Genomic DNA, 72089 nt, shown 5'->3' with positions numbered 1-72089 from the left:
GGTGTTAGGAATTTTATAATTCCTAATTAATTAATATGGGCTACATATTATATTATAACATTTATATTAGTTATTTACATTTAAATGGGTTCAATATAAAATGATCTATTTAAGTGAGCCCATTAGACTGCCAGAAAATTGATATGAGCTTAATGAGCGGAAACCAATTTGACCCATTAAGAGATAATGAAAATCCTAATAGGTTTAAAACCTAAGTCATGGTTATGGTCTCCAATACATCAAATCAATAAACAGTTTCTCTTCTTCCCATTTGAAGAGAAAACGAAGGTCTCATAAGGAAGAAGGTGATTTGGTTGAGAAAGGTCATTAAACCAATTGTTCGTGACCGCTGTCAGATTCCGTTGCGTGTTGATCAAGCTCTCTATGGATCCAGGTATTCCTTAAAACCTCTTAATAATCTGACGTAATGTGTTTTGATGCTCATTTGATATTTTATAAGGTTTATTAAAAATTCCAACAAGTGGTATCAGAGCCACCATTACTGTTAGATTATTGAGATTTAAAGTTGTTGTTTGATATGTATTATATCTGGATCTTTTTTGGTTATATGAATCCTAATTTTATTTTGGGAAGAAACTATTTTGATCAATAAAATTGTAAAACCCCTAAATTTATGTGTTATGGCCATAAAGTTTTTCTCTTGTTAAGAATTAATAAAAGGCCTATGCATTTGATTTACGGGGTTGTACATTTTTTTTGTTTGTATTGCGTTTGTTGGCATCTTATTCTATTTGGGATAAAGGTTTTACGTATCCAGCATTGGCATTTAATACATGACACAATTTCATAAATATATATTTTTTGTTTATATGAATCAGTAATAAGACAATGGTCTTTTGTCTTATATGAATGAATTTTTTTTAGCCAACTATTTTTTTTTTAAAACGGTGACAAGCTGATAATTTATGTTATTCATGTGGTTAGTATAAATTTGTGATAGTACCGTGATATGTTTGTTTCGGGTGCGTAATTAGTTTACCATGATGTAGTTTTTCAAACATTTACTGCTATCACAATTGGATGCAAATTTAACCATTACGGATCCTTTCCATTTATTTGTGTGTCCTGTAATTTTAATTAAATTGATTGAACCATTATGTTTCCAAAGTAACCTCTATTGCGTAAATTAATTTAATTAAATTGCATGGATGTTAGTATGAAATTATTTATGCGAATTGTGATCAACCCAAAGGAAGACACAATTTGGCTAAATAATAACATGCATGCGATGATAAATATGTGACAATTATAAAGTTTTTTTTGTGTGAATAATAGTCGGTACCAAGAAAGGCTATTATTTGACAGAACTAATTGTCAATATTTGATCATTGCGTTGAGAGTACCAATTACAAATTAATTTCTCTATCCAAAGACTAGAATTAATGTTGTGCTGGGTATCTTGTGATGGATCTGTTATGGGAAATATTTGCATGTCTTGTTATATATATACTTTATATGACTTGCTTGATTATCTATGAACATGTTATTATTTTTGTTCTCTCTTTAGTGAATATTACCAGTGCTGCAAATGTTACTGCCTAAGTGAATTCTATCCCAATGCTGAATGAGACAAATTTTAAGGTCTCGAAGGAAGCCGTAGAAATTATTCTTGGCTGTATGGATTTGGACTTGGCATTGAGGACGGAACGACCCATTTCCACTCTGGAAACCTCTAATGAGGTAAAAATTGAGAAGTGGGATCGGTCTAACCAAATGTGCCTTATGATCATGAAGCACTCTATTCTAGAGGCGTTTCGGGGCTCTATTTCTGAGGGTCAAAGTGCAAAGAAATTCCTTGAGGATATTGAGCAATAATTTGCCAAAAATGAAAAGGTGGAGACAAGTAACCTTTTGGCTAAACTCATCTCCATGAAGTATAAAGGCAAAGGGAACATAAGGGAGTACATTATGGAGATGTCCAATCTCGCATCAAAACTCAAGTCACTTAAGTTAGAGCTTGGTGAAGACCTGCTCGTGCACTTAGTTTTGATCTCGCTTCCTGCACACTTTTGGCAATTCAAAGTGAGCTATAACACTCAAAATGACAAATGGTCCCTCAATGAGCTTATATCTCACTGTGTGCAAGAGGAGGAGAGGCTGCAAAGAGATAGGACTGAAAGAGCTCACTTGACTTCGACCTCTCAGAATAAGAAAAGGAAGAAGACTGAGGGTGCTGCGGAAGGGATTCTCAGCAAAAGAAGCAAAATAAGGATGAGGAATTTACCTGTTACTTTTGCAAGAAGTTGGGACACATGAAGAAAGAGTGTTCCAAGTATGCTGCATGGCGCGTGAAGAAAGGGTTGCCTGTGGAGTCGACTGCCAAGTGATGATTAAAGATTCATCTTTGTGGGTGATGGCAAAAAGGTTGCAGTGGAAGCTATTAGAACTTTTAGATTACAGTTAAAAACTTGATTTTATTTGGATTTATTTGAGACTTTTGTTGTACCGTCTTTTAGATGGAATTTTATTTCTATTTCTAGTTTGGACAAATTTGAATTTTCTTGTTCATTTGGAAATAATAAAGTTAGTCTCTACCAAAATTCAAATATGGTTGGTTATGGTTCTTTAATTGATAATCTTTACATGCTTGATGTTATTAGTTCCTATAATGAAATACTGTAAATAAGTTCACATGGTACAAAACGAAAATTGAATGAGAATTCAGCCACCTTATGGCATAAGCGTTTGGGCCATATCTCTAAACAAAGAATTCAGAGACTTGTGTTGGATGAAATTCTTGACCCTTTGGATTTATCAGACTTTGAGGTTTGTATTGAATGCATAAAGGGAAAACGAACAAACATAAGGAAATTAGGTGCCGAAAGAGTTAAAAACGTCTTGGAACTAGTGCATACAGACATTTGTGGTCCTTTTTCCTACAACTTCTTGGAATGGACAACAATATTTCATTACGTTCATAGATGACTACTCTAGATACAGTTACCTATATTTGATAGAAATCCCAATCCCTAGACGTTTTTAAGACTTTCAAGGCTGAGGTTGAACTTCAACTTGGAAAGAAGATTAAGGCTATCAAATTTGACTGTGGTGGTGAGTACCATGGCAAATATGATGGATCAGGAGAACAACGTTCAAGACCTTTTGCGCTTTTCCTCAAAGAGTGTGGAATTGTTCCGCAATACACTATGTCGGGCAAACCCAACATGAATGGTGTAGCAGAACGAAGAAACTGAACTCTTAAGGATATGGTGAGAAGTATGATTAGTCATTCCTCTTTGCTAGAGTCACTTTGGGGAAAAGCCTTAAAGACCGCAGTTTACATCCTTAATAGGATGCCAAGTAAAGCAGTTAATAAAACCCCTTATGAACTTTGGACTGATAAAAGGCCAAGCATTAAACATTTGCACATTTGGGGTTGTCCAGTTGAGGCACGGCCTTAAAGGCCATATGAAAGAAAGCTGGACTCAAGAACAATTAGCTGCTATTTTGTTGGCTATGTTGAACGCTCTCGGGGCTATAAATTTTACAATCCCACCTTAAGATCCTTTTTCGAGACGGGAAATGCGAGATTTCTTGAGGAAGTTGAGTTTAGGAAGGAAGAGAACATAAAGAATGTTGTCTTTGAGGAAGAACCTGTTATTTACAGTGATCAAGTCCTCGTACCTATTACTATTCAAGACACAACTCCAGTAATAGAAGATAATGCTCAAACTATTGATATTGTTCCAAAACAAGACAACAATGAGGTTCTCCCTTAAATACCTTTAGAGCAACCTCAACAACCTCAAGAAATGCCATTAAGGAGGTCCATTAGAGAGAGGAGAAGTACAATCTCAAATGATTATATTATATTTCTCCAAGAACATGAAGATGGTGTTGGTTTAACAGAGGATGATCCAATCAACTTTTGTCAAGCTATGCACAGTTCTAACTCTCAAAATTGGATTGACACCATGAAGAATAAGGTGAAGTCTATGAATGACAATGAAGTTTGGGATCTAGTCGAGTTGCCTGAAGGTGTGAAACCTATTGGTTGTAAATGAATATTTAAAACCAAGAAGGATTCAAAGGGTAATATCGAGAGATATAAGGCTCGTCTTGTTGCTAAAGACTTTACTCAAAAGGAAGGCATTGACTATAAAGAAACCTTTTCTCCAGTATCTTCAAAGGATTCTTTTAGTTAAATTTGTGTAATTTTAAGACCTCCCATTTGTTATATTAATTTGTCTTGTATTTTTTTGGTTAAATTGATTGAAACAACATGTTGCCAAAGTAACCTCTGTTGCACAAGTTAATTTGATTGAATTTACATGGATGTTGCATAGAATTATTCATGTGAAGTGTGTTCGGCCTAAAGGAAGACACAATTTGACAAAATAATTACATGCTTGCAATGGTAAACATGTGGTGATTATAAATAGTGTGATTTTCCATGTGAATAATGAAATGTTCAAAGACAATCATTATTTAACCGGAATAATCATCATATAAGATTTCCATGTGAGCAATGGAGTGTCCAAAGACAACTTTTGTTTGACGGGACTTATCACCAATGTTTGATCAATGCGTTGAGAGTATCACTTGCAGTTAGTCTTTTTCAATCCAAGATTGAGGATTAATGGTGCGCTAGGTATCTTGTTTGGGTCTTGAAATTTACTGTAATTATTTGTGCATTAGATATTTATTGTTCTCTTCTTTAATTGTTGTTGTTGTTACTACTATGGTTTAAATTACTCATAAGTGAATCCCAAATCTGCATGTATAAAATTTAGAGTTTGAAATTATTTTTGTGGGAGTCCTAAGGTGATATATGAGTAACCTTGGTATGCAACACTAGAAAGTAGTAAAATACATTATGCATTAATTGAAGAGAACAAGGAACTACATGTTTTCATATTGAAAGTCTAGAAGTTTAGAGATTATTGGATATTATGATTTCGATTATTTCAGAATATCTTAATAGCAATCACTTCACATAAGGATTCACATTTGACCATGTTGGTGGAGTTATTATTTTGCTATGAGACATTATATTAGAAATTATGATTGCTAAATTATTGTAACTGGCTTGCTTGTTATCGCCAACATTAAGTAGCCATCAGGTGTTTATTGAGACAATATCTTAGCAGTCTTGTTAAGGATTCAACTAAGTAAAAATATTTTATTTCTTGGTTAACATAAAGTATTTGGTTATTGAATAAAGAATTTAGAAAATACATATTTGTATAGAACATATAGGAACTCATTCCATGCTAGCTGATCCACTTACTAAAGGTATGACACTAAAGTTTTTTTCACAAGCACACTCCTCATATGGGTATAATTTCTAATAGTACCTTAGTTTAGTGGGAGTCTTACTCATGTTCTATATCTTACGGTTTACAAATATTTTGTTATTTGGATTTTCTGTAGAAATAAAGTTAATGTTTATCATTTTATTTTGAGTTTGTTTTGTGTGCAATGTTTGTATTGCATTTTGGATTGATCTCTATAAAGAATAAAGTTTGGACTAGTAGGAAATAAACATGATTAAGATCACATTGTATGTAATTTCCATGCCGCTTATCCATATTTGATCTATGTCATTGAGTATGAGTAACAATGGTGATCATTGTGGCTTAGTCAAGATAAATTGTGATGAAAACTACAGTGGTTTCCTGTTGCTATATGAGATGGACCAGATTGTATAAAAGGAGTCTAAAAGTAAATAACATACGATTGCGCGCCTAAAGAATTTTGTGATATAAATGTCTAAGGTTAATATGAAGCCCAAGTGGGAGATTGTTAGGAATTTTATAATTCCTAATTAATTAATATGGGCTTCATATTATATTATAACATTTATATTAGTTATTTACATTTAAATGGGTTCAATATAAAATGATTTATTTAAGTGAGCCAATTAGACTGCCAGAAAATTGATATGGGCTTAATGAGCGGAAATCAGTTTAGTCCATTAGGGAATAATGAGAACCCTAATAGGTTTAAAACCTAAGGCATGGTTATGGTCCCCAATACACCAAATCAATAAACAATTTCTTCTCTTCCCATCTGAAGAGAAAACGAAGGTCCAATAAGGAAGAAAGTGATTTTGTTGAGGAAGGTCATTAAACCAATTGTTCGTGACCGTTGTCAGATTCCGTTGCGTGCTGATCAAGCTCTCTATGGATCCAGCTATTTCTTAAAACCTCTTGATAATTTGATGTAATGTGTTTTGGTGCTCATTTGGTATTTTATAAGGTTTATTGAAAATTCCAACATTGGGATCTCTGTAAATTTTTTCATGCTTCTGATTCCCATTTTGTTGTTGTTTCACCTGTTTCAGCATGCATGAGAGCAAATTGTAATGCATATTTGCGGCGCGATCATTTGTGTAAACTTTTGCATATTAAAGTGAATTTTACTTCAAAGCATATTATTTTTCACGGTTTCACTTCAACTCATTGCATTTCTAATGACAGAAGTGGTGATAATACTAATTACACTCAATTTCAATGTGATTAAAAATGAGTACTTTAATTTTTAAAAAACAATGAGACACGGGAAAAATGATAATGCTTTTGCCTTTTTCTTTTTTGCATCTCACTGTAGAACCAAATCCTTCAATTCATTTGAAAGTGTGTTTAACAACAATCCTCCCTTCTGAAATAGCAGTTGTGTCTTACAAGAAATTATAATTACTTGTAACTATTAAATTGTTCCCATTGTACAATTTGTATTGCAAAATCATTCATACAGCAGATAGGGTGCAGGATTAAAAAGACAAATTCCTAGATTTGGTTGTGAAAGAGAACAAGAGGTCTGCAGGTAAAATCATAGAACATCATATCATACTACAATCACACTTTTGGTTAAGAATTGTTATTGTATCTTCTTAGTAAGTAGACATTACTAGTTTGTGCTATACATACAAGGTGAGGCACCACGAATTCATAACCAAACATTTTTCTTTAGAAACATTCTTGTTGCTCAAATAATTGTTAGTATCTTTTTATGTTTTACATATGTGAAATTAATTAATTAATTGTTAAAGTAATTTAGCTAACAAAAAAATGCATTTATATATATCACAATTTAAATACAAAATATTTTTTTGTCGTTCTCTTTTGAAATCTATTATTCAATTGTTATATATATAATATTATTATTTAAATGTATTTGATATAAATAATCATTGAAATGTGTAGTTACTAGAAAAATGGAGAAAACTGGGAATGTGATGAAAATGGATTTGAAGTTTGAACCAAAAAAAAAAATTGTTTTGTTTTCAAGATTGAGAAGTAAGAAATATATATATATATATATATATATATATATATATATATATATATATATATATATATATATATATTGGAAATTAATTATCTGCAATGCTATTCTCTGCATTTGATAATTTGATAAAGGAAAATGAGATTAAAATAAAATAAATAATCTATATTTAGAAATTGTAAATTCATTTTGTTTGTTAATTAATTCTTATATATCACACTATTGTCATACATATATTTTTCCTTTTTTTTATTATAATATCATAACATCAATTAACATACTTAGTTTTCATGAACACATGGCATAAAATATGCAAACTGAAGAATCTAATTCACACCAACCAACTTTAGTCTTCTCACCATCCTACTCCATTGTCTTCACACCAACAAACTCCAGTAGAAAATGTAAGGAAGGATCTTGCATGTGCTATTATCATGCATAAATATCTACTTTCAATAGTGAATCATGTTGGTTTAGAAGATTTTTAGCTACACTCCAACCACAATTTCAATGTCCTTCATGAAACACTATAAAGAAAGAGATATTTAATGTTTATGACTTTGAAAAATTTAAAGATATTCATTATACTACTTTAGAAGCTTTGACATGTTCTAAAAGTTGGTTATGGAACTCAAAGAATGCAAGTAAAATTCTGAATGCATATGTGATACTTTATGAATTGCTTATATTTTTAAAACTTATAAATTGTTATTTATTATTTGTAGGTTCTAGAGCAATTGAAGAATCAACTTTTACTTATGAAATTGAATCTAATGATTAAGGTATATTCACTTTTAGTTGTTCTAAAAACTTCAATATCATTATTTATTTCTAATTTTTCAAAAATTTTAAAATATAGGTGGATCTTTGGTCAGTAGCATTACTCAACATTTGCAAGATTAGTAGACATTATCCTTGATCGATAAAGTAATAACTATACTTATTTACTAATGTGATGTTTGATTTTAAGATTTGAAATAAGATCTAAAATATGGTGTTTGATTTTATAAATACCTAGTTGAGGAAGAAATGTTGATGACATCTTTGGTGAAGTTGGTGGTTATTTCGATGATGAACATTGTTTTCATTTTTTAGTTATTTCTAATTTGTGTGTATTTTGAACTAATGAGCATTGGGTTAGTGTCTTTGACTTTGAGTTATGTTATTTAAGATTTGGTGTATTTTGTTTACCTTAAAAAAATGGAATCACTAAAGACAAATGTGTTAGTCTTAATTTTATTTATCACCTGTTAATCTTATTTTAGAATTTTTATATAATTTAATATATTTTTTTGACAATTTTTGTAAATAAATGTGTTGTAATAAATTTATTGATATATAAGTAGTTAAAAATAAATGTGTAACAATCAATTTATTTTTTCTAAAATCAGATTTTTAATATATTTTTTTTATATAAAAAAGTTATTTTTTAAATTTGAACTGGATACGGGATGAGGATGGAGATACTGGATACCCAATTAGTATCGGATGTGATAATAAATTTTAATTGGTTTGAATATTAAGGACGAGGATATGTTGGACTAGTTGGAAAGTTAGACTCAGGGATTGGGGAGATAAGAGTCCTGGTTGCCATGTGTATGATTTAGAACAGTAAAAGACAACTTATAATTGAAGAGGTTGACTCTTTGAACAAAATTGATAATTTTAGATTTCTTTTCACTACTTTCAGGACAAAGAATAAATATAAATGTAAAGTTAAGGTAACGCTATTGCCAAAGAAGAATTTCCGATGTATCAATAAAAATAAAGTAACTTAAAAGCAAGGATTGAAAAGTTTATTTGTAAATTAGTATTTTAACTCATAATGTGTAGGTAATTTTAATATTTTCTTAATACTTTTAAAAGTTAAAACAAAAAAAATATAAATTATTTACGTTAAAATTCAAATAAAAGCATTAAAAAATATAAGGAGGTTTTTTTATTTATTATTTTTTGTTTATTTTTATACGTATCACATGTATCTTCCATTAAAATTCAACTTAAGACATTTGTTTAAGCTATAACAATCTCACGGTCATTTGATTTACACGCTTTGTTTTGTTACAATATAAAATAAAATAAAGTAAAAGTAACGTGATTAAATAAGAATTCAAACTTTAATAATGTTATGATTATTTTTTTACTACTTTAACATATTTTAAAGAAAAAAAATAAAAACGTAGATATCATTAGAACAAATAAATTTAATAATTTTTTGTATTAATTAGAAATTTAATTTTTAATCTTTAATTATAATTCTTGTAATTTATAATTAAATTATATTAAAATGTAATGTAAAGAAAAAATGAAAGTAAGAAACTTTTTGTACGCAGTTGTGAGTGAAAGTCCCACTCAAAAGAAATGAGCTAAAATAGAAAAGGAGTAGGAAAATTAAGAATAGCACTTTAATTTATATATAAAAAATAGATTAAACAAGTAAAAATATAGAGTTTAGTATTCATGTACATAAATTAATTAAAAATCATTGTTGATATGACTTTTAAAATATTTATTATAAAAATTAACAAATTTATTATACAAGTTTATTTGTGATTGAATGATAATGCAAAATTATTTTACACTATTAGTATATAGGCTATCTTCTCAAAAATATATTCATCTAAAAATAATTAGTTGCTTAATTTGTTATAATTTTAAATTAAATTAATATTTATTATGAAATCACTTTAAAACTAGAGGAAGAAAATTATACACTAATAATATAAAAGGTTTATATCATTATCTAATTACAATTCACCGTATATGATAAATTTACTAATTTTTTTATATAATTGCTAAAGTCATATGAGGATGAATTGTGATTGGATGTCAATATTTCATATTATCCGTGTATGATCATTAAACTCTTAAACCTATCTTAAAATATTTCTTTTAACTTTCACTAACATTGAAAGAGTGATAGCCACTTTTGCTATCTTAAGTTTCAAAATAATAATTTAAAAAATTAACCATCATTTAAAGATTGTTAAAGATATGTGAAATACTTTAATTAAAAGATTAAATTATTATTATTATTCATCCAAAAAGAAAAAAAATATGTGAATCAAATCATAAATAAAATGATTCTCGCATTATCCTTTTAACCTTTTTTTTTTAATCAATCAGTCAAAAGTCAACGTGACACCTTTACTTTTCATGTCATATTTGAACCGTCAAATTGTCCATCTTAAATAGTACTAAAGTTCCTTTTTTCGATCATTAAATATTATGTTTATTGCATGAATATTTTTTAATTAAAATAAAATTTTAAAATATTAAATTTAAAATATTTAAAAATATAAATTTGTATACTTAATAAAATTATATGATAAATAACATATTTTCAAACATTATAAGATCTATAAAATTAATTTAAGTACTTACTTTAACAACTTCAAATTAGTAAATTTTTGCGTAGAGTATTTAAATATATATAAAATTATAAGGTTACAAAATTAAGATAAACAACTTATTATCTAAACAAGTATGTATTATACATGCTCTAATAGGAGATATTCTTACATTAAAAAATGGAAAATAATATTTATAATATATGTATTGATTAATATGAATTTTTATCAAAATTAATAATAAATACTTGTATAACATTTCTTCTGTTTATAGTTTTAATTGAAAATTTATAGAGAAAAAATTAATTACATTTCAAAAGATTTTGACAAATAAAAATATTTTCTTAAAGAACAAACGTTCAAAGAAAAGATGTAGAGATATATGAAGTTTGAAAGCAAACATCTCTCGAATCATGATATACAAAATCTCTTTTTTATACAGTTAAGTGAAAACTCTTTTCTTAACCATCCTTCATTTTCTTTTTAAAAGAAATTAATTTTGTATAGAGACTCTTGATAGGGAGTCTTTGAAGAAGGAAATAACACAAAGTAGCTAGGAAAGGCAAAGTCAAAGCTAGAAGTCAGGGTTGATTTAAAAACAACTGAGGAATAAAATAATTTTTTTTAAAAAATATTTATAGACAATTGCTATATCCACTTTTCCTTTTTATTTAAACACCTCCATTTTTAATTTATTTTCTACAATTGTCTTCTTTCCAAAAAATACACTCTTCTTTTGATTATTTTTTTCCAACATTAGCCAAAAAACACAGTTCCACTTGCGCACACTCAGTCTGAGATCAAATGCCAAGCATTGGATAACGAAGACGCACATTGCACAAACATGGATCAATCTTTAGAATAGTGGGTAATGGATTGGATTCAAGCAATAATCAATTTCGCACACTTAACGCAGCAACTCCCAATTAGAACGAGTGGGTTTAGGGATTACCTAGAGAATTCCAGAAGAAGAAATCGCGAGACCATATTGAATTCCAGAAATCGCGTTCCCAATTTGCGTTTCAAAATCATTATTGCCCACTGCATTCCAGAAATTGGTCCAGTGATTGTAATAAAATCCTTTCTTCATTAAATCAATTAACTAACCCAGTTTGCTCCTAATCACGAAAAACCATCAACCCACACACCCACGCGAGTTTGCTTCCGGAAAAAAAACCCAGCAACAGTGCAAAAATTGATCCTGTTTCTTGAGCTAAAGCTAAAAAATTGAACCAATTTCGATTCTGGTGGCCATGATGCAAGATCTTGTACCTCCTTTACACTCTTTAGTCAAGGGTAAAAGTAGAGAAGAAGAAGGCTCTATTAATTTTGAATCAAACCACAAAAGGCTCAGGGAGAGGGTATGAATCTTATAACATAAAGTTTTAAGAAAAAAGTATTCTTTGAAAAATTGTCACCACCGATCAATCTTCCAAGACCCAAGCCTATGCATTGTCGACTCAAGCCTCACCATCCCCTTTGTCACTATGTTTTGCGTCTGTGATGGAGAAGGCTTCTTTCATCAAATAGAGACTTATGGAGAGATAAGGGAGTGTATTTTTTGGGGCAGTTTTGGAAAAGAAATTTAAAAAGGGAGGTGTATAAGTAATTAAGGAGAGTGGAAATAACAATAGCCTATTTGTATTTTAAATAAGAGACCTGTGTTTCGGCAACATATATGATTTTTTTATAAAGAAAATAAGGCCTTTTTTATTCCTATAAAGACTAAAGGCAGATATTTTTTATTATTATTGAATTTAAAGCTTTTAATTTAATTGTTTTATTTTTTGGCTGACTCTTTTGAAAGTATTCGCAACTAGGGAGTTCTCTCTCTAGATCAACTTTTGAAGCTCACTCTCCTCTCGTAAGTAACAACATCACTATGTGTTGCAATAAATAAATAAATAAATTCTCTTAATTCACTACACAATTTTTTTCTTTATCTCTTGTTGAAGCAATTCACAATAACAGGTCCTAATTAACAAAGAACCACGTGTGCTTCATTGAGGTGATTGTTCACAAGTTTGACATCAGTAAAGAATTGCTTGAATGGGGTGGTGGAGTCTGGCATTTTTTTATTTAATCACTTCTTACTTTGTTGCCTAGTTGTCTAATTGCAATTTTGTTGTTGATTAATTAGTTTGGAAGGTTGGTATGGCATCTGATAATGATACAACTACTGGAAATCATGGTGAGCTATACTCAATGTTTCGCTAGCTAGTTCAATTTTCTTGATGATCTTGGATTTTAATTAGCCTATTGATTATGACACTCTAGGGATAGAATAATTTTATAACAACAAAAGCAAAAAACTTTTCACTACTTAAAAAAAGTATTTTCTACGACAACAAAACAAAGACAGTTTCTCAAGAACCGTCTTAGTATATCAGACGATTACATTTTTGTAAATAAATATTACCACTCCACGATGGTTTTACGAAAACTGTCTTAGAAGATGAGTTATTCTAAGATGGATTTGTAAAAATCATCTTAGAATGTTTTCGCTTATTTTAATATTTGATTTCTCCCTTTACTCTCTTGCACTGCATGTATTGTCACTCTCCCTCTCACTCTTCGACTCCCCTCTATGGTTCGAAGCCGCAACTACAATCGTTGGTGCTCCCACTCTTCGACTCCCTCTCACTCTTCCTTCATGGCCGCTTCGACTCTTCTTCTTCTCCTTTGTGTGGCAATGGTTCAATCCACGTTTGTGTCTTCTTCTTCCTCTTTGTGCCTTCCCGAGCCACCTTTGTTTTGCTATAATCTCCAATTGCAGTGCCTAATCTTGATTCCATCAAATCCACCTCTTTAGGTACCTCGTATTTTAGATTTTTGTTAATTTCCATGTGTTGAGGTTGTTTTGTGCTTTGTGTTTGTTTGTCCCTCTCAATGTGGGTCTGAATATTAGTCCACGTCAACGACCACTGGCAACAGTCTTCATTAGGGTTAAGGCTATTTTGGAAGTTAAAAGAAACCTTCACACTTGCCATTATCGCGCTCCCGTTTCTATATCTTCTCCCTCTCTCACTCTTCTCTGCTTCCAGATCATTTTCTCTTTCTATGTCTCTTTTCATTTCCTCTAAGTTTCTTTCAATTCTTATTTGTTGTGCAAACAGATTCACCGAACATTGCGATTTAAGAACCACAATCCATTTCCCTTTCCATGGCGTATGTTGTAAGTTTACTTAGCTTCTTTCATCTCCAATTTGCAATTGTTGATTTTCTTTTTTTTTTTGTTGCGATTTTTTCTTATTTAACTTGCGCATTTGTTTGTTTGGAATGATATGATATGCAGGAAGTAGATTGTCCGGGTCAGACCCCAATTCTGTCCGGGTCCAAAAAAAAAATAAAGAGATAAAAAAGAAAAGAATGAAAAAAAGAAACAAAAGGAAAACAAGAAAAGAAAGAAAGAAAACATGCAAAAAGAAAAAAGAAGAGAAGAAGAACAAAAAAAAAAAAACAAAAAAGAAAACGTAAAAGAGAAAGAAGGAAAAAAAACAAAAAAGAAAACGTAAAAGAAAAAGAAGGAAAAAATAAAAGAAAAGAAAAAAAATATTGTGTGACCTATTGGGCTATCAAAGAAAGCCCATTAAGTCAAGAGAGACAGCACAGTGCATAAAAGCAAAAAAAAAAAGGTCTTTGGAGGAGACGGCAGAGCAGCATGGATCTCAAGGAAGGCAAATAGACCAATTACATCGCGCCATTTGGCTACGACGTCAAAGAAGAGAGAGGGGTTACCAGATAACCCCCCATTCCCTTACTCTCTCAAGTTTCTTCTCTTTCTTTTTCTCTTCTTCCTTTTCTCCATTTTTCTTCTTCTCCTCCTACAAAGCCTCGCCAATCGTCTCATCGGTGAGCTCCATGGTCACCGGCGAGATTTGTACACGATGATATCGTTCTTTTCTTGGTGTTTTCGCATTTTGTCATCTTTTTTTCTTCTTCTTCTTCCTTCTTTTGTTTTCCGATGAAGCTAACATGCCACCATCGTGGGCCACTTCTGTGCTACCGTCATTGCTTCTGTCCCAATGGCGGCCTCACTTCGTGATGCCATGCACCAGTGGCGTCGAGGAGGGGCGCCATCCTCCATGGTGGCTTCTCCTATTATGACACTGTTTTGGGAGCTAAGACATCTAGGGTTGTTTCAACCCTGATGCCTAAATCTGGGTTGGGCCAGGTTGTCCTAACCTAGTTCCAACCCAACCCTAAAATAAAAAAACCAAAAACGTAAAAAAAAAGAAAAAAAAACAGCAACAATTGTTGTTTACTTCTCACTTGTTAATACATGCACCCTTTTTCGTTTTGGGCATAGCCCTTTTTTGCAAAATCTGAAATTAAATAGACACATTATTTACACCATGTTTTTCATACATGTGTCCTTGTTTTGTTTTGGGTCTATCCCATTTTTGCAAAATCTAAAATAAAATGGAAACATTATTTACACCTCATTTTTAATACATGCACCTATTTTTATGATTTGGGCCTAGCCCATTTTTTGACAAAATCTGAAATAAAATAAAAATATTATTCACACCCATTAATACATGCACCTGTTTTTTTGGTTTGGGCCTAGCCCTTTTTGCAAAACCTGAAATAAAATAGAAACGCTATTTACACCTTTTGTTTAACAAATGCACCTTTTTCATTTTGAGCCCAACCTGTTTTTTTGTGAAGTCTAAAACAAAATAAGAATGATGGTTACACCCCATTCTTTATATGTGGACCCCTGTCACTTAGGATGGTGACTAGGCTTGCCATGTTAGCACTCGTCAGTGTTGACTAAGTCCAAGTTAACCCCTTCACTTTTAAAAATAGAATAAAAAAAGTAAATAAAAATAATTATAAATATTAATGGATAACTCTTTATTTTGTATTATTTCTTTATGGTCTCTATCATTTATTTTATTCTTCAATGTGATTTTTTTTAATCATTGTCTAGCTAGTTAGTTTAATCAATAATGCATTGTAATTATAAATATGTTTTAGTCCTCCGTCCTTAATTACTAAGTGTACTCCTCACTTCTATTCTATCCCTTTCTATTTCATTCTATTTATTTGATTTCGTAGCACTATGTCAATTATTTATGTATTTTTTTCAAATTCGCATTAGCATATGTGCATTCCATGTTGGGTCTCCGACTTGCTTGATGGTGTTTCAATAATGTGTAAGTAAATTTTGTGAATGACTAGTTGAGTCTCTGACTTGCTTGAGTTCACAAAGTTTTTCACAAAACTAAAGTCTTTTCTAAAAATGGTAACATTCTCAAATAAATAATCCCTTAACTTACATGCACTCCATGCTGGGTTTCCGACTTGCTTGGTAGTGTTTCAATAGAGTATGAGTAAATTTTGTGAATGCGATGTTGGGTCTTCGACTTGCTTGACTTCACAAAGTTTACCACAAAATCAAAATCTTTAAAAAAATATATAATAATAATAAAATAAAATCAACCTAACACACAAGCTCTTTTTTTACAAAGAACTACGCAAGTCTGATTTTTTCATTACACCTGGGGATACATAGGAGCGAGGGCAAGTCCCTTGTTGACAAAAAAAAACTAAAAAATAATTTTTTTAAAAAAATAAAATAAAAATTTGATTTCCTTTTCTAAATAAAAAATAATATAACAAAATATAATTCATGTTTTCAAGGGAAGATAAATAATTAAAATTCATTTTATTTTTAAGTCTTTTTTTACAAAGAACTACGTAAGTCTGATTTTTTCATTGCACCTGGGGATACATAGGAGCGAGGGCAAGTCCCTTATCGACAAAAAAAACTAAAAAATAATTTTTTTTAAAAAATAAAATAAAAATTTGATTTCCTTTTCTAAATAAAAAATAATATAACAAAATATAATTCATGTTTTGAAGGGAAGATAAATAATTAAAAGTCATTTTATTTTTAGCACACTCGATTAAAAGGTTATTTATTGTCTTCATGATGAACGCGCGGGGTGCTAACACCTTCTCCATGTGTAAACAACTCTCGAATCCTTTTTCTCAAATCATAGACCATTCCTTATCCTTTCTTTGGTTTTCTCAAATTTTGCCAAAGTTTTCTATTTTTTTTTAAACAATTTATTTAATTATTTAATTTTTTATTTTGTCATTCCTTCGTGGCCCACGTTGCGACAGTCCTACTAGTTTAGGGTTTTAATTTAGTTGCTTTGCTTCTTGTGTTGGTAATATTAAGATTCATGCATGGTGGTGCAGTAATTATGCAATGGGTCTATTTGCAAAGATGAAAGGGAAGCGGATAGGATTCAAGGGTCCCCAGGCAGTTGGACAGGTATAGTACGACATTTTTGCATTTCAGCTTACTAATCATTGATTTTGATTTTTTTTTTGTTGTTGGAAAAGGATCATATATGCGTGTTTTTTGTTTATGTAGACCATACGTAACAATCTTCCACAGTCTGAAACGATAGAATCTTGCTCTGTAGCTGGTCCTGGGTTTGTGAATATTGTCTCGTGGAAGAAGTGGATAGCACAGGTGATTGCATTTTCTATCTTCTAATCTGAAGTTAGAATTGGTAAGACAGGAACAACACCAAAGGGGACAGCTAATAGTATTGTTGTGACTGGTATGTCAACATTCAAAACAATTGGTCCTGCTAGTGCCGGTGCATTGTAAGTGTCCATTTTATTTCTTAAGCATTTGAAATTCATCCATTGTATATGATTAATTATATAGATAAATCTTAATTAACTTGCATTTGAAAATCCATGCTATATATGTTCATATATGACTTGGTCCTGTCATCCATGTATTCTAGATTCCCAAAATTCAGAATTTCAGACTTATTGGTGATTCAATAATATTCATATTTTAGGCATATTTTAAGTTACATGGTCCTGTTCAAGAAGCAATGATGTAGTGGAGCCCATGATAAAGCCCCAGTGGTATGTCAATTGCAAATGATTTGGCAAAACAAACTCTAGTAATTGATTTTTACTCGATAGCGTCATTAATTATACTGTCTATGTAATTATTAATAATATTTTTCCTCGTGAAATATAAGAAAAGCTATCTTTAATGCATGAAAGGACATACATCATGGTATGGTATGGTTGTGAGCCACTGTCTTAGTATAATCTTAGTACCTATATTGATTAAAATAAAAGTAGAACCTTATAATTCCTTGACCACAAAACTTGAGTAGCTATAGTGATACTATAATCTTAGTACATAGTATTTGGATCATAAGGTCCTAGAGTCTTATTTTTGACTCAAAATAACCAATTTGTGTGATAGAAAATGAGATTTTTGTATCTGATGGTGCACAGTGTGATATTTCTCGCATTCAGCTTAGGGATGTTGTTTTATATATACACTGATAGACACTATGTCATCAATTTAGGGCCTGGCTTACAACATTGAAAAGAAATTGAAGGACCGTTTTTGTTTATATTTTAGCAATTATAATATAAAGAGTTACTAATTTTTGCTATACTTATATGTAGATGCTTCTGGACTGTAGTTTGTCAATAGCTGTGCAGATCCAACTTTTCTGGTAATTACTTTTTAATATATATATTGATCTTTAATTTGAAAATATGTAATTTTAAGAAAAATGCCTAATCCCCTTAGTGACTCGGACCTGTAGAACAATGGATCTTACAAAATGTTAAGAAAGACCTTTAATTATAGACATCATATCCACTTTGCTTATAACTTTTCACTTATCATAAGTCAATGATTAGAAAGCTCATCCTGTACTAAATGCACATTCTTCAACAGAATATATATAACAATAAAAATCTTAACTATTGTGATCATGCTTTAGCTTTTGTGCCAGGTGGAATACAGTCCTTGAAAATTCATCCTTCTGGCGTGTATTTAAATTGTCCTTATAAATTAACACGACCCATCATGCCACCATGGTCACCTCACCAGATCACACACGCAAAGAACATATCTAGTGAAAATGGTTCTCATTTAAGTAAGAACCATGAATCTAGATCATATATAATAACTATAGATAGATAGTCAAAATTAAAAATTGGTGGTTGCATCATCTAACTACTTGAAAATATTAGGTGTATTTATTTTTTAATTTTTTATCATTCAAATATTATTTAATGGTCTTTATTTATTGTTTTTATTTATTACAATGACCAAAAGTTCTTACATTATATGCTACCTCTATATATAATCTTTTAATTTAATATTGGCAATTATGTAAAAAAGAATGTTCTTAACGAATCTACTCATGAATCATGGCAGGCATATATAGATTCTAGTGTCATTGTTGGTAGGGCTAGGGGGTTGAAAGCAGGGAGTGGAAAGTACTAGAACATTGCGTACACGAAGTGTGGACCTGGGAATAATTTCTTCCTAAACCTATCAATTACTCCAAGGATTGATTTGATTTTCTTTTGTTCTCCAAACAATCCAATTGGTAGTGCTGCATCTAAGCAACAACTTGAGCAACTTGTCAAGTTTGCAAAAGCAAATGGATCTATCATCATTTATGACGCTGCTTATGCTGCTTACATATCAGATGAATGCCCTAGATCAAGTTTTGAAATTCCTGGAGCCAAAGAGGGGGTGATATAGTCTTAAATTACCTTCACAGTTATTGTTCAATGATTAGTAGTCTGCTTTTAGTTAAATTTAGCATTGATTTTACTAAGCTTTTAAATTAATTTTTGTTAATGTGTAAAGAAAAACAAAAGTAATTTTTATTTTAAAATTTAATATTCATGAACTGGGGGATTGTCATCGAATCACAATTCGAAGGTGATTTGTAGATGGATGAAAGTATAAAACTATTTTAAAAAAATTTAAATAGATATACTAATTTTTTAAAAGACAAATGTGTTATGAGAAAAAACTGATAATAAAGGTTTAAAAGAGGAATCCTTGACATTAATGACATGTGGGTTTTGTGTGTATGTGAGTGTAGGTGACAATTGAAATTTCAACATTCTCAAAATTTGCTGGTTTTATTGGGGTTCGGCTTGGGTGGACAGTTGCCCCTGAAGAGTTGTTGTATGCTAATGGTTATCCTATCATAAAGGATTATGATCGCATTGTTTGCACCTGCTTCAATGGTGCATCTAATATTGTTCAAGCTGGTGGACTTGCATGCCTTTCTCCACCAGGATTTCTGGTTTGTCACAAGCTTCATTCTGCCAAGTGCTTTTTGTATTTCTTCTTGTTGCAATTTTGTGTTAAAATAATGTCCCCTTTAAACAAGAATTAATTGATAATGTTTTATTAGTAGATAAAACTACATACTAACACTTACATTTGGGAAAATTAATTAAGTGGTCTGAATAGGATATATTTTAGTATTTGCTTTTCTAGGGAAAAAGAAATCGTTGACCGTAAGTTCTTATCAGATAGTTCTCATACTGTGTTTTGTGTCCAAACTGAATAATAAGATTTCATTGTAGTAATTTTTAAACGTTCTTTGTCCAAACTAAGTAATAAGATTTCAACTAGTATCAAAGTTCAACTCTAATTCTTTCATGCTTCAAATTTGAAATGTTTGATGCACAAAGTATTGCTTCGGTAAGGATTTATCAGAAAAAGTTATTAGCAGTCCTAATTGGGATAAGGAAAACACATAATGTTTTTTAAAAAAAGTTATTTAGGTTCTTCTTTTAAGGAAAAAATAAAACAAATTTAAGATACTCTTTTAAACATATTTTTTTTTATTGATTAAAATTTATTGAATATCACAAAATTTATTGAATACTTTTAACTGTGTATCATGAAATAATACTAACAATTTGACATGATAGGTTTGAAAACTTTAGTACCTATATTACAAAAGTTCGTGGCCATAAATAATGTTTGGGTGGTTTTAATTGTAATTTTTTAAAATTATAACCAAATTTTAGTTTATTATATTGTTTTAGTTTTAATTATTTTATTTTAAAAAAATTATTATTAATTTTATAATTTTTAAAATATATATTATTGATAATTATAATATTAATTTCACAAATCATGTATTTTTTTGTTTCTACATCAATAATAATAATAATAATAATAATAATAATAATAATAATAATAATAATGGGATGCAAATGAACAGTTTCTAATTGCTTTTTCTTACCATTTGATCAATTGTTTGATTGGACATATATAGGTGATAATCCATGCTTTCATTTTTTGGACTATCAACCAAGGACCATGTGCAGGATTTAAGTATATGATCTTGTCAACTCAATTTGATCATATCAATTAAGCCAAGCCTCATTGGTGGTTGTTCTTGTTTACTAGGTGGACTTGGTCTTTAGTTGCTCAAACTTTGTATAAAAATGTTAAGGATCTATAGTCACTCCTTTATGTTATGTTTTAATTTTGATATTCTCAATCTTGCATAAAGTATATGAATAAATAATACGAGTCATGTCCAAGAGTTTTAGCTCAAGTGGCACTAGGTTCCTATAGAAGAAACTTTTAGATCCTGATATAAAATCCCTCTTAGGTTGCACTTTAACCCTGACCCTACACTTAATGTTTTGGATGCAAATTAATCGAAAAGTTGCTTTTGCAAGGGGTTACATATACCCTGGATACCAAAAGGTAAGGCATTGGGTAACAAATTAATTTATGTAGCAAACTGATATTTTATAATAATGTATATTTCACAATTTCTAGAGCTAATAAGATGATGGAATTCAAATATAGGTTGCCGAGGGGGATCTTCCAATTGTTGTTTCACATGGGCAATGTTCATCCAATTTTTCTAACCCTTTTTTAGTTTAGTTGAGTTTCGACAATGGTGGTTGGGGTTCTATTTTGGTTAATTTGTATGCTAGAAAGATTTTTTTTCTTTCTCCCTTTCATCAATTTTAGTTCTAATGGTTACATGGTCGTGTTCATTTTTTATTATGTGTAAGACTTTGTTTATAATTACAAATATCATCTTATTTTTAAAAATAAAGAAAATAATTTTTTATTTTTTATTTAGAAAAAAACATTCTAAGACAATTTTTAGGCCAAAAATCCTCTTAGAATCTGTAATTTTTAAAATAAAAGACATTCTAAGATGATTCTTTGAAAAATCGTCTTAAAATGTCTACTTTCTAAGATGGTTTTTGGGAAAATCGTCTTAGAATCTTCAAACTTTTTAACTTTTTTTTTGTTTTTAAAAAAAGAGATTCTAAGACGATTTTTGGAAAAATTTACTCTTAGATGATTTTTAACTAAGAACCGTCTTAGAAAGGAACTATTCTAAGACAATTTTTAGCTAAGAATCATCTTAGAAGAATATTTTTTTTAAGACGATTTTTATGGAACTGTCGTAGAAAGTAAAGACTTTATATGATGTTGCTTATGACAACGGTTAATAACTGACATAGAATTCACTTTTTAATCGATGTAGAATTCACTTTTTAACCTACATAGAATAGCCTTTTTGGGGTAGTGTTTATTGTACTAGGGATAAGATAATTTTATTTTAACATACTAATCCCTATACTTGAGGTGACAATTAAGCTAATCATCCACTCATTGTGTGTGACTTTATGCTAGTCTTATTGTGTAGAATTGATAGTTTGATGATATCTATACTTTTTTAATCCTTGTAACATCTAGGACAATGAGGATGCCATGGATATTATTAGAATTATGATGACCTAGAGGTTAGATATATGCAATTTATTTTCTTTTTAATCTCTTTCACTAAATTCTATTGTCATATCTTTCTAATTTAAATTGAGACTAATTAATTATACGTACTAAATCTTCTAGTGTAAACTCATTCCTATCAAGAGCACATATGTGAAGATGAGGCAATGAGTGTGTTCTTATACCTTGGTTCAAAGTCAACTCAAGGGTAAAACAATTAAAACTCAAACTTTAGGCTCACCAACAAAAATAGTATTTGCTTTTAGGTTTCGTAAAGTAAAAAAAGGTCACATTTATTTAAAAAAAGTCACATTTTTGTAAAAAAGACTAATATATTGTTCTCTTATTTAAAGTAAAATATTTCTTTTAAAAATTACTTTAGACTCCATTTTTCGTTGGACCGACCCAACCTTGGTTTTATTTAAGACTTAATATTTGTCTCTGTTATAGTTATAATAGGAGACATCAAATTCATTAGTGAAAATTTAACTTTAGTTTATATGATTACTTAGTTACACCACACACAATTTCAAGATGGAGTTTTATTTGGATAAATTTTACATTGGTTGGCTAAAATGTTAATAAAGTAATGATTTGCAGCTTTTGAAGCTTAATATCGAGCTGATAACTTTGAAACTGAAGTCTACAGTGTGGTAGTGAATTGAATCACCTTAACAAAGAACAACTAATGGAGTATTGGAGTGAGAATAAAGACTTGGAAAGTAAGAATTGGTCTTGAGATTTTAAATTTTAGTTTGTTAGGCATTTTTCAACTTTGAGACAGTTGAAAGAATAAATAATGGAGATTTAGAATTTCTAACTTAATTTGATATATAATTTTTTTGCTAGAATCTTAAAATACTTTTTATTTATTACGAAGAAAAGGAATATGAAATTTTTTTGCTAAGGCCATCATGCATGTTCGTGATCTCTAACCTTTTTTTGGCAGTTGGTCACTCTTTCTTGTAGGAATTTTGGTGTCCTCCAAGTGCTTTTGAGCTATAGAACAAGTGGTTACAAGTTACAACTCATGGATATGCATCACGATGGATCACTTAAAAATTCCAGAAGATTGGCCACAACTATGGAAGCTATAGATACCCTAGAAGATCAAAGTTTTTCTTTGGCGTCTTGCTAGAGACTGCTTGCCCACTAGACATCACCTACAGCCAAAAGGTGTCCCCTGCACTAGCATTTGTCCTTTTCGCGAAACTAATGTTGAAAATGATTTTCATACTTTCTTTGGTTGTGAGCACTCTTGTCGTGTTTGGGAATTAGCAGAGCTCTGGGACTTTGTCCACCCCATCACTGCCAATTCAAAGAGCTGTATTGAAGCATTTTTCTAGTTCAAAACCTCTCAACCTGAGGCAAAATCTGATACAACTTTCATCTTGTGGTGTCTTTGGAAGAGGCACAATGAGAATATATGTGATATCATCCAACAAAGGTCCAATCACTTCAAATATTTTTTACAATGAATGAAAGGCTCAATGATAAAAGCAAGATCGCAAAGAACTAGAAAGTATTTCCAAAACATAGTCATGCAAGTGCCCAAACCAAGAATTGTCTCATTTCTACAACTTGAAGATAAATTCAACAAGCTTAAAGATAATAATTTGAAGAGCACAATGAGCCGAGGAGTTTATACTCAAGATGCATATGTGGGATGAAGTTTATTTAGATGCATTACATAGCTTTTGGGCTAAAGAAATAATTAAGGCCTATTTTCTAATTTTTCTTTAAATTTCATATTTTATTTTCATGTTATAAGTTCAAATGACTTTTGACATCTTTTAGGTCAATTTTTATGTTTTTAGGCTTTCCAAGTTATGACAATGGTTAGTGGGGTTTTATTTCTAGTGAAAATTTAATGTAAGTGAGAGTTTAATTTTAAGCGGAAATTAATTCCTAATGGAATGTTTAGAAGGAAGCTTAGCCTATACATAGCTAAAACTTTGTAGCTTTAAGGAGAATGAGTTTGAATGAAAGTTTGAGTTTGTCCCTTTCTGTGAGAGCTTCCTTTGGTTCTTGGGCAAAAAACTGAATTTGATCTTATTAAGAAAACTTGTGGCGATCAAATCTATGACTTATCACTCACTTTCTCACCTATATTTTGTGTGTGACATCAATATCCTTCCCTTAAAACAAAACCAAACCAATTTCTAAATCTGAATTCGTCAAGGTGATCTGTCCTGTTTCCGTGTTCATATCAATATGGGACAACCTGGAAAAGTGCCCCAGAATATCTGGGGACTTAGCTAGGAAAACTGTTTATGAGTGGTCTCAAATTCACTTAAAGCATCCCTCACCTTACCAAAGTTAGCAAAGCAGGCCTTTCACAAATTGGAAAAAACCAACAGTAGGTACGTACAAATGCAATGTTGATGTTGCTCTTTCCCCTACACCAGTTGTGCTTTGGTATTGGTATTTGTATTTGTATTAGAGGAGGAAATGATGTCTTTGTCAAGGCCAAATCTGTGTTGCATCAAGGTATTCCATCACCTCATGAAGTAGAAGTTATTGGCCTTTTAGAAGCTTTAAAATGGATTCATTATTTTGCCCTCGATAACATTACTATTGAACTTGATTGTAAATTTATTGCTGACAACTTAAATGGAGCCTCTTCTGCCCAAACAGAAGTTGGCATCCCCCTTACTCGTTGAAAAATAGAATAATCTCATATTCAAAAATGTGTGGTTAGTTTTATTAGGAGGCAAGCCAATTGGGTGACTCATCACTTAGCTCGAGCTTCCCAATTTCATGCTAGTCCTAAATTTATGATTTAATTACCACTTGTATTACTCCTTACATTATGAATGGAATGGATTAAGTTTCTGAGTGTAAAAAAAAACTAGGGGTTTTGTTTACGCCCCGGTGTTACTTGTTAATATGGATGCGTAAATCTAACTAGCAAGTGTATCGAGTCGTGCAAGTAATAATAAAACGGTAAGAACCGAGTATCGAACTTAGGGAACTTGTTTTATTTGGAAAAGCATCATTCAATAGGTAGACATTTGTGCAAAGAATTGATTATCATGAATTAAAACAAAAGTGATTTCTATTCTAATTGAAAACAGTAAATATGAGCAAGTGGATGTGAAAACAAATATGTAAAAGCGTTGGATCCTCTTACTGAGATACTTGATGCAATTAAATGTAATTCTCTATTCAAAGTTATTTTCCGTGTTCTATGCTGAGAGCTAAAATACCAAACATCGATGTCTCGTGAATTTGGACTAATTCTAATTAAGTTTCATTCTCAGATGTCTCTTGTTAAACTTAACCTAACCGAACAACGTTACGATTACAACATAATAGAAACTAAATTACTGCACTTCGTGTCTAGATTATGCAATAACCTAGCCCAGTTCTAAGGGTGCAATACATTTTCCAATGCTAAAGCTCCTAACAACACATACAAATAGGTGATTAAGCCACAAACATGCAATAATTAAGCATGGATAAAAACAACGAACACATAAAAACAACTTCAAATAGACTTGATAGGTATTTACATCAAGTACTCAACAAAATTTCCCAACAAAGGATTTTACCCCTCCATTACAAGGGAGCACCTTTCACAAGCAGGAGAAGGGTTTTAGAGAAAATACCACATTACAATGTAGTGGGGATATCTCCTCCACCTCTAGGAACCTAGAAATTACTCCTCAACCTAAAATCCTCCTAAAAGCTAAGGTTTTTGCTTCCTTACTTTGCTTTTTCGCCTTTATTCTTCTGCCAAACTCTCAGTCTATTCGGACCCCCCCTTTCTTTCTCTTCACTTCAAGCTTAAAAAGAGCTTTTAGTCCTCGAAGGCGTGCTTAGCGCCATTTTTGCGCTAAGCGCGAGTAAGTGAATTTTGGCTCAGCGAGCCAGGTGCGCTTAGCGCAAGGAGAGACAAAAATCTCGTTGGGCAAGCTGGTGACGCACTGAGCGTGTGCTAACGAGGCAAATTCTCTCTTAGATTTCTCTTACTCGCTAAGCGGGCTGATGTCTTGCTTAGCAGATGAATCTTGCTAAGCGTAAGGACCAGGCTTAGCGAGATAACAACTTCAGCACCTTCCAAAATTTCTCCTTTTTACCTGAAATTGAAGTGAAATTTACATTAATTCCATGAGGAAGGTCTTTACTTAGCAAAAATAAAAACTAAACAAGAATTATTTACATTCCTACAAAAAGAACTATAAATTGGGGAAAATATATACATTTTGGAAAACTTTTCTATACAAAAGTTAGTCGTAAAAGACGACTAACAAACTCCCCCAAATTTACAGTTTTGCTTGTCCTCAAGCAAAGAAAGAACAGTTCACTTGTCCTCAAGTAATAAGAGCACAATGGTTCTTCCCAGAGTGTTTGTTCCAAAGGATTCAATCACATGACATAAGTTGCATACAATGTTTCAATCAACAGCTTCTCACAAGACATTCAGCTTTTCAAAGATATGAACATGCTTATCACAACTAAAATAAGCTAGTAAGAACGACAGATATCAAGGAAGGATCATCAACCAAAGCCTCACGGTTACTGTTTCTCTCAAGCACAAGTGTTTAGGCTATTCATCAATCAACAACCAACATAAGTCTCAATCTTTACACTTCATCTCATGCCATACAGTAAAAAACACACAAACTGAATCTGAAGGACTTTTCTAGGCTTGTAATGAGGCTGGGCTGCAAACAAATCATGGTTTTTCTAGGATTCGAAAGCTTAAGTTCTAGGAGAGCATTCAACCTTAGATAAATTCTTTCCTTTTTATTTCCAGCTTCAATTACTTGCCTTAAAACACTTAGCTTCACTTTTTCTTAGATAACAACACACACACTTTTATTTTGAATACTTACAGTTTTTTTTTTGAACAGCAACTCTTTATTTGTGTGTGATGTTATTTTCTTATCATTAGAAGTTGTCACCCAATAAACTCCCCCAAATTTGGGACCAATTTGCTTTGAACCATAATGCTCTCCTACAACCTAAGACAAGGTAGATGGAGATATAATTTATGGGCTCAGGGTTCAGATCAAGCAATCAAATTTTTAGCTCAATCATGGGTGTAAAGGATATGTCATTCATTCACAAGGTAAGCTTTTTGGCTAAGTAGTTATTTCAATCAAAACATGACCTTCATCATCTTCAAACTCATGCATTAATTCCATAATCAGATATTCATGCAAAAATCATTACTTAATGCTAGTCGTTCTCTCACAATTAAAGGTCACACACTCACCGGGTTGTGGTTAATGAGTAGCTTCACAATCAATCTGTCAACTAACATTTTCAGTCATAGTCCTAATCCATGTTTTTTCTCTTCTAATCACTGCATGCTCATTCAAAGCATATGATGTGCGCATTACACTTCACTCAAATCATGCAATTGATCATTTCAAACCATCAAACACTGAATTTTTCAAAATCAAACATCAACCACTGAATAATATAAATGTAATTGTTCAATCAAGCTTAAAACAAGCTATCATACAAACTAAAAACTAAAATAAAACTATAATTGAAATTTAAAAACTGAAACATAATTATAAAACCAAATTATAAAGTGTACCAAGAACAAAATGATAATAAAGTGTTCAAAAGATAGGAAAGTAGAAATCCTGTCACTGGTCCTATGGTGCAGCAAATGGGTCCTGATCCATGGCATCCTCCTCATCAGTCAAATTCAGCACAAGCATGCCTACTGGTGATCCCTGCAGGGTGTTCAACTCTAGCGCTGGTGTAGATATTGGTGATGCCTGTGGAGTAGCCTCCGCAATAACTAGATCAGCCTCTGGGGTAGCCTCTAGTATGAAGGGCTCTGGGGGAGCGGCCTCTGAATCCTCTGAATCATCCTCCGGGTCGGGTTGAGGCTCCTGAGCTGTGGAGGCCTCACCTCCTCCAAGAGAAGAAGGCTGGACTCTTGGCCAGGCCACCTGCAGAGAAAACTCTTACATGCTCATAATATGCTTATGCTGAATTGGGTTCTGAAGACGCTGAAGCACCAGGTATAGGCCCTGGTAGATACTCTGTAGCATCGGCATTATGAGATCTGCATTCTGAGCGGAGGTGCTAGGATAAGTTGGAACTGGTGCTGAAGGGATAGGAGCTAGTGCAGTAGATGTTTGGGGAGTAGAAGAAGATGGACCCTCAGATCTTCTAGCCCTGGCATTGCAGGTCCCTGGGAAGCTGACTGTGGGGCCGTCCAGATTCCAGCAGTTCTTCTTTATGTATGCCAAATTAATGGTTGGGCTGAGGGACTCAAAAGTCAGAGAGTATGAGGTGACTTCTCGGGCCATGCATAAAGCAGTGATGAGGGCTGGAAATCTGAGCCTTAAGGTGTTTGACTGAGCCATAAGACCGATTTGTCCAGAAATGAGGGCTCCAACATTCATATCCATCTTCATAAGTAGTCCATACACCAACCTTGCCCTATCCAAGTTCAGATCAGAAGTATGTGATGTAGGGGCAAGGTTGAAGTAGGACAATACACTCTAGGTTTGCGCCAAGGTCGTGAGGTCCTTCCTCAGAAGCTTCCATGGCTAGCCATCTGCTTTCAAAACAAATCCCCTACCAGGGATACATAATCGGGCTGCCAGCTCTTGGGGGTCTGGGTGTAGTCTACAGAACCTGGAATATGTGGGAAGACTCTCCCCTGGCTCTAGAACTACTGGAGTCTCCAGAAAGGTGTTAACGGAATCAGCATCAAACTTTATCAAGTTCCCTCTAACCCTGACCTGTTTTGGAGATTTATCCTCCAGGCCATACAGATTAGCATAGAATTCTTTAACGAGAGCCACATCTTTGCTCCTCTCCATGAGATTAGTTAGCGTCCTGTGCTCGTTTCTTCTAACCAGCTCTGTCCTGAATTCATCAAATTCTGTCATAATTAGCTTCACGTTCCTTTTTGGAAGGATGTTCTAGCCAAGAACGTTGTTAGCGTAACGGTTCCAGGCGTTCTCATATGTGAATCTATAAGTATCATAATGAGGCTGGGGCCTGGATGCTAAGGCTTTCCTTTTTCTAGAAGTCATCTACACAAAAGAAACACAAACCAAGTTAAAATAGGTTTTATTTGAAATGAAAAGCAGAAAATAAAACTGAAATTCAGACTGGGCGCTTAGCGCGACAAATGCGGTTAGCGTGCCTTATGAAAAATAACTTAAGCGCTTAGCGCGACAGAGGTGCGCTTAGCGAGATAACACAAGAAATTACTCTACTGCATAATTGGCTTAACGAGCAGGCTCGCTAAGCCCAATTCCAAAACAGAAAGCAATTTGCGCTTAGCGCATACGGTGCGCTTAGCGCGACAATATTACTAGAGAAAAATTGGCTTAGTGAGCAAGCTCGCTAAGCCCAAGTTCAAGAATTACAAAACAAGAAAGAAATGGTGCTTAGCATGGTAAGGCGCACTCAGCGTATGACAAAACATTCAGAAAACACAATTGCCTTAGGCTTAGCGAGACTGGCTCGCTTAGCCTAGCCTTATTCGGCCAACTGGGCTGAATGGCTTAGTGAGAGGACTCGCTTAGCCACCAACAACAAAACAAAAAATTTTCTAAGTGTTTGAAAACACATCAACTCGCTTAGCGCAGAATATCGACTGAGCGAGTTCACACAGAGCATTCATTATCAGAGAAGAGGAACTCGCTTAGCGCATAAGGGACAACTTAGCGAGTTCATCCGAAAATCTAGATATTTAACAAAAACTGATGAACTCGCTTAGCGCACAGGCGCGCTTAGCGAGATCATCGAGATTTCTAGAAAAACTTGGGGCTTTTCAGCTCCTCAACATAGGCCTCTATTAGGCCTCAAATCTTAACCAAAACATGTCTAAATGACGTACATTGTATGCGAATCAAAACCCCTAACACTATTCTAACTAACAACTAACCTATCATCATGTAATCAAAACCCCTAACACTATTCTAACTAACAACTAACCTATCATCATGTAATCACAACAAAAATCGAAGCTTTAAACAGTAAACTAAGTTAACTAACCTAAAGTTTAAAACTTTGAAAATAAAAATAGAAAAGGAAAGCAGAGAAAACTTACTTGGGTTGCTGAAATTGGAAGCAAGAAGGGAAGCAAGGAGAGCAAGCAAAAAATGAAGTACAACACAGATAAAAGTGGTCACGGGTGAGAGGAAAAAAATGCAAGCTTTAAAGGCACAAAGAATGTAACTGCCTAAGGCAGTTAAGCCTTATTTTTGACAGTTTCGATAGTTGTGCTTAGCGCGTTAACTCGCTAAGCGAGCAACAATGATGTTTGAGTTAACACTCACGCGCTTAGCGAGAAAACTCGTTTAGCCTAATGCAAAAAAAAAATTGAATTTCCAGAGAAGAAATTGGGCTTAGCGCGAAGAGTCGTGCTGAGCAAGTTATGCAGCTCTGATTGGCCTACAACTCACGCTTAGCGGGCCATAGGTCGCGCTTAGCGAATATCATGCTCCTTAATGCAGTGAGTGGGTCTCGTTTAGCGCTATTTCAATCCCGAGAAGAAATTGGGCTTAGCAGGCTGACTCGCTGGGCCCAATTCTCAAAAATGCAAAAACAGATAGGAAATAGCGCTTAACACATCAGTGTACTTAGCGAGATGACTCGCTTAGCCCAATTCCAGAAAATGGAATCATAGAGTGGTTTTTGGGCTTAGCACACAGGGTTTGCACTTAGCGGGACCCTATAAGCTAAAAAAAACAGGGGTCGAGGCACTTAACGAAAGTAACAACTCGCTTAGCGCATGAAGAAAGATTCATGTAGCGCGAGTAATGCACTTAGCAAGTGGACTACTGAAAAATTTTCTAAAGTTATTTTTCGTCCACAGCTTCAAAGAAGCTCATCCAACCCCTTTATGCAATGCAAAACATGCTGAAAATGCTCCATTCAACCACAAACAAGCAAGCTATAACTAAATGCAATGAAAATAGAAAGAGGACTGGGTTGCCTCCCAGGAAGCGCTCTTTTAACATCACTAGCTTAAAGAATCGGTCTTCAAGATTCTTGTAAGTATAGAACAGTGGTTAATCTTTCAATGGTTCCACCATGGTACAACTTTAACCTCTGGCCATTCACTACCCATGTTCTGTTTGGAGTCTTAGATTGAGGATCACACAACTCTACTGCTCCATATGGTTTGACTCCCTTGATGATAAATGGCCCTGACCATTTAGATTTAAGCTTACCAGGAAACAGTTTCAGCCTTGAATTGAACAGCAACACCTGTTGTCATGGATGGAAGTCCTTCTTTAGTAACTTTTTATCATGATAGGTTTTGACCCTCTCTTTATACACCCTTGAAGATTCCTATGCAGTCAGTCTCATTTCTTCCAACTCCAAGAGTTGTAGCTTTCTTTGCTCTTTGGATACGGCTTCATCAAAATTCAAAAATTTTAAGGCCCAATATGCCTTATGCTCCATTTCCACTAGTAAGTGACAAGACTTGCCATAGACCAATTGAAATGGGGATAAGCCTATTGGAGTCTTAAATGCAGTTCTATATGCCATAAAGCATCATCCAGTTTAAGTGACCAATCCTTCCGAGTTGCAGCCACTGTCTTTTCTAAAATCTTCTTCAATTCCTTGTTTGACACTTCCGCTTGGTGGTCTGAGGGTGATAAGGGGATGCTACCTTGTGTGTTACATTGTAATGCTTCAACACTTTCTGTAGCTGATTATTACAAAAGTGTGTGCCTCTATCACTGATTAAGATTCGAGGCACCCCAAATCGTGCAAAGATGTTTTTCCTTAAGAATTTTACTACGGTCTTAGCATCATTCTTTGGGGCGGCCACTGCTTCAACCCATTTAGACACATAATCGACAGCTACTAAGATGTATTCGTGGCCAAAGGATGGAGGGAAGGGACCTACAAAATCAATCCCCCAACAGTCAAAGACTTCAACCTCCATAATATTTTGTAGAGGCATTTCATTCCTTTTCGAAATCCCACCCATCCTCTGACAATGATCACATTGCAACACATGCTGGTGAGCATCCTTGAACAGCATTGACCAAAAGAACCCAGATTGCAGGACCTTAGTTGCTGTCTTATCTCCACCATAATGGCCTCCACAGGGTGAGTTGTGACAGTGCCATAATATATTCTTGGCCTCCTCCTTTGTCACACATCTTCTGAGAAGATTGTCTGCTCCTATCTTGAACAAATGTGGGTCATCCCATATGTAAAATCGAGCATCATGAAAGAATTTCTTCTTTTGCTGCAAAGTGAAGTCCTTAGGAATGATTCTCGCTGCTTTGAAATTGGCCATATCAGCAAACCAAGGTCTTTCATTCACAATGAACAGGGATTCATCAGGGAATTCATCTCTAATCTCTGCTTCTTTTGAAGTGACTTCCTCATTAACCAATCGTGATAAGTGGTCCACTATAACATTTTCAGATCCTTTTTTATCCCGAATAACCAAATCAAATTCTTGAAGCAGTAGAATCTATCTTATCAGCCGAGGTTTAGAATCGGCCTTGTTGAGCAAATATTTAATTGCTGCATGATCAGTGCAGATGATGACTTTTGATCCCACCAAGTAAGATCTAAACTTTTCAAGTGCATAGACAATTGTCAGCATCTCTTTTTTAGTGGTAGCATAGTTAACCTGTGCATCATTCAAAACTTTGCTGGCATAATTAATAGCATGAAAGACTTTGCCTTTTCTCTGCCCAAGCACAGCACCTACTGCATACTCACTAGCATCACACATCAATTCAAACTCTTGCCCTCAATCTGGTGCTGTAATCACTAGAGCAGATACTAGTCTGGTCTTTAGATCATTAAATGCCTCCAAACATTCTCCATTAAACACAAATGCAACATCCTTGTTCAACTAATTGCTGAGTGGTTTGGCAACTTTTGAGAAATCTTTTATGAATCGCCTGTAAAACCCAACATGTCCTAAAAAGCTTCTCACTCCCTTGACATTTACTGGAGGAGGGAGTTTGTCAATGACAATAATCTTTGCCTTGTCTACCTCAATCCCCCTCACATAAATTTTATGCTCCAGCACAATGCCTTCTTGAACCATAAAGTGACATTTCTCCTAGTTAAGCACCAGATTAGATTCTTCACATCTCTCCAATACTCTCTCCAAATTTGATAGACAACAATCGAAAGATGAGCCAAAAACAGAGAAATCATCCAAAAAAACTTTGATACATTTCTCCACCATATAGAAAATATTGCAATCATGCACCTCTGAAAAGTATTCGGAGCATTGCAAATACCAAAAGGCATACGCCTATAAGCGAACACGCCAAATGGGCAAGTGAAAGTTGTCTTCTCCTGATCTTTAGGATTCATTGCAATCTGATTATAGCCAGAATATCCATCCAGAAAACAGTAAAATGATTGCCTTGTGAGTTTTTCAATCATCTAGTCCATGAAGGGAAGTGGATAATGGTCTTTCCGAGTAGCATCATTCAGTTTCCTATAGTCTATGCACATCCTCCACCCAGTGACAGTCCTTGTGGAAATTAGTTCATTCTTCTCATTTTTAATCACTATCATACCTCCCTTCTTGGGAACAACCTGCACAGGGCTGACCCACGCACTATCTGAGATGGGATAAATGAGTCCTGCTTCCAGTAATTTGAGTACTTCCTTGTGCACCTCTTCTTTCATGACTAGATTCAGTCGTCTTTGTGGCTGTCTCGCTGGCTTGTAATCAGATTTCATGTTAATTTTGTGCATGCAGTAAGATGGACTAATCCCTTTCAAATCAGAGATGTGCTATCCAATCGCTTCTTTGTGCTTCTTCAAAGTTTGCACCAGCTGATCCTCTTCTGCCTTCTTCAAGGAGCTGCTAATTATGACTGGTTTGGCTTCATTTTTCTCCAAAAATACACACTTCAAGTGTGCAGGCAGAGTCTTCAATTCTACTTTGGGTTTTTCTGTTGGCCGGCTACTCTTCAATTCTTCAAACATTGTATGTTTAGTAGACTTTTCCCTTGCACCATCTAACTCCTTAATACAAGCCTGCACTTCTTCTTCCTCTTCCTTGGTCAGACATTCTACATGATTATTCAATGCTTTTTCCAAAACTGGACTGCAGTACCATGGCTGTAGCTACTAATTCTATCTCCTGTTCCACCTTTTCCCCATCAAAACAGACCTGCTGATCATTTGAGTGCTTCATTGCTTCAAATAAATCAAATGAAATTTTTTGATCCTCCACACTTAATTCTAGTTTACCTTTCCCCATATCTACTACACAATTGGCGGTTGACATGAAAGAACGTTCCAAAATTATGGGAATTTCAGCATCTTCTTCTATGTCCATCACAACGAAGTCTGCTGGGAAAGTGCAATGTTTCACTCTAACCAAAACATCTTCTATAACTCCATATGGCCTAGTGATGGACCAATCAGCTAACTACAGATTGAATCCCTTAGGAATTATCTTCATCTTTCCCATCCTCCGACACATCGAGAGCGACATCAAATTAATATTTGCTCCTAAATCAATAAGAGCTTTTCCCACTGAAACTGCACTGATCGAGCAAGGAATAGTGACACTACTTGGATCTTTATGCTTAGGTGGAAGGATGCGTTGGATAACGGCACTGCAGTTTCCTTCCACAACTATGGTGTCACTGTGTATGTACTTGCCCTTTTGGGTTAGCATATCTTTCAGAAATTTAAAGTAGAGCGGCATCTGTTGTAGAGCTTTTCCAAAGGGCATAGTGATTTCTAGCTTCTTGAAGATATCAAGAAATCTAGCTAGATGACACTCCTTATCCTTCTTTGAAGGTACCAATGGGTATGGAACCTCTCTCCCTTCAGCTGGAGCTACCTCTTTCTTCTTTTCTCTAGCAAGCTCGCTCTTACTCTTTTTCTTCTCTTATTTCTTTTCTTCTTTCTCATTTTTTTCTTTTTCTTTTTCTCTTTCTCTTTCTTTTTATTTTTCTTTCTTTTTCTCATCATTTATTTCCCTCTCATTCTTGCTTATTGTATTCTCCTTCTCCTGATCATCCTCTTCATCTTCCACCTCCTCAAGTTCACAAAAAGGGTCCACTGATTCCGGTGTTGGTTCAATTACCAGCTGTTGTTTATCTCCATCCACCATCTTCTCATCCTTCTCTTCTTCAGCCATGGTTGCCATCCTGCCACGGGTCATCACAGCGTTACACTCTTCCTTTGGATTGTTCTCTGTGTTTGCTCCAAATTTGCTGGAAGAAGTGTCAGCAATTTGCTTGGCCAACTGTCCCACTTGGATCTCTAAATTTTTAATGGCCGACTTAGTGCTCTTGTGATTTGACAATGAAACCTGCATGAATTAAGCAAGAATCTCTTCCAGCTTTGTCATTCTCTCATAGAGGTTAGGCCCTTGTTGCTACAGCCTATTGGATGGCCCTCCCTGGTCTTTGTTGAATTGATTACTAGGATGAGCTCTCCACTGTCCATACTGTTGGTTATGATTTTGGCCCTGCTGAAATCCTGAGAATCTACCTGCATCAAAATTTTGTCTAGGCTGGTTTCCCATGTAATTAACTTCATGTGCATGATCCTCAGTGGGAATACAACAGCCTGACTCATGAGCACCACCACAAATAGCACAACATGCAACCTGCAAAACAAAAGAAGGTGAAGGTTGACTAGCAGAAAGCTGAGTTGGCAACTTACTTAATGTTTTAGTTAAAGCTTCAAGCTGCTTGGACAACAACTTATTTTGAGCCAACAAAGCATCTTGTGATGACAGCTCCAATAAACTCCTTTTGGTGGGGATATGTGTTCTGTCATGCAAGATTGTATGGTCACTATTAGCCATATTCTCAATTAACTCCATTGCTTCTTCAGGAGTCTTTAATTTAATTTTACCTCCTGTAGAAGCATCTAGTAACTGCTTCGACTGCGGCCTTAACCCATCAATGAAGATGTTCAATTGTATAGGCTCAGAAAATCCATGTGTGGGGGTCTTCTGCAGCAAGCTACAGAACCGTTCTAAAGCTTCACTCAAAGATTCATTGGGAAATTGATGGAATGAAGAAATTGTAGCTTTTCCCTCTACTGTCTTGGACTCAGGAAAATATTTCTTCAAAAACTTTTCCACAACTTCATCCCAAGTCCTTAAGCTATTACCTTTGAATGAATGCAGCCACCTCTTGGCTTCTGCAGATAATGAAACTGAAAATAAGCTGAGCCGAATAGCATTTTTTGGCACACCGACAATCTTGACAGTATTGCATATCTCAATATATGTTGCCAAGTGTGCATATGGGTCTTCATTGGGTAGACCATGGAACAAATTGCCTTGTATTAAAAAGTATCATATTAGTTAAGAGACAAACTGTAGTCATTCACATCAATCGTTATCGACAATAAAATATACATTTTTATACTCTGTTTTAATTTAAAATTTTAATTCAATTTACTTTCATTCCACTCTATTAAACACTTTATGAGTGATTTGTTCTCTTTTTTGTTAATTTCAATTTTATTTTCTTGAACTGATTTTTTTTGGGTTTGGTTTCATTGATGATTGTTTGAAAGAGAAAATAATAGGAGATTGAAATATAAAAATAATATATATAAAATGTAATATATTAGTGACGATAAAAATAACACTCTATGTTGTTTGCTATCTCCTTTTTTCCTTTAACATATATACCTCCTCATTTTGTTTCACAATGTGCACACTAGTCTTTTCTCTCCAATTAATGATATTTTTAATTTTTTTTCACTTTCCATATAACGTTTTGATAGGTTATCTTTACAATATTTTGATTGTAAAATCCTCCAATATGATGAGTAAAAAAATAAAAACAATAAAAAAGAAACATAGGATTTTGGATATTTATATATTATATTTTGAATATTTTAATATTGTATTCTTAATTTAATTATTATACTATTATTTTATTAATTTAATATTATAAATTAAGACGTTGATAGTGATAGATGATAGTTTTTTTTTGTTCTTTTATGTTATAATATTTATTTTAACCATTGTACCAATTATAATATTTAATTTATTGTTTCAACATTATATTTTATCTATTTTTTTAAAATAATTTTATATAAGATGATTTATCTTAACTATTACACTAATTAACATAACAAAAGTATAATGTCTATATAAGTGTATTTTCTTATATTATTTTAAACTTGATTAAAAATATTTTAAGAAATAGTATAAGATTAATAGTAAAATACTTAACATAAAAATGTAAAATAAAATAGTAAAATATAAATATATGTATTTATATTATTTTACACATTTCAGTTACTTCAACAACTAGTTTTACCGAACACTTCTAATTTAATAACCTAATTTTATTGAATATAACTTTCAACTTTCAAGTAACATTTTAAAAAATGTTAGAAACTATTAAAAAAGTTTGCTTATCAAATAGTTAAATCAACTTTTCAACCAATAAAAAAGAAGCTAAAAACTAATTAAAATGTTTTAGCGAACATAATCATTATCTTTTATATATAATATAGATATAGATATAAGTTTTATTAATTTATTTCTCTATTTTCAAAGGTATAAAATATGTTTATATCCCTGTTCATTCCATCATAAAAATAATTAAACAATAACTGTATTTTATTATATTTTATCATGTTCTATTTTTAATCATTTTAAACATTCTAAAATCCTTGCATTGATAATGAAATTTGAACTTATGTCATTATAAAATAGTATAAGTCTAATCTTTATCAACTAGATTTTGTGATTAGCGTTTTTCTTGTCAATTTGTAGTGATTTTTTTAACCCAAACAACATTTATTTCAGTGAAAAATATTTTTTTAAACCATTAAAAACTCATTTAATAATTAAGATGGTATAACTAAAGGATACTTGCAATCCAGTACCTAGTATTAAAAAACATTAAAGACACTTTTGCTAATTCAGGTAATACAACTATAAGATATGCAATTTTGGATGAGGACAACCTACATGTGCAAGAACCAAGACACATGCATAGATTAGCGGCATATAAAAAATTCTTAAAAGTAAATAAATCAGCCTGATCGCGTGGGGTGACAAACAGTAACACATTGGGTTGATCATGCGTTTTCTTATATAATGGGGAACCAATAGCCATTTAATAGAACTTAATTAGTGAAGAGAGAGAGAAGACGAACACTATCATGGCTTCTTCACTCAGAATCTCAAGACTTATCTCTCGCTCCTTTTCTTCTACTTCTTTCTTTTCACGAGGTAGAGCATGTGTTCTTTGTGATGGTGGTCTCATCATTTTTCTTAGTTGAAAAACAATAATTATTAAGTGATATGTTCTCCTTTTAGTTAATTTCTTTTTTTTTTCTTGAACTGATTTTTTTTTTCTGGGTTTGATTTCATTGATGATTGTTTGAAAGAGAAAATTGTAGGAATTGAAAAAAAAAATGAAACATTTTTTGTGTACGGATCAGTTCATTCAATGTTTGGTAGCTGTCAACTACTACATGTCTGGTTGTCCTATGTTTTCTTAACTGTACTTCTAGATTCTCTCGTTTTTTACCTAGTATTTTGTGTTTCTTGTTGAGTGTGAGTGTGTGACCATGTGAATTAAAACTCATGTTTGAAATTGATGTTTAATTGGATGTTTTGATTTGGATTTTTCATTGCCCTTTTGATGCCATAAGTAACTCTTTGGTAGCTGTCAACTACTACATGTCCGGTTGTCCTATGTTTTCTTAACTGTACTTCTAGATTCTCTCGTTTTTTACCTAGTATTTTGTGTTTCTTGTTGAGTGTGAGTGTGTGACCATGTGAATTAAAACTCATGTTTGAAATTGATGTTTAATTGGATGTTTTAATTTGGATTTTTCATTGCCCTTTTGATGCCATAAGTAACTCTGTGCATGCATCAAAATTGACAAAAAAAAAACTTTCAGGTGGGAATGGTTTCCTTGGTTCAAGACAAAGTAAATTCAGCACTTCTGCTGCCATTGAAGAAGAACCCATTAAACCATCAATACAAGTAGAACACACCCAACTCTTAATTGATGGAAAATTTGTAGATGCTGCTTCTGGTGAGTGTTTATTTTGTTAATCTTAAGCCTTTCGATCCTTCCTCTCCAGGATTTTGGTCATAAAGTTGAGTTTTTGACTTAATAATAAGATGAAAAAGCAAAAGAAGAGAGAGAGATTTTGATGTGTTTTTTTGGGGTATCTTACTATTGGGATTCTTGTGGATCAGGTAAAACTTTTCCAACTTTAGATCCTAGGACAGGTGAAGTGATTGCTCATGTTGCTGAGGGTCACTCTGAAGATGTTGATCGAGCAGTTTCAGCTGCACGAAAAGCATTTGATCATGGACCATGGCCTAAGATGACAGCTTATGTATTTGATCATAACCTCTCTATAATTTTGTTTTTCCTGCAGTTCACAAAGATGTGATCTTTGGTCTCATGATTGAGTTGAAATCCCTTTTTGTTGCTTCCTTGTTACTGTAATTTTATAGGAACGGCAAAGGATCTTGTTGCGTGTGGCCGATCTGATCGAGAAGCATAATGATGAGCTTGCAGCACTTGAGACTTGGGATAATGGAAAGCCTTATGAACAAGCTGCTAAGATTGAAGTTCCAATGCTTGTTCGCCTGATTCGATACTATGCTGGTGTGTGGGATGCAAAATGTGGAACTTAGAATGCTCTTTGTTTTGTGAAAATGTGGTGACACTTGTGTTTTCATTCTCCCCAGGTTGGGCAGATAAGATTCATGGTCTAACAGTTCCAGCTGATGGACCTTATCATGTGCAAACATTGCACGAACCGATTGGTGTTGCCGGTCAGATCATTCCATGGAACTTCCCTCTTCTCATGTTTGCCTGGAAGGTTGGACCGGCATTGGCCTGTGGCAACACCATTGTTCTCAAAACAGCTGAGCAGACACCATTATCTGCTTTATATGCAGCAAAACTATTTCATGAGGTGTGTGATAGTAATATAGACCAATCTTCATTTTGTTAGAAGCATGATTTTTGTGGAGTTTAATTTACTCATGGATATCTACTATCCTCATCATTCCCAATTTGTAATGTGTCTGGCAGGCTGGACTTCCTGCTGGTGTTTTGAATGTAGTTTCCGGCTTTGGTCCAACTGCTGGTGCTGCTCTTGCTAGTCACATGGAGGTTGATAAGGTACTAAATAACTATAATGTTCAGCCTCAGCAGTAGTGGAACAATGTAATGGTTTTAGTGTTGCCTTGCATGAATTTCTGTAAATTTTATGGCCATTGATTTCAGTTTCCTTATCTTGTGGAGAAGTTTCAATTACTTATATGATGTTTATTTTCATTCTAATGAATTATTAGACATGTGACATGATAGTAGTGTCTTAACAGCATGAATTTTTTACATTATCCCGCAGCTTGCTTTTACCGGTTCCACTGATACTGGGAAAGTTGTCCTTGAACTGGCGGCTAAAAGCAATCTTAAGCCTGTTACTTTGGAGCTTGGTGGGAAATCTCCCTTTATAGTGTGTGAAGACGCTGATGTAGATCAGGCTGTTGAGCTCGCACACTTTGCCTTATTCTTTAATCAGGTATTTTAAAGTATAGAGCTCTGGTAAAACAATTCTGTCATAGAATTCTGAAAACTTGATTGGTGTTGCTTGTGACATTCAGGGACAATGTTGCTGTGCTGGGTCTCGAACATTTGTACATGAAAATGTATACGAGGAGTTTGTTCAGAAAGCAAAGGCTCGTGCTTTGAGACGTGTTGTTGGTGATCCATTCAAGGGGGGAATAGAGCAAGGTCCTCAGGTAAATTGCAATGAAAATCCTATACATTGCATCCTCATGTTTGATCTTTGAACCCTGTTTTCCAAAAGTTGTCTGAGGGTATAATACGTCCAACAATTTGGCATTGTGTCTGTGCTTCACTAACTCAATGCTGATTGCTGATGACCGGATATATGTTACCATCCTTATGATCAAAGATGGATGGGCAGTGGCCCGAGCGCCCCTCCCTTGGTACTTCTCATGTATATAGAAATATATTTTTAAGTTAGTTGATGTAAAATTAATTATTTATGTTATTATTATAATAATCATTAAGGTTAGTTAGTGTAAAATTAGTTGTGTTTGTTATTATTACTGTAATGGTTAAGGTGATAACTAGAATAAAATTATGTAGTACTAATTGTGTGTTTGTTGTTTTTATGATAACGGTTAAGGTTATTATCATTTAAAATAAAAATTAGTTTCAATTTTTTGTAAAAATAATAAATATTTTTTAAAAAAAAATTATTACTTATTAAAAGTTAGACATTTTAAACAATTACAAAGGAAGAACCCCCTTTAATAGGTTTCTGGATCCGTCCTTATGATTTTCAGATACTAGAGGCTTCACTGTACTAAAATGCCCAGAAAGAATGTTACATTGCTACTACTTTGACATTCCCTTTTCTTAATGTATGACTCTTTTTAAAATGTCTAAATACACTGATTATTTCTTGTATGATCCAAACAATCAGATTGATTCAGACCAATTTGAGAAAATACTGAGGTACATCAGATCCGGTGTTGAAAGCGGGGCAACCCTTGAAACAGGAGGAGACAAGCTTGGCAACAAGGGCTTCTACATTCAACCTACAGTCTTCTCAAATGTTAAGGTACATCTTTCTAGTTGCATTTTCACCTTATCAGAAGAGACTCTGAAAAGTTAAAATACAACTCATAATGCTTTCAATTGAATTTGTAACAATCACCAGGATGGCATGCTGATTGCAAAGGATGAGATCTTTGGTCCAGTCCAATCCATATTAAAATTCAAGTAAGAAAACAACTAGTGTTAGTTAATTACTTTGCAGAGAATGGTATTATACTACCATACATGTGTTGTGCTTTGTGCATTAATTTTTGTGTTGATGACTCCAGGGACCTTGGTGAGGTAGTTCAAAGAGCGAACAACACACGTTACGGGCTTGCGGCAGGAGTGTTCACAAAGAACATGGACACTGCAAACACTTTGACGCGGGCACTGAGAGTTGGAACAGTTTGGATAAACTGCTTTGACACATTTGATGCTGCAATTCCCTTTGGAGGGTACAAAATGAGTGGTCAAGGCAGAGAAAAAGGAGAGTATAGTCTCAAAAACTACTTGCAAGTGAAGGCTGTTGTTAATCCCTTGAAGAACCCAGCATGGCTTTGAGAAACACTAGTGCCTTCCTTGGATGATCAACTATCAGTGCCTCAATGATAATGATGATAAAAACAAAATCCTTTTTTTTTTTTTGTTACACGAGTTATGAGTTATGACATTGTTGATTTTTTTTCTTGATGTTCATCCTTTTAAGTTTTATCTCTTTTGTCTATTTCTATCCCCTGCATTTGCACAAGTCAGCGTGACACACTATGTTACATGGGATGGGTCTCTTAATACGTCAAACTCTTATGGTCTAAATTGTGTTTTTAATGGTACGTGTTTGAATTGGAATTTTTTTAAAATTAAATTTTGTAAAGTTTTTTTTAAACGCAATCTAATGGCTAATTGTTTGTTGAAAGTCCAAGATAAGGTGGTCTTATAATGCACAAAATTCAATTTCACGAGGGAATAGGAGAAACTCCAGCGTTGACCCGATCATGAAAAATACAAAACCAGCGGCAGAAAATCAATAAATCATAACCCATCAAATTAAAATTAGCCTTTGTTAGATGTAAGTTTATCCAATAATATTTATAAGAGAAATGATAGCAACCCTCCAACACTTGTTTTTAACTTATTTGAATTTTTTTTATTTGATGAGTCTTATTCATTATTTTATGATTTTTAATAAATTTTAACTAATTATAAAAAATAAGTATTTAAGCCTAAAATATCAAGATAAATGTGTTAGAAAATTATTGCTAGTACTCCTCTATTTCAAGTATATTCTTAAAATTAGGATTGAATATACGTTTAATTGTACTTTTTTGTTCTTTAAAGTTTTACAAATATGGCGGATTGTCTTCTTTTCTTTTTGCAAATTTTGCTCCTAAAAATTACTATCAAGAAATTTTGTGACAATTTTTCATCAATTATGGTGATTTTTTTTTATGTGGGGGCAAAATTTGTGATGTTTCGTAAATTGATAGGCATATTTTGCAAAACAAAAAATTGGGGGAAAATTGTGACATTGTGAAACTTTGGAGGTAAAAAGTGTAATTAAATTTTTTTATAATTTTGAAATTAATATAGAATAAGTAAATTTGGTCAAAGGTTATAAATTTTTTATTAAAATGAAACGAATTAAAGTTTAAATGAAATAATAATAATAATAATAATAATAATAATAATACAATTGAAATGCACTGGCATACACTATTATTAAATTAAGGGTGGAAGGTTTGGTAATTTAGATGAGATTCTGAATTGAAATTCAAACCTCATGTTGTTATTACACATCAAAAGAAATTATTAATTTTTATTAAAATCATATATAAAGTAAATTTAATTAGTTGATAATATAAAAATTTATATTAATAATGTTTCAAAATCATTAGTATTATTATGATCTAAAAATAATTATTAGCATTATTGTGTTATGTTGGCCAAAATTTCCAATAAAATAATAACAAAAAAGAAACCCAGTTGAAAGGGAAAAGCAACATCATCAACTTCAACAACTGATGAGCCCTACCGTGTCTTGGCAGTGGGAGTGCGGCGGGTCTATGGTTGTCAGCAAGACAAGATGCAAACGGAAAGGATCACTGCGACTGCTTGCATCCATTCTGCACCATTGGGCAGTGTACATGGATAGTAATGTATGGCTGATAGATAAAAATGGAATTTCTCTTTAATTTTGAGGTTATTATTTTAGATGGGTAACTTAACAAAAATTCAATAATACACAAACAATACCAAAAAAAAAAGTGTATACAAGATAACTATTCGGCCTAATTTGGTGAAGGCCTAAGGGGTGTATAAACTCCTTAATCACACTTAGGTGCAGATTACCTAAATGTTAATTTGCACAAAAAGGTTTAAAGTTGTAGTTGTATAAATAAAAGCACAATCCTTTATACAAAGACCATTATTTATTTTACGTATTTATTATCATATTTATTGTTCAAACCTAAGACGTTAATTAAGTGTCAAAATGTTTTTTTTTACCCCCTTCTAACTAATTACATTCCCAATATAGAAGGACCACTAGGAGCAAGACCATATAGGCAAAGGTGTTCGGCAGGAACAAAAGGTTTTATGCCTATGTTTGAGTCTAATGTCTTGGTGGAGACATTAATAATATTTTGACATTCGAAAAGCTTATCGGATCCAACTAGTGTCTTTATTAAAGTAGATATGAGTTTTAGACCCCAACTTAGAATCTAGAGTTGTCATGCCTCGAAGTGATAAAGAATATTTGGGTTGTTTGCTTAAAAAGATCAACATAAAGATTATTTGGAGATGGGGCACAAATGGGTTAGAAAAAAATACTTTATAACTTTGATAACTAATAAAATTTAATGACTTAATTTTTAAAATGGCACGAATCAATATAAAAATGTATGTATTTTTATTCTTTTATCTCTTTGTTTATTTAATCCTTTTGTGTTTCAAATAACTCAATAAATTATTTTTACAAAGGCTTGATAAGAGCGTTCTAAAACAATCGTTTTCCATTAGTGATATATAACATTTTTCATCATACAAATTATTATTAGTATATAATTTAGTACTTGTATTAATTTATAATTTCTTATAATTTTATATTATTTTATTACGTAAAATGTTATATAATATTAAAAATAAATTTCTTTACTACCCATTAGACCCAAATGTAATTGCTGTTGAGCTAATACATTATGAAGTGCTTTTAGTGTTTCAACTACCGGTCCAATATATTAAAACATTGGATCAACTACAAGGGTTCGGCACAACCAGGCCAAGTATCTAAAATCTTCATAAAATAATTTCCATACTAAAAACATTATTAAGCAAAAAACAGACCTAAATTTATCTTATGATCTCCAAACCAATGTCTACTGTTTCTCCAACTTCAGTTAAGACTTCTGTCCCACAAGCCAAGGCTATACCCAACTTATCATATATGGTTTGTCTAAGACTGTTTGCAGAAGGTTCCAACTTTCAGTGAAGGAATCTAGCTATTCTGCAAGTTCAGCTGTTCAGGCCACATGGTATGTCGACTCTTTCGGCACATAACCCCGTTAAGATGTCATGCCTATGGATGTTGTTGTTTTGTGTTTTTTCTCTCTATTTTTGGTGGATATTCTTATTCTTATTTAGTACACGGTCGAATAGTCCCATTATTTTTTAGTCTCTTAGCCTATTTTTTTTACTCGTATAAAATAGTTGTCGTCCAAAGTAGTAGTTAATCTTTATACGAGACTGAGTATGTATAAGATAGATTTTTTTTTTAACATGATTTATTTTATACCTAAAAATAAAGAATACAAGATATTATCACTAATGTCAACCATATTATTGTTGATACATGTCTATTTCATTAAAACCATAACTAAAACATTTGAGACGCAACAACTTACAATTTTAATGTTTTCTCAATTAATCATATAGTTTCACAACATACATACTTGAGCCAAAGCCACAATAACATCTTCTTGGCGTTTTAGGCTAATACTTGGACTCCAATCACAATGGGCCTCACTTGGGTAAGATAATTTTTTTATTACAAATCACAACTATTTTTTTACTAAAAATAATACGGTTCGAGTTAAATAAATTACAATAAACAATAATTTTTTCCTGTGAGTATTTAAAAAAGTTTTACATTTAAAAACACAATATCGTTAATGAAGCTAGAATAACTTCATTCTAGTTGATCTACATGCTTAGGGGTAATAAGATCAAGTTTCAAATAAAGCCTCTCAATCACATCTGAATTTGTAATTCAATTCTTAAGAGTTATAAGATTGATTTGATAATTAAAGAAGAAGCAACAAAGAGTACAAATTTTCTCAAATAACAAAAACTTATTTCTAATATTTGTCGATAAACAAATATAATTAATTCAATGCCTTGTGTATAGTTGAATGGTAACACTATAAGAAGACACTACACACTAGACAAGAGTACTAATTAGCACCTTCATGTCTCGGTACATGAATTGGTATAGAAACGTATAAAATACATTATATTAATTTGTCCATTTTCTGTTCAAGTGCTCTTTCTGACACTTTCGTGCAATTATTGAGCCAAAGAATTGATGTTACAACATTATAATTATTATTCCCCACTCTTGAGAGAAAAAAAAGTAAAGATTAATATTTAACAGAAAAATTATGAAAGGAGAATTCCTCAAAAAATCTTTACCATGAAGGGATGAAAAGTGGTATTAATTTATATAAAGTATGACTATTGTTTCCTTCATGATAAATTAATAACTACTTTTTCAGGAATTCCCTTTTCTTAATTTTTCTCAATTAATTTAGATCAATGGCATTCTGGTGGCATGACTTTGAATCTGGATCGGTCATTGCAGTAAGAGTAAAACATGAGTTTCCTTCTTGCCCAATCCATAGCTGCTATCTGCTGCTGTGATAGCTTAGTAAACTCTGATCCATTAACTGGGTCTAGGCCCGAAGGACTGGCCTTAGAGCATGAAGAAACTGCGGCTGTGGGGTCAGATATGCAGCCACTCAATTCTATTTGTGCAAATGAAACAACAAATGGTGCATACTTATAGTTAACTGGGTATTTGCCTCCATGAGTAGCCCATTGTGAACCATCCCATATTGTGGCATACACTGACATTGGCTTTGATGGATAAATAGAAGGGTATGTGTTGCTGTGTATGAATTCCCTAACTGGAATATTGTCCACTAAGAACCTACAAAATCCACAATTGGATCATCTATTAGTATACTGCTATTAAATCTGATGTTTTTTCAATTGATTCATATGATCCTAACAAGAGAATTTTTATCAATAATAAAAATTCAATAATAATAAAGACAACAGCAGTAAAATCATATTATACACAATAAAAAAAATAAAGTGAATAGAAGAATATTCAAAACGCCTTAAAAGATAAGATAAAGAGGAGGGAGCCGAAATATTAATCAAGAATTCTTTTCATTTCGCTATCAGAAATAATAACACATGTACTTTTTTATTAATAAATTGAAATTTATTAAAAAAACATAATTTTATGTATCTCACGTCTTTAATGAATATATTATAATTTTTAATAAATTTTAACCATTATAAAAAAACTGCATTAAAAGAAATGTGCCACTTGGTGTGTTGTTAGCATTCCTCGCTTTCTGTTCTTTCAATTTCAAGATTGAAACAAGACTTGTAATACTTACACTGTGTGATAACTGTTCCACAAGATGCTGTAGTAATGGTACTGTTGTGTTGGGTCGAACCAGAAATAGAATTTCTCTTCTCTCCCTGTGCTGACACTTCCATTGGCATAGATATTCGTTTGAATTACCCAATCATTTCTCTTATCATGACCAAGCAGTTCAATATCTATCTCATCATGGTTGTGAGGAAATTTATCTGCATTAGACAACTGATGTTTTCTCTTGTTAATTTCTCGAGGACATTCATAACCTCAAAGGTAAACATAATAGTAAAGAATCTTGTCAATGAAGTAAGTGTCTATGCTGTGCGTGCTACTATATATATATATCATAAATTCATAATTAAATAAAGACTCTTAAGCAAAGAAGCAATGAACTTACATAAAATGCAACAACAACTCCAGGTGACAAACCAGAAGGTAATTTGATTGCAGCACTGAAGAATCCATAGGAGTATCTGCTTTGTGATACCAAGCCAGAGCCTATAGAATAAATTAATAATAGCATATGTTTTGAAAATGGTACAAATAAAAAGAGAAAGAAAAGTGCAAAATTTTAATAACTTGAGTTAATTGAGGAACTTCTTCATACTAACCTGTGATTTTGTCAAGAGCCAATGTGGCCGTGGATCCATTACTAAGAAACTGAATATTTTTGGCACCAAAGGTCTTAGAAAAAGCACTATCAACTTGCACACGAGGAAAAGAATCAGTCAAGCGTGTGACACTTGGAGTTGTATAAGGCCTGCTGTGTGAAGAAACCACAGTGGCTAAGCAAAGTATTAGTAGACATGAGAAGCTTAGTTTTTGTTGCAAAAGTGCCATGTTTTGTGGACATATGAGGAGAAAAAAACATGTCAGATTGGGTATATATATATTATTGAGTGTGGTTTAATGGGGTTCATAAATCATAATATTTGCTTAGTTGTTTTCTAGCTGGCTATAGTGGCTATATTGCCTTTCTCCTTCAGTTCATAGTATCTTTTTTGGTAGGTGTCTTGGGTCATAAAGGCAATGATCCAAAGAGTCATGTGGGGGTGATTTGTTTAGGTTTGGCAGGGTTTGGGTTGTGGTGGGGCTGGCCTAATCTTAGGGGCAGAGAATGGAAATGGACATTTTAGTTAATGTTTGATGGGCAATCTCACTCTCCCTTCAGTCCCTTGCATGGCTATAACATCTGGTACATGCCTTGTTCCTTAATTGTAGCTATGATCCAATTGGGAGCAACTAATTTTCTTTATAAAACACGTAATCTTTTATTGGAATTGGCTTTCAATTTGCATAATGACGAAGACCATACATCACATCACCACATACACTTTTCCTGCAGGTAACATTAGGAGGAGAGTAACTAATACTTTTAAGTCTTTTTTAACCATTTTATTAATGTTAAGTATTTATCAATTGTACTCATTGATTAATTTTTACTAAAAAATTTGACTCTTCAATGAGATTTTTTTTAATTATGTTTTTCATCACAAGACTCGAATTGATATCTTATTAAAGAGATTAAAATTATTTTTTTACTTGAATCAGCGAATTACCGATAATGCTTCTATGGCTTAACGTTACATAATCTAACTTAGAGAGGCTTTAAATGTTAAGGCTATTAGAAGAAAATAAAAACGTGGTATATGAAATATATAGGATAAAATGTATTACGAGATTTGGATAGTTGGGTTAAATTGGCACAGAAATTTCCTTTCAAATTCGCATATCTAGCAATCTTTTAAATAGTTGTCTCATTTCAACTTAAATTGCTAAGCTGAAAATGGTCATCCAGTAGGTAAACCACAGTTAAATTAATCAGGAGAATCAATGAGGGATCTATATAAACCTTGATTAACTATATAATGAAGTTATGTTAGACCAAAAAAATGTCAAAGTATCTTTTATGTATGAAAATGACCAAATCTGACGGGTGACTTAGCTGGCATGCAGAGGAATCTGATGCGACAGAAAAATAACACAGGGCACATTAGATGCACGTTGCTTTTGTTTGTAACCAGCAAGAGGCCCGTGCCCATGCACGACTGATACTCGTTGAGCTAAATATAGGTAATAAAATATGATTTTCAAGGTAACGTGTTAATATTATATATTTTGATATTGTTAGAAATAAAAAAAAAAGATGCACAATAAAAATATGTAAATCAAAGGATTACATAATTGGATAATATGTACTTCACTAAGTCATGAAACATCAAAAACACTAAGTCATAAGACATCAAAATGCAGAAAAAAGATATGAGAAAAACATAAGTGAACCAAATAACTTCATAATTAATCAAAACAAACCATAAACTATTCCGTCAAAATCAAAAAGAAATTGAAAAATTGTTTGATACCCAAAATTAAACTTATAACATTAATAAAAATATGAGAAGAAGACACATAAAAGAACCTTTGGGATGCATATGACTAAAATCAGGTATTATAGTAGTATTAGTTCTGTGCCTTCAAATTGTTGGCTGCATTTTTTTTTCTTCTTTTTGATTGAATCCCCTCCGCCATAAATTAAAGAAAGCAATACACACACAAAAATTACAAAGCATAAACCTTTCGTCCACGTTTAATCTACAATTAAAATTTATAGAACATTACAGCTCGTAACCGAAATAAGGTCACACAAAGAAAAGAATGGAGATCTCAGCAGTAAATTATGGCAGAAAAATCAAGAACACTAAACCATGAAACATCAAGAGACAAACAAAAATAACTACATATTTGATTGGTTAACAAACAAATATTAGGAAAAGATATTAGGGTTAATTCGTGCCTTCAACTAACCTAAGTATAAAGTCTAACAAAATATAATATTTAAATATTAAATGTAACTGAAAAAGATACATTTGATACATAATAAACAAAAGACAGATTATTAATATAATTTAATAATTTTTCCCCTAAATTAAACAAAAGACGGATTATCAATATTTGTTGATCTTTTTTTGTATCATACTACATGTGCACATTTTTTAATCACAAAAATAGATGAATGAGAATAGACACTTACCCATGACTTTTTGTTGCTTGTAGAAAATATTTTGAATCCTTAAATGATTTTTATTATTTATAAATCACCTTTCTAATACTCTCCCGTACGCTCGCACAAATTTTCACAAGAAAGACACGCCCAATACATGCATAAATAAAATTAATAAAAATACGAATATAATATACTTATTAACGAAACATGAATAAATTGACAATGAATATAACAAAAACAAATACAAAACTGAAACTGATTTTAATAATATGTTAAAATTAATAGTGTAATATTTAAAATTGATTGTTAAGTATCTATTAATTAGGAATAACTCAACGTCTAAATTATTATTATTTCCATATAGAATATGCTTATTAATTTGAAAATTATGATTATTTTCATATCCTAACAAAATATTTAAAATTGATTGTTAAGTATCTATTAATTTGAAATGAAAACTAACAAAAATACGAATAAAATATGCTTATTAATTAAACTTTAATAAATTGACAATGATTACTGGTTTTAATAATATGTTAATATTGATACGATAATATTTAAAATTGATTGTTAAGAACCTAATAATTAGGAATAACTCAACGTCTAAATGATGATAATTTCCATATAACATTTAAAATTGAGTGTTAAGTACCTATTAATGGAAACGTCTTTTCAATCTTTCTAACTTTTTGTTTCATTTCTAGCTTGATAAAATATACTTTTAAATATGAATTTGATTAATTCAAAATATATAGCGATTCAATTTCGATTGATTCAAAGAATTTGATTGATTCCAAATAATTCTGTAATTAATCAAAATAATTTTTAAATGGGAAGATGACATGTGGTAACCTCATGTTTTAATTTTGATTGATTCCAAATAATAAATAATAAATACAATTAATTTTTTTATATGCATACTAACATATTATTATATTGAATTTAATTATATAATAAATCAAATATAATAATGACAAAAATATGATACGATGATCCAACAATTAATTACGTGTATATTAATACTTAATGAATTGTTATATATAGTAATCAATTATTATATGCTAATAAATGTAACGAAACTCATTATTTTTAAGATGCTGAATTATTGTATGTTATAATGATTTGATTCAATAACAATTAAAATAATTTTAAAAAATTCAATCGGAATAATATGTTTACTATTACTATTAGCACCAACTTTGAATAAATTAAATAAATATTAATTGATTACATGTTAATAATTGAATAAATAAATTAATAATAACAGTTAAAGTATTATATATTAACCTTAATGATATGATAATTGAAATTAAAATTAGAAATTTTAAAATCTTGCATGATCTGAGTTTCAATTTTATAGACACATTAAACATAAAATGTGGAGGAAAAATCTTTAAAATTGCAACCAATATATTCCAAAAAACCATCGATATGCAAGCTCTTTTTACTTTCAAAATCCAGAAATTGCTATAAATTAAAATAGAAAAAGAATAAAATGTGATAAACAAAATACTCTTCACTATATGTGTCTGTCATTCATAAAACGAGTTGAGAAACCAAGCTATACAACACATAAATAAAAATATTCAGTTGTGCATAACATATTGCATATATCATAATGGTGTAGCAGGTGAACACATAAAATGAGTTTCATGTAAGCATGTCTGGCCATTAGTCATCCCCTGCTTTTTGATCCATAAGCTCCCATTGAAAATACAGAGGTCGTGCATTTTACATCAAATAGCAACTGGTCCAATCAAAATAATATATTTGTCCTGTAAAATGGAAGTAGTGTTACATAATAAAAATAACAGAGAATACATTCTGGTGCAATTATGGGAGTGTAAAATGACGCCTAACTCATCATATTTCAGATGGAACTTTTCCCCATTACAAAGTGTAGGATCTCAGCCAAGATACCCTGCACATAAAGAAGTTCTTAGAATAATGTGCAGCTACAATGTATAAAATTAGGGCGAGAACAGAAAGCAATGGATGATACTTAGCGGAGGCTTTGAATTGTCTATCAAAATGTGTTTTGCAATAAACGAATTGAATACTATTAGAAAGGACCACGGGATAGCCAAGAACAAAACTCAGCAAGAAACACACTAAACTCAATTTTGTTTATGTATTCATAGAGAATTTTCATTTGATTAAACGGCTAAAGCTCTAAAAGATTTATTCCAACTATTGAAACTTTAATCAGAAGACAAATAAATCTGAAACTGAATCTTGCCAAATAGAGCAAAATCAAATTTTAAAAAAGGAAAAAAGAGTAAAATAGAAATAACAGTGAGAATGAGAATTTGTAGGAAAAATGTTGGATTCCTCGTAAGGCCAAAGAGGTTAGCTAAGCGTCAAAAGCTAATGCAAATAACAAAAAAATATATAATTACAATAAGTTACCCCAAAACCAAGTAGGAAAATATTCATAGAGGATTACGCCCGTCTAAAAAAACATGTTATATATTTAGCTGCGAAGTGAGCTACATCATAATTGTTTAGCTACAATAGTGAGTCACCTCTAAAATTATGCCCATCTAAAATATTTACAACGGCATAGTACTACTTTATTGTGCCCCTCTGAAATGCTAATAAGAACAAAGGAAATATATAATAGATATTAGCATTCAGAAGGGGAAAAAAGGAGTGGAAACAGGAAATACCACACTTTTCTTCATTATTCGTTGAATTGGAAAATCAAAGGGATGATATCAATCGATCTCCCTGGAACACCAAAAGAATCGAACAATCGTAAAAAATATAAAAATGAAAACAAACAGAAAGATGGTGTTAAAGAAAAGTGGGGATGAATGAACACCGCTGAAAAGCCATAAACACAGCTATTAGCTATTAGAACACCATTGAACATACACTTTTTCAACTCCTTTTAATCTATTGCCCCATTAGAATCCTCAGCTATAAGAAAAGCCATAAACGCAGCTGTTTGCCATTATACCAAACAAAAATGTCATTAAGTCAATTTGAGTGGGCATGCAATAGTGACAAAAACATTGTGATAGAAATTTTTGCTGCACAGCTAAAGCTAGTGAATGTGCTCAATAGATAACAAACAATTCCGACCACATAAATAAGCAATATTTATCAGTTTTAGTGTATACTAAAATCTAATTGAATTTCAATAAATATTTAAGTGTTTAAACATAGGATTAGCTGCAGTCTTTCATCACATGGTATAATAAAAATGACTCCAAGAAGACATTTTTATGATATCTACTTTCAGGGCCATATATTTTATTTACAGCATTCAAAGGCTTTTAGCGTTATCCACACATCCTTACCCCATAGCTACAGTTCTGCAAATTGCTCATAGTATCTAAACATAACAAAGGAAATATATAATGGATATTAGCATTCACAAGGGAAAGTATCAACTTTGATGACAATGATTTAACAAAATACCACAAAAATCAGATACCATAAAAAATGGAGATACCATCAAAATATATCAACTTCGGCTTTGAAAATGTCTTTCATCACATGGGTACAATAAAAATGACTTCAAGAAGACATTTTTATGGTATCTACTTTCAGGTCCATATATTTTATTTACAACGTTAAAATGGTTTTTGCTGGAAAGTATCAAATCAAAATACCAATTTAGATGATAATAATAATAATAATAATAATAATAATAATAATAATAATAATAATAATAATAATATGACAATGATTTAACAAAATACCACAAAAATCAGATACCATAAAAATATATCAACTTCGTGAAAATGTCGTTGATCACATGGGTACAATAAAAATGACTTCAAGAAGACATTTTTATGGTATCTATTTTCAAGTCCATATATTTTATTTATGGCATTCTAGTGCTTTTTGCTAGAAAGTATCAAATCAAAATATCAATTTAGATGATGATAATAATAATAATAATAATAATAATTTAACAAAAACAAAAAAAAAAACATTAGGTAGCGTTACCCACACATCCTTACCCCATAGCTGTAGTTCTGCAAATTGCTCATAGTATCTAAATAGAACAAAGGAAATATATAATAGATATTAGCATTCAGAAGGGAAAGTATCTACTTTGGTGACAATGATTTAACAAAATACCACAAAAATCAGATACCATAAAAATATATCAACTTTGCCTTGAAAATGTCTTTAGCACTGCCATTGTCACTTTAGTCTGTCCCAAAAATCAAATCACAAAAAATCATACCAAAAAAAGAAAAAGAATAGATAAAAATGACACTTTTATTCTGCAACAACGCCCTGTGAATCCTATTGTTGCAACCCTTGCATGGGCAAAGTGTCGTCACTTTCAGCACCGCCGTTAGTCTGTCCCAAAAATCAAACCACACAAAATCATACCACAAAAAATTAGACAAAAAAAGGTTAAAAAATAGATAAAAATGGGACCTTTATTCTTCAACACCGCCCTGTGAATCATATTGTTGCAAAAAATCAACAACAACTCTTGTAGCAAAAATGGTAGAAGATCATTTTTTTAAAAAAAAAACGAAAAAGAACAGAAGAGAAACAAAAAGAAATCAGCAACAACTCTTGTAGCAAAAATGATCGAAGATAATTTTATAAAAAAAATGAAAAAAAGATAAAAATGACATCTTTATTCTTCAACACCGCCCTGTGAATCCTATTGTTGCAACCCTTGCATGGGCAAAGCGCCATGACTTTTAGCACCGCCGTTAGCCTCTCCCAGGAATCAAACCACAAAATTAGACCACAAAAAATTAGACAAAAAAAACCAGAAAAAATAGATAAAAATGAAACCTTTATTCTTCATCACCGCCGTGTGAATCATATTGTTGCAAAAAGGAAATGTAGGTGGTGGTGGTCACACGCAAATATAATATTTATGGCATGGAAATACATTTTCCTTGAGTCACTCAATTGCTTACTGAATCTTAAATAGGTGAATGAAAACAAAGGTAGAGATATTGATAGCAATAGCATGGACAAATATATGCAAGTAGGGCCAACTTGCGTGTATCTATGAAAAAGGGGTTGAACTAAACCATGTCTCCATCGCCTGATGGATGGTTTTCCTCTACTAGAATTTAATGTTATACAATTAGAGAAATTAAGGTAGAGTGTTTTGGTAGGGTGGAATGAAAATAAATTGAGATAAAAAAATTTAAATTAAAGTGTAATGTAAATTTTATTTTATTTTATTGTTCATTTTACTCCTTTTAAATTCTCTTTTATCTCAACAAAATAGATTATAAGTTTGAGCTTTAGCTTGATTTTAATTTTTTAAATTCTGACCATAATTCTCAGGATTCTTTTGTTGTTTTGATTTACTAGATATTGTTATCATAGTTATATACTTATATTATACTTTGTTAGTTCTGTTATATTGTAAGGTGATAAGAATTAGTCATCATAACATTACTAAAAACTTATGTATTAATCGAAATCAATTTGAACCTATCAAGCTAAAAACTCTACAGAAATAAATGTTATAGTAGTTCTTTTTCGGTTGCCTTTGGCTGATATCATAAACCATATTTCTAATGGCTTCTTGAATACGTGAAATTTATCTAGATGTGCTAAATTGAATAATACACGAGGTTTTTATTTGTTAACTAATTTTAATTAATGCAATATAATTGGATATAATTTATGCAAATTTTTTCTTGCACTAATAGCATACACAATCAACTTTTTCTTGCACAGTTTTAGAGGATCGGATATTATGAACAACTTGACAGAGTTTATGGAGAAAAAAGCTCGGACCAAATTAATCAATACCTAACTGTGTTTCTTTTTTATTTTGCCAACATAATCATGATACTATTAAATTATGCATGAACTTAGCACCTATTTTAACATTAAAAAAGATAGACGTGCAATATAATTATGAATATGCAAAAAATTATTTTAAAGAGTTCTATTAACTATTATAGATTTTATTTTTAAGTTTCATTTAATCTATTTAAATGTTTATTTTGGTTTATTAATCTATTTACATATCTATTTTATATTAAAGTTTTTATATAAGTCTAATTTTTTTTATATTGGACAATAGACTCATAAATAATTGATAAAAAAATCTATATAAAACAAACTATAATCTATAAAAATTAAAATTATTATTACTCAAAACATGGTAAAGATGAAAATACATAAACAATAAAATAATATATTAGAAATATCATCTTAAAATTATTTTTTAACAACACTTTCTCTTAAATCAACTTTATTTCATTTTAAACAATAAATAATATTTAAAAAAATAACAAAAATAATACAAAGTGTTCTCAAACTAAAAATTATTTTCAGTCTGAAAATTTAAGCATAAATATAATTAATTAAAAAGGAAAAAAAATAAAAACAATTTTAAAAAAAATAAAAAGAACACTTTATGAAATCAATTCTCGGAGAAAACATATTTCATAAAGTTGGTTAGAAAAAAAAACACAGGTTATGAAATTGGTTTCCCAATAATCGATTTCATAATAGTAGTGTTGTAATAATAATAATAAAAAAAAACTTACTTTAGAAATTCCATAAACCGATTTCTTATCGTAATCAGTAATTTATATCATTTACGTAAATATTTTTATGTTTCTATTATTTGCATAAATAATTTATTTGCTTGTATTATTTACATCAAAAGTCTCATTTTCTATCTACTTATATTATTGGTGAAAAGTGAAAGACAATAACTAACCACAAAATTTAGGTCTATTCGCCTAAGATTTAACCATCAGATTAGAGCATCTCTAATGTGATTGTGATTGTTTGTGCAAGTTAATTAACAATAAAACATTTTGTTTAATAATATTTAACCATCTAACATGACGTTTCTTATACAAGTATTTTTAACATGAACAATGTTACTTATATAAACGATGTTATTCAACTATTTTTTATAAAGAAAAAAGGTATTTTTTAGGCCAAAACTAGACAGAAAAACGAGAGCAATTAAGTTAAGCACTCGCTGATTTACCGTTTATTACCATATGTCCAGTTTCTCACAGCCTTTGGAAAATTATGCTGCTTTACCGTTTATTACCATATGTCCATATCCCCTACTTTGGATTATCAATTGTCACGTGTTTGAACATATTTGCACCCGGCAATTAGAAGTGGTGTCATGAATCTCAACGTTTTTTAGGGGGGGGAAATAGGAATATATGAGGAGAATTTCATGTAATCATGAAATTATATTTGAAGATATTTAGGAGAATATGTAAATATTTAGGAAATGTGATCAACCCACATTAAGTCTCATATAATTGTATACTAGTAGATATTTAGAATAGAAAGTCATGATCAGGATTTGGAAGATTTCCTAATTCTGGGAGTTTGTTGACCGTATAATTTGTATCTGTATATTCTATACGAGGTGACAATTTTTTTCGATTTCTACCTATAAAAAAGTGTGCCCAATTTAAAAAATTTGCATTTCACATGTGATTGGACTTGAGCATCAAATTAGAAGACCAACATAAATATAAATCTTTCTGGTCTAGTCTGTTATAGCTTGTGCCCGCATCGGGTGATCGGTAATGGGTTAGATAGCTCGTTTTACCACTTCTATTTTTAAAGTGAAGGTGTTATTCCTCTTTTGTGTAATTTATGATTTTTGTTTCTTGTAGACAAGAGTGAAAATAGGCGGGACAACTTAGGTGCCTATTATCTGACATGTTTTTTAAAAAGGTTAAATTTAAACTTTTTAAAAAAACATTAATTTGAAAGGGCAAATTTAAGGCTTTTAAAAATAACCTTTAAAAGCCTATTTGGCCTTATAGGCATGCTTGTTTGTATATATGTATAATATTATATTTTATAAATTTATATTATATAAGATATGTATATAATTTATATTTATTATATTTAACTAATAATAGAGCAAATTATACTATATTATCAAATTACACAAAATATTCCTACTTTTTTATCCTTACACAACTTTCAATAGGAATATTTTGTGTAATTCAACCAAACATAAAGGATATTGGTGTAATTTGCTCAAATAATAATAATTTTTAACAAAAAAATACTTTAATTTGAAATTTTTTGGCGCAATATAATTTATTTTTATTACATATAATAATAATAATAATAATAATAATAATAATAATAATAATAATAATAATAATAATAATAAGTTTTTAATAAAAATGGAGTATTGTAATTCATCTCTCTACATTCACCAAATAAGATTGCATCCTGCCTTTTACTACACAAAAAATACTTGATCATGCCACTCTTCTGTTTTAACAATTTTTAACCCTTATTTATACCCTTCAGGATCTAGAAAATTTTGCTTATAAAGAGATATCGAGTGCCTTTTCTAGGCTATATAACACTTGCTCTATAGATGGCCTTTGCCGCTTGAGCCCTATGCAAGACAAAGCTAGCTTTAATACAATGTCAAATGTTTCAACAGAATACTCCCCTTTGAGTTTAGGATCAGCAAATTCTGAAATATCACCCCCTCTAACGACATTTCTGGAGGAATTGAGGAAGTGTTAGCTGTGATCATGGACCACGTTTGTGAAGTATAAAGACTTTATTAAGGCTTCTTTATTCTTTTTAGAGAAAATCAATTTCCATACTGAACGCATGCTCTAGTGTAAAATGTATTATTGAGACTAACTTGTATACATATCTAATTTTGTTCTATAATTTAAGGTTTAATTACTCAATAGTATCTATAGTTACAAAAACTTTTACTTAGTTCCTATATTTAAAAACATCACATTTTAGTTACTTTATATATTATTTTTAATCTATTTCAGTTCTCAGAAAAACTAAAAGATATTAAAATGATATGTGTAGAGACTAAAAATGATTAAAAATTATATTGTAATGATTAAAAGATGTTTTTAAGTATGTGAAATAAAAGAGAATATTTTTGTTATAGAAACCAAATGAATAAACCATAATTTAAAATTAATTTTAAATCCAGTTTTAAAACAAACACACCTTTAGTGCACTTTTGAATTTTTATTAAGAAAGTCACTAATCAAGCACCCTTAAGCTCTTAGAATGTAATTTCTCACCATTTTACCCAGGGACATTGGTCTCTGGAAATCAATGTTTAGGACCCTTTGTCCTGATAGAAGTTGCAATAACACTATTCCAAAGCTGTAGACATCTCCTGAGGCTTTTACTTGGTGATTTGTCCTATATTCAGGATCAATATAACCAAATGTTCCTCTTACTTCAGAGCTCATGTAGGATTGACCAAGGTCCATAACCTGGACAACCCAAAATCTGAAAGCTTTGCTTGGAAGTTAGCATCAATTAGAAAGTTTGATGGCTGACAATACAACATGTATATAACAAGAGATTAATGAATGGAACTGAATAGTAGAAAGATAGTGGTGGAAAAACAAAGATAATATAGGTTTGTTTGCATAAACTTCTCCACAAGCACTTCAAGGATAACAAAATAAGAAGGAATAATGAAATAAATTTTGCTATAAGTTAAATTCAGCTTATCCACAAGTTATTTTGTAGAAACTCTTTCCTATTACTTTCTTTAAAAGATGGTTTTTAACATGCAAAACTAATTTAGTTTATGGAGAAACTTATTTTTTTTTTTTTTTATTTTCTTTTTCTAGAAGTGCTTATACATAAGTTTATCCAAAGGGTTATGTCTATACCTTTATATCACGGTGAACGATGCAGCCATTTGGGTAGGTGTGGAGAAACTCAAGACCTCTTGCACTATCAATGGCAATCTCTAGTCTTTGAATCCATGAAAGAACTTTACCATTGCCTGTTGTATTAATTTTGTGTTCAAGAACTTTTTACACTGAAGGAAGCTTTAGGATATTTTGAATGAATGAATAGAAGAGAGGGAAGAAAGATACCAAATAGCCACTCTGAGAGGTTTCCATTGTGGCATAGATCATACACTAGGAAACATTCAGCTTCACTTTCACAATATCCCAGCAAAGCTACTGGGTTTTGATGTCTAACATGGGAAAGACTCTCACTTCTCTGACAAATGTCTCCATGTAACCTTCATTGGTGACATGCTTCACTGCAACAGATTGATTGTTGGAGAGTACACCTTTGTACACTTTTCCTGGAGTAACCCAAATAAAAAATAAAAACCATAATAGAATTTCCGTTTATAGGTTTCCCCTTTTGAATGTATTTCATGTTATCTCTTCAAATATTTTCATTCTGCAGCTTCACTCTGCTTCCTTAACTTCTTGGTATCATGGTTATATCATTTTCCTTATTACTTATCTTCTCATCAGATGAGTAACTAGAACATATGTACTTGAGTTGATATTAGCATTGGCACTAGCCTTAACTTTAACTTCTTGATTAACTGTAATATCCGAAAAATAAATTAATAGATTAGCTGAAGTTCATTAAAATTCTATAGATGTTGTTGTGAATATGAGGGACGTGAATACCGGAAAGATTTTCACCAATGAGTCATAAACAACCACACAAGTGAACTTACTCAGTTTTTTTATATTTATCCAACGTGAGACTTTACTTCACACTTGTACTTCAATTTATCCAAATTACAAAATCACTTAGATTATATTCAAGAATATTTTTTCTTGAATAAAAGTTGAAACTAACTAGCTCTAAGAAGTATAAGAGGTGAATTGAAAGGAGAAAGAATTCTTTCAACTTTTTTTGCTAATCAAAGTAAAAATGGAAATTAACTATAGTTTTAGATCTCACCTGAAGAATGGCTGTATTCCCCAAGGCATTTATAAACTTCCTGAATTGACTCCCTATCGTAAATTCTTGTGCTTGTTAGTGAGACAAGCACAGCAAACCTACAAAGATAATCACTGGCATTTGCTGATTCTGATTCCCTTGTAGAGTCTGATTTTGCAATGATATCCTCCCATGTTTTCAAACATTTAGTGCAAGTTTCATTTGGCCTACCATTTCTGCTTAAAGGCATGCAATCTTCATTCAATCTCCTAAAGTTGTCTCCAATTTTACTAATAACATCTGTGATGGTGTAATCAGAGCAACCACCAACTCCACTTGTTATCTTCTCTATACCATAACAAGTGAATTTTTTGTTAAAAGCTTCCATTGATGCTATACAGTTTTTTTGCTCCGAGGAATTCAAGAATATTTTTCCAGTTTGGTTGGCCTTCGGCCCCAAGTCATATAGGTAACCATCAAAATATGGTCCACAACAGCCATTGGTAAACCCTCCCCAATGGTACAATTCACAATTTGAATTAATCAAGGATGAAGAAAATTGAATATTAAGGACACAATTATAAACAGAAGTTTGAGAAGATGCGAGGTGAAGGTTGATGAACACAAAGAGAAGCAATACCAAGAGCTTTTCCCTTGAAATTTCATTACATTGGAACAAAAGAGACCCAACATGCTATTGGGCATATAGCTCATAATGGCTGTAGGTGGTTTTGACATAAATAATTAACGTGAACGTGTCATTGTATCAGCATTGTAGCACTTTTAGATTTCATTGTCACCAAGAGGAACATATACAAAAAATAAATAAGGATGGTGAATAATATAAGTATGACAAAGATGTGGCAAATCCAAATTTGAACATTATGCGTCATTTTAATACAAGAGCACACACATTAGAGTAGGTATGAGTGTGTAATTGTTCTTTAAGTCTTGAAATTTGTCTTGACTCTCGTGAGTCTTCATATTCAACTCACTTAAATTTTATTCCAACCAAAAACAAAAAAGAGAATATGTATGAGGACCCTTTGGAATTATTTTAACTTCAGGGGCCTAAGCTTTAAGCAAATGGCTGAAAAGTGATTATTCCACAATTTCTCTCAATCTTCTTTTCCTCTTTTAGAAAAGAATAAATAAATAAAGTGCTTTCAATCCTGCCCCTTCAAATGAATGACCGTACCTTGGAATTGTATGCATGTAACATTTGACAAGGGCCGGTTGATTCGTGCATCTGAATCCAAATAAAATAAAATACTAATAGTTATGAATATCCTTTGCATAAACCTTTGTAGAATGAGTCTTAAGCATTAGACGACACGGGATACACACCCACGTTGAAGCATTAGAAGAAGCAGGGATGCCAAAATAGTCAACCCAACCCAATTACCTTTTAATTTAACTCCCTTAAAATATTGGTTGGATTAAATTGAACCTTCTACTTTAATTATTTATTTCAAATAAGTCTTATGCTTGAAAAATGCTGAAATCAAATATATTAAGAATTACCAACAACGTCAAGTGGTATTAAATTCGATTTCCTTAAACAAAATCTCAAGTTTGAGCCTTGTTCATGGAAAAAAAAATGTTATTGAAAGGAGAGAATTTCACGAAAGATAATCAATTAAGTTCCTCACGGAGATTAGTCATCAACAAAGTCATTAAATATTTCATATAAATAACATGTTTATCAAAAAAATATTAAGAATTATGTTTCTTTGTATATGCGTAAAAATTCCAAGACTTTAATTAATTTGTCTATAGGTTTATTACAAATTTATAAGATAAATAACCATTTAGGTTCCTAAAAGTGCGAGACAATGATAAATTGATCCCCAAAAGATGAAAAATAAAAATGTCTCTAAATGTGTAAAAATTGCAATATTAGTCTTATTCTTAGTTTTCATCTGTTATGTTTAACGTCAGTGCTTAATGTCATGGGAAAGAATGACACTTGGATTGTTGACTCGACATGATCAATTTGTTATCAAATTTTTTATAGACTAATTTGTTATTTTTGAAAATTATAGTAGGTCATTGATCATCACTATCAGAGGTGATTAACGACGGCAACGTTTTGTTTTTTATTCTCTCCTTTTTTTCCCCTTTGCTCTTTCTTTCTTTCTTCTTCATTTCCCCTATACTCTTACCACAACCATATCAACAACCTTCCCTCCAGCGCTATTGAAACCAAGTGGTTCTTCTTCATCTCTGTGACCTAATCCTTCAATGGCAGCAACTGAAACCTCCTCTCCTCTTGCCTCGACCAATATGTCACACTTTTTGCACATTCGAGGACTAAATTTGATTTTTTATCTTTCAATGACTAGTTTTTCATTGCAACACACTTTCAAATCAATGGGTCACTTACTGACCCGATTGACCAAGTATATGTATATAATATAGCTAACAAAATGTGATAAACTTATAGTCCATACTCAAAAATTAAATTTATTGTCATGATAAAATTATAAATATTATACAATCATTTATTGTTATAAATTATTTTGGTTGAGTATTATCATTAAATTACTAAGGAAACTTTTATTTTCCACGACTAAGAACAAAAGTTGTTGAATGGCCATAGGTAAGTTTGGTGATGAGGTATAAAACACATAAATATAAATTAGAATAATGATATGTTTACTAATTTTCGCTTCAATTAACAAACTATTGTGATTAAGCTAAAGTAGGGGTGAGAAATGGCTAGGTACAATCGAATTCAGGACAAAAAGACCTAATCTGCTCAAAACCGACTACAAAAATTATTGATCTGTAATCAACTATTTTAGCTTTTGGTTTCATCGGGTCTTGGATGGTTCGAGTAACAAGTGTTGCAAATGGGTTATGTCGGTTACTAAGATGAGAAAGAAGATGTGAAACTGATAAAGTATGCACTCAAAAGGAAGCTTTGACGATAAAGAAAGGAGAAGTGAATGAAAACCCATGATTTTTTGAATGAGAAGAAGAGAACGAGAACACACACTTTCATAGTTGGTTTTCATTGACCTGTTAAATAAAGAGGCACTAACAACACAACACCAACTGCATATGCATCTAATGAAGTTTTCGTTGACGCTTTTTGCACTTGTCATTGTCTTTGGTGGTGGGAGAGAGATGGTCAATAGGAGCCACACTTCATTGTTAGTTTGGTGATGAAAAAAAGAAAAATGAACATGACCAAGTTTGAAAACTACGGATGAAAGTTTAAAATGTAAGTGTTTTATTATTTTTTTAATACGTTAGTGTCTTGTGTTGTTTTAAACATGATGTGTCTTTCAACTACTACCTTAAGGCCATCTCCAATAGGAGATCTTGGAGAGGAATCTTAAGCTGAAGATTTGTTCTTCCAAGATCCAGCTACTGGAGACCCTCTCAAGATCTCCATGTTGGAGGTTTGATTCTTGTCAAAGAACCTTGAAGATCTGTACTTAAAAAAAAACATTTTTTAGTGTCTCTCTCATGTCTTAATCGTTATTCTTGTTGGAAAGAAAAAGAAGAAGAACACCAAAAACAATAATATAACAATACAATTTAAAAAATAATAATTACAAAAGAGGGATGAAGGCCAGATCGGCGGTGGCCGATGAAGGTCATGCTGGCCAAATCTGCATTTCTAATGGTTGTAGCGAAGAGAGGGGTAGAGGAGGTAGGGGGGAGAAGAGAGGAACAAAGGAGGTAGGGGGAGGGAAAGAAGAAAATGGCGGAGGAGGTGAAGGTAAGGGGAAAGAAAAAAGAGAGAGGGTGGAGGAGGTTGTGGGGGGGGGGGGGGGGGGGATGTAGCATTTTTCCTATTTTTTTTTCTCAATGTCGATGTTTGTGTTTTTTTTATCAATGTTATGTATTATCGTAAGTTTAAATTATATTGATAAATAAATATTTTAATTATTAATAAATTTTTATTTTTGTTATAATTTTTTTGAAATTAAAAAATATATAATTAATTATTTTTAATTGTTTTAAAATAATTTATAAATAAATATTAGAAGGTGGATCCCTTGCAAGTCTACAAAAAATTATTTAAGATCTCAAAATGAGATCTACTAATGGATTAAAAAATGCAAGAGATCTTGAGAGGGACATGACAATGTGGGGTCCACCAAAAGGTGGTTAAGATCTCAAATTGGAATTTATTGTTGGAGATGCCCTAAGAATAACTTTACTTTAAGAAGGGGAGGAGCAATATGGAGAACTAGTTTGCAAATTAAAGTGACACATTACAATAAATGTGAAGTCTAAATTTGCACTTATATTTTATAAATGTATTTGGTCAGGTTTCGGTACTAACAAAATACATTTGAAAAACCTGAACCTGGTTGCACTTACCTATGGATCGATCTAATCTTACAATTTACATATTTCTTCGATTTAAACATCTCAGATTTGATTGGTTGAGTAGTTTTTGCTCACCCCTAAGTTGAAGTGTGAAGTCACATGTTCGATCATGTGATGTGTCACTTTTTATGTTTTAATAAATAATAACAAACCAACTTTTAACATGAGGACAAAAAGCATTCTTTGTCTTAGGTAGCATGCACAATGTGGACAACTTTTACTCGTGGGACACACACTCAGCAAGACACCTTAGGTCTTGCACAACATGGAAAACAACATTTGTAGTCAGCCTGGAACATGCACACATGTTCATCTGAAATCGGGTTTTGTCGGTTTTAACCGGTTTGATGACATTATACTAGGGTCACATGCATATTTGGTCCAAATATTGACTCGACTTGGTTATGAGTTTGACTCCCAGACCGAGCTTAGTTTTAAAATTATGCTTTCAAGAACGAAAATGAGTATTTATTTAATTTATAATTATGAAATTGATAACTACAAAATCTGACTTAATTTGATAGTCAATTTTGGCTAAGAATGATTACAATTTCTTCACTTTATTATTATTTTTAATAATATAATGAAGAAATTAATAGCTTTGCAACTTTTGATTAGCAAAAGTCAAAAGAAGAAGATTTCAAGTGCCTTAGAGGAAAATTGATGCAAAAACTAGAAGAAAAAGCCTTGAAGAAAAGTTGGAAGAATTTGACAGCTCGCTCAGCGTGCGAAACCAGCTCAGCGCGAGTGCTCGCTTAGTGACTAGCTCTCGCTTAATGCGAATAAGGCCCACGAGAAAGCCCAAGGTCACGCTTAGCACGAACACCACGCTAAGTGCATGATAAACCGTCATTCTCGCTAAGCTCAGGAGTGCACGCTCAGCGCGAAGTCAGTGTGAAAAGTAAGCTACCTTAGGCCTATAAAAAGAGTAGGAAACAGAAGGGAAAAACACACCGAGTCTCAGAGCTCTCTACTGTCGAAATCCAAAGCCTAAGCACCTCTAATAGGGGAAACCCTCCTTCTTTAGTCTTTCCTCCCTTATTTTTCTTTAGTCATTCAACCCTTTCTTCCATTCACATTAGCCCCTGAAGTGTAAAACATCTCATGGTTATGAGAGGTTAAACCCCCTTTGTTAGGAGCCTGACAGGCCAAACTCTTGTAATGTAACTCTTTTCCGTTATCTATTTAATGCAATCTTGTTTTTATTATTCTTCTTTGTGTTTCTCTATTTATTATGGTCTGATCATCCATATAATGTTTAGGGGGTAATGTATTGAAAAATGATTGTTTTCTAAAGAACTAGGGAAGGACATCTAAATAAAATCATTGCCCAAAATAGATTGATATTTGTTTTGCCCAAGTCATGCATCTCTAATCTTAATACGATTTATTATTTTTATCTTTGCAAAGAAATTTGGGAGAAAAGAATAAATAAGTTAGACTCTTCATGCGGAAAACCAAAGATAAAGTGTCTTACTAGATGTGGGTGGAAACAAGAATTTCATTAAATAGAGAAAATTATTAACATTGCATTACAAGTAGTTTTGGCATGTTAGGTTCCAACATTATCACATTCTGAACTCATCTTTATGCATTCAAATTATTGTTTAATTTTCTTGTTATTTCCTTCTTTCCCTCTTACTCTAATTTTCACACTTACAATCCCTTATTTCTTCTACTTTTTCTAATTGCTTAATAATTGGGTTTGCATCACTTTAAGTACAACTAAAGTCCTTGTGAATTCGACACTCAAACTTTTAAGTCTTTTACTACTTAAAACGAATTGGTACATTTGCCAACGAGTTAACAAAAATAAAAGATTGAATTATCCTTTTTTTTAATTCTCTCATGGTATAATAAGCATACAACTAATAATTGGTGTAGTAACTAATAATTTATAAATTATTTTGACAATTTATTTATTTTAGTTTGTGTGTTCATTTTAATTGAAATTTATGAATCCATTTAATTGTCAAATTCAAGAGAAAATAACAAAATATACCAAAAAAAAACATGAACAACACTTGATTAGAACCCAATAAATGTTATCTACGGGTCCAATTAAACAACACTTGTGATAAACAAGTCTAGCCTAATTGGGACTTTAGACAATGCTTGTTATAAAACTTGTGTTGTTTAAAGTCCTAGTTAGACAACACTTATTTATCACAATGGTTGTCTCATTAGGTCTTTAGATAGCATATGTAAGTGTTGTTAAAAAGGTTTTTTTTTTTTAGTAAAACCACCATTTTTTTATAAAAAGATATAAAAATAGATAATTCATAAGTCAACTCATTAAATAAGTAAATACAAATAATCTAAATATAATGTCATAATTACAATAATTATTTTACTAAATTTCTAAGTACAAGTGTTCTTTATAAATTATCATCATGATTCACGAGTTAAATAAATAAAGCAAAACAAAATAATGTAATTCATAATAGTCTACAAAATGTATGTCTAATAAAATAATGTTTAACAAAATAATTTATCAAAATATTTACAAAAAAACTCAACCTAATCCTGCCCACCTCTTAACCTACTAGGTTGGCAAGTTATTTGAATTGAATTATGAGTTGAAAGTTAAATACATGATCCAACATGCTAAAAAGGAATATGCATCAAAAAAATATTTGGGAAAACTAGCATCAATCATGTTAGACCCGTGTCCAAATGTATATAATAAACTTACACTCTAATTTCTACTTGCACTAAAATTTCTTCAATTTTGTCCAACAAAATGGATATATGTTATGCTTTGACTGAATATGATTTTTCTTGAAATTTTTTTGCCTTTTGTATTCCCTCACATTTTTTATTTATCTCCTCATTTAGATTTCAAATCTGTGTTTATAAAGCAAGAACAAAAGCAAAATCAGTATATTCTCTACAAAATCATTTTCGTACAAGTAATGGAGACAAGATGAATGTTGCTCAGAAAAAAGAAAAAAAAAACTAGACTTTTGTCTATTTCACTCTCCACCACAAGCTGACACATAGCACAAGAAAACAAGCTCTGAGTAAATGAAAAATTGGAAGGCTCTAATCCCTATAACGGTCATATCCACTTAAGCTTATAAAACAAAGATTGAAGCTTTGAAGAAGTATATGTTTTTTTTTTTTTTGCTATTAGCCAATAAAAAGTGCTTAAAAACTATCCATTCAAACCTCAAATTTTATGGATGATCAATAGCTCTCAAAGTGTTATTCTTTGCTTAGCAAAGTTAAATATTTTTATTGCGTTGTATTGCTTATTCTCTTTGTGAGAGTTGATTTCATTATGAATATTTCAAACCTATAATTTGAGAAAGATAGGAGTGACTTAGTGATCATAGAATACTTAGGTGTTTATCAATCTTAAGGTGAGATTGAAGGTGTGCGACAAATGACCTAAAGAATACTTGTTGTGAGCCAGGTGTGATAGTGGAAGAATACTTATTGTAATACGTTTGATTAGTAGAATCCTTCTAAGGTTGAAGAAAAATTGGACATAACTCACAAATTGAGTGAGTCAGTATAAAAATAAATGTTTTTTTTTCTTGCTTTTTAACTTATTTTCCCTTGAGCACGTCTTTGGATGTACAAGATTTTTGAAAACGTGTTTTGTGAAAATCTATTTTCATCTTTGGATGATCTTTACCTAAACATGTTTCATATGCCCATTTTCTATAATTGTTTGCCAAAGGTTTTCAAACTTGGCAAAAGATCTTAAATTTCACCACCACACTATTTAACACCCTTCTTTCTAGTGTGTTTCAATATTTATTTCAACTTTCCTTTCTTAGCTTCTTTGAGAATTCCATAAACTTCTCAAGAGATAGTTTGTTCAAGTCTTTGTACTCTTTTAAAGCTGCATAAATTGAATAAAAAGGATGCTTTGACTTTTTCAAAACTTCTTTTTGCAGTAAAATTTTTTTACATCTCGTATCTTCGTAAACCTAAAGAAAAAAAACTCATGAAATAACAATTCAAAGTTAAACAACTCTTGGCACTCTAAAAGCCATACAAAAGTGTATTAAATAAAATATAAAGGAAAACTACTCCTAAATTGAAAACTTAGATAAATGACTAATAATTATGTCTCAATGTTATATTATCTCAAAACACCCATAATCATAAAATTACAAATGATAAGGTGGGGGCCTCAGCCTCTCCTCCATCACCGTCATTATAACCAAGTAGAAACTCATGCAAAGGTGACATTCAACCCAAATACAAACAAGACAAACAGATGGGGAGATAGTCACTTTTGACCACATAAAAAAATTTAAAGGTTAAAAGCATTTAGAAACATTTAACTTCATACATTTTGTTCTATAATCACATCACAAACATTCTTGTAGACACATATGCATTATGATGTAGACCTAACTTAAGACTCTATATGCATGTAGCACTAGTAAAACACTTGTGAAAGAAGCACAGTAGAACATCCAATTGACAAATTTTCATACCATGGAAAACCCAAGAACACACTTTCATTGAGATGAAATTGTCAATGACACATCAATGTTACTCAGTCTTGTAAGGATAATCCAACTCATGGGATCAACATGAGTCATATAGAGATTCTAAATCGAATAACACTCTCAAGGACAAAGTCATACTAGAACTCATTCATGCCCTCCCCGGTTAACTCAACATTTCTCATAAAACATAATATGATATGATGCATGAGGCATACAAAACAATCATGGACTTACACACACTTATCATAACATGGTGGTCTTTGCCCCACATGAACTCAGGCCACATATAAATCTCAACACATTATCATGATATCCTTTGATCCACCTCATGTGTATACATACATCATCATAACAACATACTTTTAACACGAGCATACAAGCTAAAAATCACAACAATACCACAACTAAGTTATATATAAAGCAATGCATATTATTTATGCACCACTCACCCATTATATCAATTGTATACTTAATATTATGATTGGTATATCCATTCTTAAGTTCTGGGCTACCTTTTTCCTATTATGCATCTACAACATTTGTATAGTGTAAAGGAAATATCTATTAGAGTTGTACTAACTCAATCACATTGATTCTTATCTTGTTTTAAAGCTAAGACAATTATATACAACTCCTATTTTTACCCCAATATCTGATTTTATCATCTAACAAAAACTTAATGCAGAATCTTGATAGTTTGACATTTACTCATTAAAGTAGAAACATCTAGAGTTCTAGGCATCTTTTTTAAGTGAAATTAATTCCCTTAGTTATTTAACATCTAGGGCTACGACTTTCATAAATATCATTTTCCCTAATTTGATCATTTTCTTGCTCGATTATGCATCTAAAGTTGGCAAACACTGTCAAGTAAATCAACATGATATTCACATGAATGAATTAACACATACAACAAAAAAACACATAATTCAATTTCAAGGATATTAGAAAGAGCAATAAAAGTACCTCGGGGTATTCACAACATGTCTACGAAATTATAAATATAAACTTAAGGGTCATATAATCTAACCATGATTGATTGTCATTAATGCAAGGGAAGAAAAAGAGAGAACTCATTCCCCCTAACTTCAAAAGAAGCAATTCCACAATAAGGAAGAGGAAAACCATCTTGTGATCACCCCAAGAATGCGTGGATCCAATGGCGTCGCGCACCATGATCTGCGCAACAACTTTTATTATGGCAAAAACTTGGGTGTTTCAAAACAAAATCCCAAGCCGCCTAAATGTCCAAAGTTTGGAAAATCTAAGGAAAATATAAAAATATTAATTATGAGGGGCTTCATGCCTAATGCTAAACCCACTTAATTCTTTGGTGCTGCTAACTAAGGCTTGGTGGTTTCCTTTATATATATAGGAAGAAAGAGGTTCATAAGGTTATTTTGTCCAATGTGGAACTTAAACGTGTTTTTCTTGATCATGTGACATACTTTGGGGTCAATTTTCACTAAGATAAAGGTCAATTTTGGTTTCTAAGATGTAGGGATGAATTGTAGCTTTTACAACAAACATTCTAATAACACAAATGACACCTTGAACAGACGAGTACAATTCAAGATATGACATAGTCTTTCTAGGGTTTTCATCATAAAACTCAATAGTATACTTAGACACTTTAAGAGTATCTAACACTCCTATAGCATCAAATACAATATAATAAAAATATAATGACAATAACACTATCAACGCCAAATATAATATGACAACAAAAATAATATAACAAGGTTCTAATAAGGATTTTTCTAAAGGTATATTTCTGGTACTCAAAACTTGAGGTGTTACATTTGAACTCTCTTGAAGTTATCACATGTGGTTTCCATGGTGATTTTGTCAACATGATCAAAATTATCATAATATCTACCTAGAGATTTGACTAATTTAATATGGTCTAAAATCTACCAAACATACTTTGTATGCTTCATTTTCTTCCATATTAAACATCTCATATTGATAAACAAGTAACTGAATTTGTTACATTTTACCTTAGTTGAGCCCTCATACATTAAAGCAAAAGTGTCCCATATATGTTTGGCATTGGTGAAACTATGTACCTTTGTGTACTCTTCTTCAATTCGTGGAATCTTGTTTAGCTCCTCATCTAGAGGTATGTAGTTGTTATTTTTTTACTACATCTCACATGACTCAAAGAATGTAATCCTCTACTTCTAGTATTTGTATTTGACTCTCTTGAAGAGAGGTG

The 72089-nt window shown here is 32.0% G+C and overlaps 5 protein-coding genes and 1 pseudogene across 6 annotated transcripts; 2 read left to right on the top strand and 4 right to left on the bottom strand.

Moving 5' to 3' along the window:
- Positions 1-16824: 16824 nt before the first annotated feature.
- On the top strand, positions 16825-24854 carry LOC114424182 (annotated as a pseudogene).
- Positions 24855-31747: 6893 nt separating this feature from the next.
- Positions 31748-33861, bottom strand: LOC114424181. The gene is made up of 2 exons (XM_028391036.1): positions 33696-33861; positions 31748-32577 (listed from the first exon to the last, which is right to left on the bottom strand). The coding sequence occupies exons 1-2, from the start codon at positions 33859-33861 to the stop codon at positions 31748-31750; spliced, it is 996 nt and encodes a 331-aa protein (XP_028246837.1).
- A 1657-nt stretch (positions 33862-35518) lies between these two features.
- On the bottom strand, positions 35519-38237 carry LOC114424180. The gene is made up of 2 exons (XM_028391035.1): positions 38228-38237; positions 35519-36435 (listed from the first exon to the last, which is right to left on the bottom strand). The coding sequence occupies exons 1-2, from the start codon at positions 38235-38237 to the stop codon at positions 35519-35521; spliced, it is 927 nt and encodes a 308-aa protein (XP_028246836.1).
- LOC114423167 (aldehyde dehydrogenase family 2 member B7, mitochondrial-like) lies at positions 38203-47755 on the top strand. Of its 2 annotated transcripts, XR_003668804.1 has the most exons (12): positions 38203-38353; positions 39031-39168; positions 39336-39478; positions 39600-39753; positions 39837-40066; positions 40186-40275; positions 40505-40678; positions 40761-40898; positions 41612-41749; positions 41849-41910; positions 42015-42399; positions 47666-47755. XR_003668804.1 is itself a non-coding variant. In XM_028389802.1 (11 exons), exons 1-11 carry the CDS (start codon positions 38284-38286, stop codon positions 42286-42288), a joined length of 1611 nt encoding a protein of 536 aa, XP_028245603.1. In that variant the 5' UTR covers positions 38203-38283; the 3' UTR covers positions 42289-42552. The 2 variants fall into 2 exon arrangements, 1 of the variants encoding a protein (XP_028245603.1); XM_028389802.1 differs by lacking the exon at positions 47666-47755 and having other exon boundaries at positions 42015-42552.
- Positions 46102-48256, bottom strand: LOC114423169 (probable xyloglucan endotransglucosylase/hydrolase protein 33). The gene is made up of 4 exons (XM_028389803.1): positions 48004-48256; positions 47790-47890; positions 47409-47617; positions 46102-46927 (listed from the first exon to the last, which is right to left on the bottom strand). The coding sequence occupies exons 1-4, from the start codon at positions 48230-48232 to the stop codon at positions 46531-46533; spliced, it is 936 nt and encodes a 311-aa protein (XP_028245604.1). The 5' UTR covers positions 48233-48256; the 3' UTR covers positions 46102-46530.
- Positions 48257-54662: 6406 nt separating this feature from the next.
- LOC114424179 (probable receptor-like protein kinase At2g47060) lies at positions 54663-61437 on the bottom strand. The gene is made up of 6 exons (XM_028391034.1): positions 61071-61437; positions 60652-60702; positions 60385-60450; positions 60023-60138; positions 59417-59614; positions 54663-54719 (listed from the first exon to the last, which is right to left on the bottom strand). The coding sequence occupies exons 1-6, from the start codon at positions 61435-61437 to the stop codon at positions 54663-54665; spliced, it is 855 nt and encodes a 284-aa protein (XP_028246835.1).
- Between the last annotated feature and the right edge of the window lie 10652 nt (positions 61438-72089).

The sequence above is a fragment of the Glycine soja genome, chromosome 8 (assembly GCF_004193775.1).
Source record: "Glycine soja cultivar W05 chromosome 8, ASM419377v2, whole genome shotgun sequence".
NCBI lineage: Eukaryota > Viridiplantae > Streptophyta > Magnoliopsida > Fabales > Fabaceae > Glycine > Glycine soja.
The sequence above is the reverse complement of the archived record's forward strand: the minus strand, read 5'-3'. Positions and strand labels throughout refer to the sequence as shown.

What these genes read in the sequence shown, in the direction of transcription:
- LOC114424181 (XM_028391036.1), bottom strand. Translation starts at nt 33,861, where the DNA reads ATGAAATCTGATTACAAGCCAGCGAGACAGCCACAAAGACGACTGAAT. An exon ending in GGTTGTTCCCAAGAAGGGAG is followed by an intron (nt 32,578 to 33,695) that starts GTATGATAGTGA and finishes GGGATAAAAAAG; the next exon opens with GATCTGAAAATGTTATAGTG.
- LOC114424179 (XM_028391034.1), bottom strand. Translation starts at nt 61,437, where the DNA reads ATGGAAGCTTTTAACAAAAAATTCACTTGTTATGGTATAGAGAAGATA. An exon ending in GGAATACAGCCATTCTTCAG is followed by an intron (nt 60,703 to 61,070) that starts GTGAGATCTAAA and finishes CGGATATTACAG; the next exon opens with TTAATCAAGAAGTTAAAGTT. An exon ending in GAAGCATGTCACCAATGAAG is followed by an intron (nt 60,139 to 60,384) that starts GTTACATGGAGA and finishes TTAATACAACAG; the next exon opens with GCAATGGTAAAGTTCTTTCA.
- LOC114423169 (XM_028389803.1), bottom strand. Translation starts at nt 48,232, where the DNA reads ATGGCACTTTTGCAACAAAAACTAAGCTTCTCATGTCTACTAATACTT. An exon ending in GGCTCTTGACAAAATCACAG is followed by an intron (nt 47,891 to 48,003) that starts GTTAGTATGAAG and finishes TTTATTCTATAG; the next exon opens with GCTCTGGCTTGGTATCACAA. An exon ending in TGGAACAGTTATCACACAGT is followed by an intron (nt 46,928 to 47,408) that starts GTAAGTATTACA and finishes TGGATTTTGTAG; the next exon opens with GTTCTTAGTGGACAATATTC.
- LOC114423167 (XM_028389802.1), top strand. Translation starts at nt 38,284, where the DNA reads ATGGCTTCTTCACTCAGAATCTCAAGACTTATCTCTCGCTCCTTTTCT. An exon ending in GGCCTAAGATGACAGCTTAT is followed by an intron (nt 39,479 to 39,599) that starts GTATTTGATCAT and finishes GTAATTTTATAG; the next exon opens with GAACGGCAAAGGATCTTGTT. An exon ending in CAGCAAAACTATTTCATGAG is followed by an intron (nt 40,067 to 40,185) that starts GTGTGTGATAGT and finishes TGTGTCTGGCAG; the next exon opens with GCTGGACTTCCTGCTGGTGT.